General features: G+C 35.4%; 1 protein-coding gene and 1 pseudogene across 10 annotated transcripts; both read right to left on the minus strand.

Annotated features, from left to right (window-relative positions):
• Window positions 1–24866: 24866 nt before the first annotated feature.
• LOC149241274 (prolyl 4-hydroxylase 1-like) lies at window positions 24867–29540 on the minus strand. 10 transcript variants are annotated; one of them, XM_089367483.1, is made up of 7 exons: window positions 29471–29540; window positions 27216–27253; window positions 27079–27124; window positions 26940–26971; window positions 26056–26153; window positions 25873–25912; window positions 25402–25453 (listed from the first exon to the last, which is right to left on the minus strand). In XM_089367483.1, exons 3-7 carry the CDS (start codon window positions 27092–27094, stop codon window positions 25448–25450), a joined length of 192 nt encoding a protein of 63 aa, XP_089223609.1. In that variant the 5' UTR covers window positions 27095–27124; window positions 27216–27253; window positions 29471–29540; the 3' UTR covers window positions 25402–25447. The 10 variants fall into 10 exon arrangements, 3 of the variants coding, with proteins under 3 accessions (XP_089223609.1, XP_089223611.1, XP_089223610.1); XM_089367485.1 differs by lacking the exon at window positions 27079–27124 and having other exon boundaries at window positions 26940–27028; XM_089367484.1 differs by having other exon boundaries at window positions 26940–27115.
• Window positions 29541–32612: 3072 nt separating this feature from the next.
• Window positions 32613–33152, minus strand: LOC149241275 (pathogenesis-related protein PRB1-3 pseudogene; annotated as a pseudogene).
• Between the last annotated feature and the right edge of the window lie 38937 nt (window positions 33153–72089).

Raw genomic sequence — 72089 nt, forward strand, 5'->3', positions numbered from 1 at the left:
AAATAAGATTGGAACCCATATTTAGTAAATGCTAAAATGAACATAATAATTATAAATGTAATTTATATTATATTACCACAACAAATAGAGAGCCCCGGGGCATCATGAATTGTCCAGATAAGAATCGCATGAAATAGGAAGTTTCTATCATTGATAGGTCTTGATACATCAAACATATTTACACCATCCCATAATTCACGAAGCTCATCAATGAGGGGCTCCATGTATACATCCATATCCTTTACCTGATATTTCCCTAAGTGAACAAAGAGTTATTTATTAGGATTAACTGAATTGAAATATTTTTATATAATCTTCAAGAAAACATTGCATTCACATGTTCTAGTACCTGGTATGATAAGAGTTAACATTGCATGTTCCTTTTTCATTGCCATCCAAGGGGGGAGATTGTTGTTTATAATTAACACTGGCCAAACAGAATATGTTGTTCTAAGATCTCCAAAAGGATTTACGCCATCCATTGCTAGAGAAATTCTTGCATTCCTTGGCTCATTTTTGAAATGTGGCCATTTTACCTCAATATCTTTCCAACATTTACTATCCGCAACCATACGCATGACACCATCTTGGCTCCTCCCTTGTGCATGATGATCCATATATTTTGCCAACTCCTTGCATTTGAACATTCTCTCAAACCTTGGCTTTAGTGGAATGTGTCGTAATACTTTATAAGGAACCTTCTTGGATAATTGATCTTGACGATACCTATTTGTGTGACACTTTGGGCATTGTTGTAAATTTGCATTATTTCCATAGTACAATATATGGTCATTTGGACATGCATCATATGTCTTGTACTCCATTCCAATGTCTTTCATTATTGAAGATACTTCTCTATGAGAATGAGGCAACTTATTGTCCTTTGGAAGTATTTTGTTTGCCAAAAGTCTGCATAGTGCAACAAATGATTTTTATAAGTATACACAATATTCAAAACTTTTAAGACATCTAGAGAATTAATTTATAGGAATATCAATCCAACCTTAATATATCAGTAAAGCATGTGTTTGTCAGTCCATGTGTAACCTTCAAGTTCAACAACAACATAAGTGTCGCCAATATAGAAGATTCAGCATTTGCATAAAGAGGTGTCCTAGCCAAATGAGCTAGGGGTGAATCAACAACTTCTTCAAAAGATGTGTAGAAGTCTTGGATAAATTCATTGACACCAGCCTCATTTATCTGCGAAGTGGCTTCTTCCATAAATGTGTCTTGTCCTTCATCTTGAGAGTCGCTATTATCAATATCATCCATTGGTTCTTCACGAATATTGGGAACTAGAAGCGGCTTTTCATAAATAAAAAAATCAAATGAAATGATCAATAATAATGTATTAAATAATGTGCATATTTATTTATTATAAGAATAACAATTTGTTACTTATAATGTACCTCTTCTATATAAACTCCATGTTCCAATCTATGGATACCAACAAGCCTTCGCTTCTTTAGTTTCCTATTTTGGCACATTTTGCAACTGCAATATATCATTTCATTGAAGTATTCATCTGTACCTGGAGTAGGTCTTGTTTCCTGTTCATCTGAATATTCGGATGACGATGTGCTATTTCCCTAAATGCACCACGTTTTTTAAACAATAAGACTGCAATTTTTAACTTGGGTATTACTTATTTTTCAAGAGAACATGACCAATGAATAAACATAGGGAGTGAATCTATGAATATGTAGTTTTTCAATGCATTTTTTGGCTCTTTGATCACTTGATTGTTTGTACTTTTGTTTTTTTGTTGTTTCAAGGTAGTGTTTAGTGCTTCTGTAGGAATTAGATATGAAAAAAATTTGAGAACTAGGTTCAAAACCCTGAACAAAACTCTACCAATGTGTTGAGTGAGCATTGAAGATCTGTCCAACACTTTGAGGCAAGCTTATCAGAGTGTTCCAACAAGCATTTAACTAGTCACAAACAAACTTTTGAAGTATCATTTTAAAGTTATTTCTAAAAACAAATCCAACCTCTAACTAAATCAACAACATAAATAATACAAATACCAAAAGCAACATAAATACCTGGTCTGCCATTTTGTATAGAATAATGTAATAGAAATCTGCAAAGAAAAGTTTGTGGACACTAGTTAGGATCATTGCTTATGCTATAGGAATAAATTGCTGCATTCATGGACATCTGAATTGGATTGTTTAGTGATCCTGGTGGATCTTAACTGCAAACAAAAAAACATCAAACGAAGACCATCTCGAAGCCAAAGGATTTATTTTCAACGGAATTTGTATTAGGTGTTTCAATTTGTATTTTTCAATTCATTTGGACAGGACGGTACACAATGGATAAATGTACCGCAGAAACAAATGGAAAGGTTGTCGGTTATAGCAAATTTTTTCAAAGACCCTAGTCATCGTTTATGGCTGAAGATAGTCCATACTTTATTAAGTACACTCTCCATTTTGCAGGTAGAGCCTACTATCAAATAATTGTGAGACAACATGATCATTTTCTTTTAAAAACCATTACCATTAAATGGGAAAAACATTGTAATTGTTTAACAAGTAAGAAAGTTAAGGTCAACAAGATTGTAAAGTTCATTCCTGTGTTATGGTTTTGGAGGATGGAACCTGAAGAAATTAAGTTCTCTTCTACTATTTATAATTTCACTTGACAGTGGTGATAACAGATTTTTGTTATGCCTGTCACTCAAAACCGAGAACAAACTGAAAGTTGATGTTACTGCAATTCAAGAGCATGTCCACAACGTGGAATTATTAATAGTAAACTACTTGTGTTGAATTTAACCTAAATTCATTGAAGGTAATAATTCTGGAGTTTGATTTAAGTGGGAAGTCAAAAGGAGTAACCCATCTAGCTCAGTAGTTAAAGCCCAAGGTTCCTAATCTTGTAGTCGTGGGTTCGAACCCTACGTTTGGCGTGTTGTGTTCATTTAATGCATATTTTGAAATGAAATATTTCTGTCTCTGGATTTCTTATTCTCTGAGCTCCTGTTTGTTAGAACCGTCGGGATTTATTATTCTCAAGCCCCTGTTTTGGAAAAATACTAAACAACCATCGCTAAGTTTAACAGACAACAATCATCTCGCGTAGTGGGTTCAAACCCCACGCTAGGCGGGTGTCGTTGTCTATCAATCAATTTCCAGTTTGGGAAAAATTCAAAAAAAGCATCGTAGGGTGTGGATTCGAATCCCATGGTATGCGGGTGTTCGTTGATCATTTAGATTTATCCTCATCCAAGATCCCTGATTCGAACCCTAGGTAGGCGGGTGGTGTTAACTATCAAGCTTCTGTTTTGGAAAAATACAAAACGAGCACAAAACAAACATTGGCTAAAGCCAAATCAAAGGCGTTAATAATGCTCTACAGGATATAAACATTATTCTCCAAAATTACCACCAAAACCATAAACCCTCACTAAAAACCCTAGAGCTTGTAAACATTATTCTCCAAAATTACCACCAAAACCATAAACCCTCACTAAAAACCCTAGAGCTTGTAAAATTACATTCACAATCAGCAACATCCAAGAGCTTTTGAAAGCTGTAGCAAAGACAGGGCAAACCTGGATACCCTATGCATACTGGGAAGCAGTAGGGACTGACACACCAAATACAGGATTTACTTGAACAAAATGCCTAGGATATAAAACAGATTGGCAAAGAAGGTCACCGATTTATACACCAAACCTATACAGGGACATATATCAAAATATCAAAAAAACAGAGCACACCTGTAAATTTTCAGAGCATTAAAACCCAGGCCGGAAGGAGAAATAGAATCAAGCTCCGACAAGGAAGTGGAGGATAATTTTGATTCAAAGAATTCTTACCTTGAACTGAGGTAATGGGATTCGATCCCTCTGAAGTCTGCGCGCTATTGGAGTGTGGTAATGGGATTCGATCCCTCCGAAGTCTGCTCACTATTGGAATGCGCGGAATGCTCCGGAAGAAAGAGATTTGTTCTTGAAACTGAAAAGGCAGGGTAGGATGGGAGGCATAAGACCCCCTCCGCGGAATGTGCAGGCTCACTATTGGAATGCGTGGAATGCTCCGGAAGAAAGAGATTTGTTCTTGAAACTGAAAAGGCAGGGTAGGATGGGAGGCATAAGACCCCCTCCGCGGAATGTGGCTCTATCTAGAACCTACGGCGCTAAAACTTACGCTAATGTAATTACGTAAGTCTTTAACCATAAAATCCATTGATATTATATTGTTAACTGTGTTCTCATCGGTATGAGTGTCTTTTACATTTATTGCTTCTTTACACCTTGAGTACTATTATTTCTGATATTTTTTTTTGTTTGTTTTTTGTTGGAAGAGTTTGGTAATACAAATTTTTTAATTTTAAGTTAATAAAAGTTTTATTTTAATGCAAAAATGAGTTTATTATAAATATTTCATTTATAATGCTAGTAATTTTATAAATTTAAAATTATTTTTCTCAAATTTCAAAGTGAATGGTACAAATACATAGTCTTAAGGGTCAACCTAGTTAGTTGAGTTCCCATTGTTAAAAAATCTTTTCTATTAAAAGGTCACTTGTTTAATTATCTTGACGTTATTGGAGTAAGACTTCATGGTCGAGCTTATAGGTTATGATCCTTTCAAGTAGATTTGCCTGGTACAAATTGATACATATTTTATATGTTTTATAATGTTGATAATATAATTATGTTGGAGTGGAAGAACATGAAGAATTGTCCATGTTCTCTTGATGGTTTCAGTGAACTCGTGGTTTTTCTACAAACGGCAAATGGATCATGGATTCAAATTCGGCTGCCACAGTTAACCCTGAGATTAGATCAGCTAAATCAATAAATCGAGTTGTCACAGCTAGCCATGAGACAAAGGATCGATACATCAGCTCAATTAATCAAAGTATCAGTCACATTAGGGATTCAGGGCACTAAGCTAGGATTTTGGATAACAGATCCTACTTTCTTTTACCAACTCGATACCGCCAGTGGTTTTTCCGACTCGAGAAGGAATCGAAAACTTAGACTTCGAGTAAATTTTATTAAATCTCAATACCATTTATGTGGGTAGTTTAGTATTGAGCATATTTTGTTTTGTTCAAAGCGAAATTCGACGATTTTTACGGATGAACGAGGGATTGTTCTTTTAGGGCTTCATCAAGGTTCATGCGTTATTTTCATTGAGGATATTTAGTGAGTGGCCTCATCCCAAAATGGAAAACAAATCAATAGTAAATGTTAAAAATGGCAAGGAAATCTCATATTTTGTGGAAACAAATCATTTGGGCCAAGTCAAAATTGCCTCAGCAAACACAACAGGGAAGTGGATTTGGGTAACTGCAAAACAATATCAGGGCATTTTAAAGCGGAGACTTGCCCACTTTAAATGGGAACAAGGAAGAAGAAAAAATTCCTAGAGAAACTAGTAGACATATAATAAAAGTAAACAAAATCTTTGAAATGCAAATTTCATCCATGGAACAATGCCTCCCTGAAGATAACATCAAACAACTTCGAAAAATCTACAAAGTAGAGGAATAATTTTGAAGAGAAATGTCTCCCCTCCTCCATGATGGCACAAGTGTTGAAGATATAGTTGATGGTTTGATATTGAAGTCAAAATCCTTCCTGAACCCTTGAGCCAAAGAGGTCTCTCCTCTAGTATCTCTAAAAATATCCTATGAAGAGTCATAGCATTTAGCTTAGAAAGTATGACCCACCATGATCATATTAATAAATGACAACCACTAAACTAATGTGATAATGTATTCAGAATTTCCTTGCAAAAAAAATTAACTTCTTGTTTGCCCCTTTTTTGTAGTGAAAGTAGATTTCCTGATTGTCTCCATCATATTATGCCCCAACACTAGCTAACCAACATGACAACCCATTCACAATAAATGTCATCGACAATGATGTCAAAATGCGCAAATGAATTTGTTAGTTACCCCTTGTTGTGTATATCTCTTGCCAAAGAAGAGGAGTCTAATCTACTCTTCCTTGGCAAAGAACAATTGCCATTGTCCTTTCCACCTGCCAGAACGAACCTCGCAACCTTTAGCATCTTCATGACATCCAAACATACAACTGAATCCACCTCCTCTGATCACATTGCATTGGATAACTCGTCCTCATTCCACCATTTTGATCAACTATCAAAGCCTAGAAACCCTTGACCCTTGCAAAAAAACCTTTGCAAAGTCCTCTCCATTCACATCTGATTTGGAACGTTGCAAAAAAGTACTACTAGCGTATAATCTTCTCCCTCATGTGGTTCATTGAACTCATAACATCCTTTCAAGTGGTGAGATAAACAACCATTAGTGTGTTCACGATTTAGAATACCCTTTTCTTTCTATTACTAAATAGTCAATACTACTTCATGCCTAGTTTAGTACATATCCCCTAGTTTTACCAAATACTTATTTTAATACCTCCAAAACCTATAACCCTCTACCCAAAATCCCCACCCTTTACAACAACATTGCTTCACGAAAGGCATTTTACATTGCTTCGTAATTTTTCCTTTGTATATGAGAAAGATACTAAATGTTACTTCTCCCTTATCCAATATAATGCTCTTGATTACAAATTGAACAATGTATCATGATATTTCCTTTCTCTCTTCGTGTGAACTTGCTCAATTAGCATCTAAATACCTTGTGAGATAAAAATCAATGCATGTATTGTATTTGGTATTGTGTCAATTATTCATTTTTAATGTCTTAATAATGTGTTAATTGCCTTCCAATGCATGGTCAGTCTCGAATTAAAATTTTGACATGGAAAATCCCAATTTTGCAATTTTGGGAATCAGAGGCACATTGCAGGGACAATGTGTATCCATCTTGGTGGATAGTGGGGCAACCCAAAATTTTATTGATGCACAATTGGTGGAGTGTAGAGGCATTCATAGATTTATATATATCCTGAACAACGTGGGCGATAGAGGATGCCCATGCTTCACCTCAGTTATCTTCTTGGTTGTTGGTTCGATATGTTGAGGATATGGTTGATGGTTCGATATTGAAGTCAAAATCTTTAACCCTTTAGCCAAAGAGGTGTCTCCTCAAGTATCTCCAATAATATCCTATGAAGAGTCATAACATTTAACTTGGAATTATGGCCCACCATGATCATCTAATAATTAATTGAAATAGCACTAGACCCCAATTTAGGGACTGGGTGGATCATATTGTGAGACTATGCTAGTGGCAACCCTAAAAAAATGACTTGAAAACCCCTTGATTTTCTACCTTGATGGAATTCATATCCCAAATTTCTTGTTGGATACGCAAGTCCTAGAAAACGTGACAAGGAAGATGAGAGGGAGTTGACTGGGTAGTCAAGGGACAAAACTACACAATTTCTTGAGACAGTGGGTTCCGGCTGAAGGAAGGAGATTGGAGGAAATCACTTTGTAGTTTTGAATGCTAAGGGAGGTTGGAATTTCTGCACATTTCACAGTTCCAACAAGCAAGGGAAAGTCTTGAGGGTTACATATGTGAAGTGCAGAGTTCAGGAAAGTTGGATGAGGCTAGGTTGCTAAGGAAACTCCAAAATTTGGCGAAGTGTGGGATTAATGAAACTGATGTGAACAGTGATAAAACTTGACTATAATCACACACTTGAAAACTTAGAGATACAACATAGACCATCCAGAACATATAACACATACTTCTCTTAATGCAACAACCTTTGTGGCAGCTTACGATAAGTGTGACTCTGATGATAGACTTTGGGAGGATAAAGGCAACACTTGTGTAAGAGTGTGTGAAATGAGTGTGAAACAAATCTATGTGGTGAGGACAACCCATTCTCATAAATATTTCCCCTTGAAGAAAAGCAAACCTCCCTTTGCATGACAAGCGATAACTCCCATGCCCAAAGATGACACATTCTATGTAAATATAAAAGCATGAACGACTCTTAAGATCGAAAAGGGGAGCTTGAGATCATAAACTTACCAATAACTGACTAAGAAACAATTGATCACAATAGAGCCTTCACCTTCTTGCTAGCTTCTTTTTTAACCAGTGCCTTGAATTATACGAACTTGGATAATGTGTCATCTTTCTTCCACATGAAGAAGATCCAACACTTTCGTGAGAAGTCATCAATAAAAATGACAAAATATTTGTATATGGCAGTGGAGGTTGTCGAGAAAGGTCCATAAACATGACAGTGGATCCTTTCTAGGACTGCATGTGCTTTGTTGTCAGGATCATGGAATGTGGATTTTATGTACTTCCGCATTGTACATCCTTTGCATACTGTTGGGTTGTGTTATATTCTTTCCACGACTAGCCCACGTAGTTAACCAGGGGGTTAGAGGGAGGGAGGAGCCTGCCTTCGTTGCACCGATTGTGTAGTGGGGGGGGGAGTCACGGGGGTTTGAGGCATACCTGTAACCCCACTTTATGGGGTCCGGGGCAGCGCCCCAGAAAATTTTGGTTTTGGACCCTATGTTAGGATGGGCGGACCCACCTATGGTTTTGTGCATGATTTTCGCACATGTTTTTGGACGTGATGGTTTTCGGTCCATGGTATTAGACGCGATGGTTTTCGGTCCATGGTATTGGATGCTTCGGCATGTAGAAATATGTATTATAACATTGAAAGGAACATAATGAAAAAATCAAGCTGGTAGTCCATCTCATGGGCTATCAGAAACAAGGCTCCCTATGAAATGTGGTATGGCCACATTCCTTCAGTGAGGCATCTCAGGGTTTTTGGTTCCTCCTGTTATGCCTTGATACCTAAGGAACAAATAAAAAAACTTAGTGCAAGGAGTCACAAATGTATCTTCTTTGGATACTCATACCTCCAAAGAATACCATCTCTACGATAAAGTGAATAAGAAGTTTATAATATCTAGAGATGTGATCTTTCTTGAGTCTTCCAAGATTGACAATGTTGTTGAGTGGCAGCGTAATCGTTTGGATAGATTTGAACATGCAAAGTATTTTCAAGAGTTTTATAGTGAGATTCTACATCTCCTTCTCTTAGCTCTATACTTTCTATGAAGAGCCTCGAATAAATCAGGTTGAAGGAAATTCCTTCCCCTGCTTTGTCAGGAAAGAGCTAAGACACTGCTGGCAGCAGGTAGCCAAATCTGACAAGTAGTGAGGGTACATGTAAGATACAAAGCAAGGATTAATGCAAAGGAGTGTACTGACTATATACATATCATCAAACATATTTCATCCCACTTAGGATTCCTTGCATCATGCCTGGTTAGTCATAAGATCATGTTGGTCACAACCTCCGTAGCTTAAATAAACAAATGGTAATACTCTTCATCTTCTAAGTTATGTAATAAACAAGTGAAAGGGAGCAAGACATTAAGAGGAAACACATGGAATGACTTTCAGTTCTTTCAACCATGCATGTCATTGAAGACAGAATGATTCGACAATGATAAGAAACATTTTAAGCTACACTAAGAGGTGTATTTCAAAAGATGTGCTTTGTTTTCCATACCTAGCCTCCAAAGGGTTATGCATCAGATGGATTCTTCATGCGGTACTGATATTCTCTCATACCTTCGGTTTCTCGGTCTTCTTATTTTTCTCCTTAGCTCCTTGAGAGTCATCTATCATGTCATCATTCTTCATGGCCCCTGAGAGACATAATTGTGTAGTTTCAGCGGGCAATGACTGTTGCGGGAGTAGCATCATTAATATAGTTGGTTTACACTTGGCACCACTGCACTAGGTGTTTGCTTGCTATTTTTTGCTCTTTTTCTCCTATCATCACTGTTTAGTCCTTAAGGTCATCATTGTCTTGACATCATTGTGCCCCCTAGGCATTTGTCACAGAGAATTTGAGGCCTTCACCCTCAGTTTCTATTAGGACATATTACTCCTCCTCGTCAAGTTAAAGTACATCTTCTGAGTCCTCCATTGAGTCCTCATTTTGACTCTAGTTCTACTGATTCTTCCAATTCTTCCTTTCATTCCGCATCTTCTCAATGTTATACCATCACCATGTCAAGCACCAATGCGGGTGTGGGAAACCAAGGTGGTAACCCAAGTACTAACTAGGGTAACCCCATGAGCATAACCTTCACTAATATGGGCACTCCTACTCCATTGCCTCCTTTTATGGCTAGTTTGAGTCTCCCTAATTCAGCCAACTCATCAACGACCCCCTTCTTCATGACCCAAATTGGCCAGTTATGCCTACCAAGATTCCTTCCGACATCCCCAATTTTGAAGGTAATCCTAGAGAAGATCCCACAAATCATGTTCACTCATTCCATATGTGGTGTTCATCCAATTCTATCATATAAGACTCCATTTGTCTTCACCTTTTCTACTGCACTCTTACTGGAGCTACTGCTAAGTGGTATGTCGATCAAACCAGATCCACTCATTCCACTTTTGTGACTCTTGCCAAAGATTTTATAGCCTATTTCAAGTTACCTTTCTGTTATGACACTAGTAACAAAATTTTCACTTCTTTTCGTCAAACTTTTTCCATTGGCCTATCTGATCATGTTCAAGAATGACATAGAAGGAGGAGCATATGTAAAGCTCCTGAATTCTAAGACTGTGTCTATATGGATTGGTACCTTAAATATCTTTTGGCCCCCATTGCTAAAGAAGTCAATTCTCACTTCCCTTAATCTGAGGAATATTCAAACCTTTTCTATAAAGAAATAAGTTTTTTTTCTTTAGAAAACATACAGTTTGAGGTTAAAAAACTTGTAAAGGGAAAATTTAAGAACATCAAAAGCTACCAAACAAAAATCTTAAAAATTTCTTTGCATGTCCTTTTTTATTTAACAATCAAGCAAGACTTCCCTAAACCCTGGACTCAAAGCTTTATTGTACCTACTTTTAAAAGTGGGGATTGTAGAAATTAATGTGCAAATTCTAACTGCTCATGAAATTTTCTAAATCACAAGACTAGAAGCTACTCTACTGATCTGCAGAAGTAAATTCATGATTGAGAACTCATATCATCAACACGCATCAAGATTCAACACACATACACAAAGATTTATCTAAGGAAAAGCAACTTGCCCTGAGAGACAAACAGTTCCCCATCTCCTTTCCATACTTCCAGCCCAAGGAGAGTACACACGATAGTTGTGAGTTGTGTCTGTGTACCTGTTGAAGGCTCGAAATTCTCTGCCTCAACATTATAAGGGAGACCACCTAGCCGGGAACTTAAAGCAGCTCATTTTCCGTTGAAATGGTGGTTCTAACTGGTTAAACTAGGTTCGGTTACCTTCTTTCTATCGCTAATGGCTTAAGTATGCCTTTTACTTACCAATAGAGAAGAGACGTCAGATCAACGCTCTTACTGATCACACAAGAAAGTGATCCTTAAGCTGATTTGGGGCTCAGCCAAGCCACAACTAAATTTTGACCCTTTGATAAGAGGACTTCTAGGAATGTAGAATTAAATCTAAATGCAAGCAAAATGAAAGAAATTCTAAGCCTATCTATAGCAAGTACCGATAGTGATCTGTAACAGCTCTTCGAATGGCTTCCTGAGTCCTTTGTCTATCACCTTCTGCATCTAGGATGGAGCTAACATTATTCCTTATCTTTCTGGTTGTTGTTTGCTTGTGAAAAAAATTGAGTTCTTGTCACCCCCTTGTAACCATAATTGTCTCGACTTGAGCCTCCATTTTGTTTCCTCTTCTCTGTTAACTCGGTATAGTTGTAAGTAGAGTTCATTTTCCTGTTGTTTGTTCTCTTGGGAAAGGCCATTATCCTCTATTGGTCTTTGGATACTCTCCAAATTGTTCTTAATTTCTTTTTTTACCTTCTCTGGTTGTTGATACTTTGTTTTCACCCATTCTTTGATGGCTTGTTTTGTTTTCCATATTTTTATTTCCCAAATGAAACCTGGAGAGCCTTCCACGTGTTGGATCTAAGAGCTGTAAACAATTCCTGCAACTGCTGGTATATCATTCCAGAGAGAACTGTATCTGAATGGAATGGGCCCAAGTGGCCTATGATTTTCCAGCATTAGAGTTATTGGGAAGTGTTCGGAGGCAGAGCACGTTAGAATGTTAGCATATCTGATGGAGAAAGTAGAGAGAAGTGTAATATTGATGAGAATTCTGTCCAACCACTCCATGATGTTACCAGCACCCATCCTGTGGTTGTTCTAGGTGTATCTATGGTTTTTTGGAGGGACATCCATAAGATCATGCTCCTGCATGATATTTTCCAACTGTATTCTATATGGATCAGGCATAAAACTGCCTCCCCTTTTCTCATTGGCGTGGAGGATTAAATTAAAGTCACCTCCTAGAATAATGTTAGTGTTCTCTTCTGCGTCCAGACTATCTTTTAGATCATGCCAACAACTATCCTTATCTCTGCAGTGATTCGGCACATAGATGTTGTAGATGATAATGGCTTGCTGATCTGCTTTATTTTCCAGAGTTGTTTTGATCGAGTGCTGATTTATTGTTTCCGAAATACAGTTCCATATACCTTGATTCCAAATTGTTGCTATTCCTCCTGAGGCTCCTCTTGCCTCACTAATGCTTCCTCTATATTGTCTCTGCTGCTCAATGACTTTATTCATTTCCTTGTGGTTTTGTTTTGTTTCTTGTAACATAATAATTCCTGGCGTCTCAGAAATGATAAGATCCCTTAGGGCTGCTACCTTAGAGGGGTGCCCAAGTCCCCTGATGTTCCAAGATAATATTTTCATCATTGGATATGCGGTATGTGGGGAGGTGCTCGCCCCCCTTGGTCCTTGCTGATTGCTTTTTTGTCATGCTGCCCCAGGATATAAGTTTCTATGGGTGTCTACGTTCCCATTGCTATGTCCTTTTGTGCGTTCTCATCCCTGTGCTGCTTAGTAGATTTCTTGCCTGGGCCAGGTTTCTTGGAGGGTTCACTAGAACCCCCGTGATATTTAGATGAGCTTTTGGTGATTCTGTTGAGGGGAGGATCAAGAAGAGGCTGAGAGGAAATAGTAAGAGGCAATGAGGATTCGATAGTGTCTTGGCATTGGCTTTCAGGGAGAGGGGGCTCCTGGGGATCAGGAGGAGAGTGGGGGGATGAGGGGTCTTCTTCCTCCAAAGATTCGAAGGGGTTTGATGTAGAGGGTAATGGCTGAGTCAAGATGGGAGGGGAGGAGAAGGATGCAGCTTGGATTTCTGGGGGAGGCTTTGGTTTTGGGCCAGACTGTTTGGGGTTTGCTTTCTTTTTTTTGACTTGTTCCCATGTGTCTTCACTGGCTTCAACATTTTCATTCATTTCATTTTCTTTTAGTTTACTACACCTATTAAAAAAATGACCATATTCATGGCATACCTTACATTTGAACGGGATTTGTTCGTAGTCCAGCTGCTGAATATGGGTCCATTGGTCCACTTTGATCTTGATTGCTTCCGGAAGGCCCTTTCCTAAGTTGGATGGATTGTTTATCTCAGATACATTGAGATTGGTTAAATTCAGCTTATCGGGTTCATGAGGGTAGGAGAGGGAGGCAAAATAGAGATGGGAAGCTTAACAGTCATCCAGAAGGAAAATATATGCCTGCATGTAAAGGTAAAGGGAATGCTAGGGGGGTAATTTGATTCAAACAAAGGGTGAATTATGCTTCCCTGAATGGACATCATGAGACTGTGTTTAAGATTCACCATTCCGAAGCTGCGAGAAGACTAGAGTGTAAGCACAATAGAGAAGCTAAACATATTGTGGGTTGTGAGGAGGGCCAAGAAGGCCCTTTCTCGTTCTTCCTCTTTTATATTGGAGACACAAGATTTAAGAGTGTTTATAAGATAGAAATAAAGATGAGATGGATTGTCAAGCATATGCTGGTAGGGGTGTTGTTGGACTATCACAGTGGAAGAAATGATCTAATGGATAAAATGAATGTCTACTGAAAAAGAAAATTTCAATGTTGAGGTGCAACTTGGGAGGGGTAGCTGATGGTTCCCTAAGCTAGGTCAAGTGCTTGCAATGGATTAAAGATCAACTTCTGCTGCAAAGTCTCATGAGGAATATGATTATGCAATAACTGCACCTAAAAAATTGGAAGTCAAAGTCTAGGACTCATTATAAAGAAGCGGTTCAATCAATAACCACTAAGTTTTGAATGGGATCTAAAATTTGACTTTCTCAAAATTGAATGAAGTTGGAACCACTCTGAAACAACTCGAAACAATTAAGAAAGGGATTTTGAGAACACCTGCCACGTTATGTTTCCAGGATAACATTTCACATGCCACTGCCACCATTGCCATCTTTCTTGGTCCAAGTAAATGGCTCCCACACGTAGTTTAGTTTGATAATCGTGGATATCATTCAGGGTGAAATATTGTTCTATTTGTGCTACCCGTACTGCCCGATTAGAGCCATCAAATTTATACATGTCCAACTTGTGTGGCCAAGGGTGGGAATGTTGGTGATTTCCATGGAAGTGAATATGATGGCTATATTCTCCTTCGAGGTGTTCATCAATACTATGCACCTCCTGATGATACCCTGTCATGCTCTTGGTGACTAGTTGAAGCGATTTTGAAATTTCTTCCAGTGGTTCCTTGAATGAATCTAACCTTGATTCAAGGCACTTGATCTTATAATTGGCCATGACTTGAGCTCTGGTTTCTACCATACACAAATCTTGGTCACTTGAAGTCACTCCAAAAAAATTTGGGACCGTCCGAAAAATGAGGCTGACTAGTGAATGGAACCACTGTGATCAGCTCCTTGTCCTAAATCTTATGGGCTAAGTCTCTTGTAAGCATCCTAGGGAGGACCCAGATCTGAATTGTATTGCTACGGTAGAACCTCAACTGGTGGATCTGATCTGGCATATAAGATAATGGGCGATCTTCAGAGAGCTGAGGGAACTATGGTCACAAAGGATTGTCAGGTGCTATAGATCACAATATACATAAGGTTCCAACAATAATACTCGGCCCAATATTTCAGGGAATTAGCTAAGGAGGATCAACTGTACCCTCATCCATACTACCTAAATACGTTATCGTATGCACAAGTAATCTCCTCGAGTACTATTCTCAATGTAATGTAGCAACAAGACAACTGATGGCTTATCTAAGGCTAGGTCTCAATTGAGCCTAGGGGGATTTCGATATACCTAGAGGGTACGTGGAAGTGTAGTCCATGCGTGGTTCTATCTAATGTAGTACTACTCGAAGGGCTACCCACAGGGGTTACAAGGGAGTCCAACAAGCATGGCCACCTCTTGTATTTCCTGCGTGCATGCCTCCCCAAATCCACATGTTTATGTGCTCAACGACAAATCCCCTGGTTTAAAGATGCCAGAACACGTCTCTGGCCTAAATTTTTTTTTTGCAAAAATGGAGGTACCACAAACCTAGAAAGTGCTTTGATACCGCTTTTTATGCTCTTGACTTACGAGAAATTCCAGAATACCAAATATGCAAAGAAATACAACCGAGAACACATAATAAAATGAGAAATATAGCAAGTATTTTATTATTCAGAGATAAAAGCAATGTTCACTTGTCTCTTCGAGGGGGCAACCTCCAACAGAGCATAGCTCGATTACAAAATAAGACTCGATTATATTTCCCTTATAACTACGACTCTTTATAGCTAAATGACATTCAACAACCTAACGACTAGTGGTCCTTTGCATAACATGGGTTAACCACTTTATTTATTAATTATGGCCTATTTGCAACTAACTGTGGTCCCTTTCTTAAATGAGGGTTAACCACTTACAATTATTAATACGGGCTTTATTGACTCTTTAACTAACTATGACTATGACTCGGCCCTATTGGGTTTATTACATAAATAAAGGGGTTAAGGTTGGACCCTAACACGTAGGGTCAGATCATTAACTAATATGTATAGAGTTATACATAAAATCCACCCCTAAGAATCATCCTTTCATATTTGAAAGTATTTTTCTCGAAAACCCTATGACATCCCCAACCATGGTTCTCTCATAAAAGACATTTTATACATGTTTACAAAAATTAAATATTAAAAAGGGATCTGAGTAAAGGAAATAGATTAAAGAGCTGAGAGGGGGTTGCTTTCTTGGGATGTCAATGGGTTTCTTGTGCAGAAATCTAAATTATTTTTGGTACACTCATTAAACAGATCACTGGTGAGCCTTAATGGACTAGTCAAGAAATTAATTTGGGTTGGAAGGAAGTAGGCAGACCATGTTTCCTTGAGAAACATTTACAAGGAAAGAAGAACTAAATTAATGAAGTTGTTTGTGCTAGTAGCAATGAAAAAAATCAATCCCAACACAGAAGAGAAGATAACAGATAAATGAGAGGGGTTCAATCTCATTTTTTAGATACACCCTCTCTCATTCAATCAAGAAGAGACAGAATTATCCACTCGCTCGTTCAACATATAAGATTCAAAATTGAACAAGAAGAGGGAGGAATGGCAATAAACTATGTTTTTGGTTTGAAATATTGGTGAATAGGTGGTTGTCCTTGGTGAGGAACAATGCGTCTCGAGTCCCTGTAAAGCCATAAGATGGAGATGACTTTCTCTGGATTCCCTCAGTGGTGTAGATGGAGGATTGTGTCCTTCGATTCCTACATGGAGAGACTCTCAAAACTTCCTGCTATTGATTTACATTGGGCTCTGGATTCCCTTAAGTGAGTGGAACCACTATGTTTTGTTTAAGGGTGGATATTTACTCTTAAGATTCCCTTCGTATGTTTTGAGTGAAGGTATTGGGCATTTCAAATCCATGTGTTTCCATTTGATTGCTGAGTGGTTGGTGGGTGTAGGAGGGAGGTCCTCTAGAGTCCATGTTTCAACTGAAAGTTGGTGTTTTATCCTTGAACCAAGCCCCTCATTCCCTAAAATCTGGCTCAAGGATGATAGTTGCAAGTGACCTTAGCTATAATTGGCTAAGGTTGGGTGGAGAGTCCTCATCCCAAACTCAATTTCCCAAAGCATCATGAGATAAGTGCTCTTATGCATTTCAATGCCATTAATCATGTGTTACGCTCTTGGATTGAAATCACATGTATATGAGAAATGAATATGTATTGTGTTCTAGACTGAATGGTACTCATGATTGTGCTGAACATGGTATACTTCTTCTCTAATTTAAATTATTATACCTTTGAAATATGTGATAGTACCATTTCTAAACATGACTAATTAACCTGCTAAGAAAAAGGTTAAAGAACTGGAAATAGTACCTATACAACTGAACCAGATTATCACATAATAAACAATAAAATGGTGCACAAAGTAAAGGCATATAAATTTCCCATAAGAACCAAATTCTACCATCATAATATTTAGTATACGAATCCTTTTATTACAGAATAACAGTTACATGGAAGACAAATTGTTGACATGTCTTTGCATACATATAAATGGATGTACATGCATTTATGAGGCATGAGTTGATGCCAAGGATGTCATCCTCTTTAAAACATATTAACTGTCGACGTTAGATTAGAGGCTCTTGTAGCCTTGCATTTTCAATAGTCATGAAGGTCTTTGCCAAGCTTCATAGTGCTTCTAGTTATGGAATTACAACCCCGAGGGTATGCCTTGGCCCATATATCATTGAGGAGTGTTGATCTCCTCAAGCCCCTTTTGGTATTTTACAACTTCAGTGGGCTTTGGAAGATAAGTTTGATCGTAAGCTCAGGAGGGGTAGAACTAGTAAGAGATAACGACTGATAGAGGCCATGAAAAAATGTTGGTGTGGATGTCCTAGATTGCAGAACCTATGAAACAAATGAAAAAATGAACCCATGCTTAAAGGTCCAGGTTGGCGTAGAGAATTGCAACAAAGTGGACCAACATATAAATTAATTAGACATGTTGATTCCCTTGGTAGGAGGAAAGACCTAGACATGGAGGATTCTAATTAGCACGCTCATATCACACCATATTATGATTGGGAAAGGGAAGGGTGACTTTACCAAAACAGGCACCCTAGACCATCCCTCATGGACCAATCAGTGGCAGGGTGGGCGAAGATAAGGCCCACAACCCACATGTTGCCACACCCCTCCCTTGTGACATCACCGGGAAGGGAAGTGGGGGTGGAACAATTCTCTTGATCCATTGGATCTGATAGAGGAGACGAGCGCTGCTCAATGTGGGGGGTAGAGCCATGAGCTTGAACCTTGATTGCACTGATCCCTGCTAGAATTATTGGGCGTTCAAGTTGCATCGACACAACACATGGAACAAGGCATCGATGAACAAGAACCGTCAAATTAGCGGGGAGATAGTTGGTAGTGAATAGTGACGTGATGTGAAAAGTGATGTGACAATCATAAATATTATTTATATGTTGATAAATAAATGTTTAGATAAATACACACACACACACACACACACACACACACCCATTTTCCTATGCAAAAATAAAATAATGAATACTATCAAACCAATATCCCACTCCTCTAGTTGAACCAGAGGGTTGGATTTTCAGTAACAACCCATTCCACTAGAGAAAAGGGTAGGATGGGGTTGCATAAGTGGTATTGGAACATCCAGGTTCAACACTTGGACTGGATCATTATGAGCAAGTGATGATTTTTGGAAATTACCTAAGCGAGATGTTAGGTGTTAAAAGATAGTCTAAATAAATTAATAATATACCTAAATGGGAATTATTCACTATGTGACATGTTGGAACAACAAAAAGTTTAGCAATCAACAGGACTAAACATATTTCTAGTTGTAATAAATTATGAATTTGGCTGGCCTGCAAACTTTAGATGGTAAATTGGTATAGTTATGTGCTAATATGGTTATTTTGTTGTAGGTATATTGTTATGGCAACTCTATAAGGGTAGGAACCTATATATAATTGGTTATTTATTTTAATGATTATGCACTAACAACTTACTTACTTGAATTGTAATTGATGCATGTGAGATATTGAACATCATGAGTATGTTAATTTGGTTTCCTTGTTACAGCAGGGATTACCATGGCAACTCCATGAGCATCAAATTCATGGCCATAACTATGTATTTATTTATCTATTTTCATTGTCTAATAGCGTGTGTGATTGAAAACACATCATAAGTAGCATAAGACAAAGCCAAAGTAGAAATGAGGACTGGAATGGTCCAGTATAGTTCTTAGTAGTCTCATTATGGAAGTGAAGAGGTCAGGGTCAATGAAGAGGAAATATCAGTTAACCAAGGGGCAGGGATTCACTCTTTAGATTGGATGGATACCCTAAGAAGCCTAAGGGCTAAAGTTAGAAGCTTCAAGGAAGATAATAAGAGGCTAGTGAGAGCTGAAGAGAAGTAAGCTAAGATAAATGCAGTCATTATGAAAAGTCTTTTAGATTTGCAGAGGTAGAGGCAATCCGAGATGAGGGTCAGTTATAGAGATAGAAGGAGCCCTCAGAGATGAGAGGAGTATACCAATGAGGCAGATGGTGGAAGTTCTAGGAAGAGGATTAAGCTTGAAAGCTAGGAAACCTTGAAGGGAGATGCACCAATGAGCACCCCAAGAGGAGGAGCCAACATTGATGTGCATCATGCTAAAAAACCATCTAATTCTACTACTAGGAGGAACTATCATTGTTCTAATCATCACCATCATCATCATCATCCAGGAAGAAAGGAAAATGATTACACACCTAAGGAGTTTAAGAAAGCCAAGCCACTCACATTTGATGGGGATATGACAAAGGTAGAGGATGAAAAATCTTGGTTGTTGGGCATGAAGAAGTTTTTTAGAATACATAACTATTCTAAAAATATGAAGGCTAGAGTTGCCACCTACAACTTGAAAGGAAAAACAAATATATGGTGGGAAGATCTGAAGAATGTTAGAGTGATTGCTGAGATGGAGTTGACTTGGACAAAATTTGAAAAGTTATTCACAAAGCAATATCTTTCTCAACACTATTATGATGGAAATGAAAAGGAGTTCTATGAACTCAAGATGGGGCCATTATTAGATGAGGAATACATCACGAAGTTCCTATGGCTATTGAGGTATGTACCATATCTCAATCATGAGAAAGCAAAGATTCAAAGGTTCATTAGTGGCTTTCATGTGGCATTCAAAGATAAAATTAAGTTTCTGGAACCACTAAATTTGAAGGATGCCATAAAACGCTAAAGCACTATTATGAGCAAGAAAAATGTAGGCCAGAGATCGAGGTAAAATGGTAGGAAAAGGACAATGCTAGAAATAAGAGAAATTAGCTGAAGAAAAACTCAAAAGATAGGGAAGGTAAGCAACCAACCCCTGTAAACCAATTTCAACAAAAAATATAACGTTGTTGTTAAGGAAAATGTGCAACAACTAGCACTAGAGTAGACCAAGTTTGAGGGATGAGAGCCACTAAAATGTTGGATTTCTGGTGAACATCATAGAATAAGGGATTATCCACATCAACAAAATGTTGGCCCAAAGATCTATAGTGCTCAAGAAGCTTGGACAATAGGTGATATAGCTCAGAACATGCCGAGAGTTTATGTAGTAGTGGAAAACTACCAAGCAGACCAGTAGACATCCATTATTAAGAGGGAAGGTAAGTTGCATGACCAAGTTATTTCCATTTTAGTTGATCTAGGTTCTAGTTATAGTTATGTGAACCTAAATATTGTTGGTATATGAAATCTACTTACGGAATTGAATGAAGATCCATGGTTGGTTCAGTTAGTAACTAGAACAAAAAGGAAAATTTTTCATTGGGTAAGGTCGTGTGTATTTGAGCCTAGTGGCATGCCTATGAAATCTCACTTGAATGTATTTCCATTGGTTGCATATGGCGTACTATTGGGCACAGACTGATTACCCCCATGCCCAAAGATGACACGTTCTATGTAAAGATAAAAGCATAAACATAGGTTTCATCCAAAGTGGTCATTGTATTAAATATAAAGTTTTGTCTTAAAATATTTGTCTCAAAATGCTTTTGTCTTAAATATAAAGTTTTGTCTTAAACTAATTTTGTCTTAAATTGTTTTTGTCTTAAAATAAGTTTGTCCTAAATTGTTTTTGTCTTAAAATAATTTTGTCTTAAACTATTTTTGTCTTTAAATTTTTGTCTCAAACTACTTTTGTCTTAAATATAAAGTTTTGTCTCAAAAAATTTTGGTCTTAAATTATTTTTGTCTTAAATATAAAGTTTTGTCTTAAAATATTTTTGTCTCAAACTACTTTTGTCTTAAAATATTTTTGTCTTAAACTATTTTTGTCTTAAACATAACCTTTTGTCTTAAAATATTTTTGTCTCAACCTATTTTTGTCTTAAACCTTATATTTGAGACAAATCAATTAATATTAATTTTTAATGTAAAATAAAAAATGAATTTTTGAGACAAAAGACTTTTTTTAGACAAAAGATTTGTTTTGTCTCAAAAAAATGTCTCAAAAGTGCCCTTGGTGTAGTAGTGATTGTTTACACAGTCACTTGATAATTGGTGATAAGTAATGATAAAGGCATACAGTCACATATAAATTGGACCTGAGTAGTAATGATACCTTTACCAACGGATCAAAAAGCAATAACAACAAAAATAAAGATTTACCATACATTCTTGAACTAAATCACCAAGCTAGGAGCCGAACTTTAAGAAAAAACAAAAAGAAAACAAGTCTTTAGGTATAACACATTCAACCAGCCGCGATGTGTAGTGGCATAATTCATGGACAGTAAGGTAAAAAAAATTGATGGCAAGAAAGTCCTCCCTCATTACACGCGTCAAAGTACTTCTTGTTACGACTGAACTATTCAACATTGAAACGTATAGACATATATTGCATGCATGTGAAAACTTTCATACAATCAGTAGAATAATATATGTATATGTGACGGAACTTGAAAAATATATATACATATATATATTTCTGTATAAATTCTATATTTCTGTATAAATTCTGTAGGTAGGAAGTGTTCAACAGTCAAAAGAGCTGACCAGGTATATGTGCGAACTTGCATACCATTCACTGAGAGTGAGTCAACCATGACAGAAAACAACTTCAAAAACAAAATTAAACCATAATCTGGGCACATAAATTTATAATGTTAACCACAACAACAAGAAGCATCCTAAATTTGTTAGTCGTAGTAAAACTGAGCTACATTAATAAGTTCAGAGCCGAAACCTGGAAGTATTTAACAATCTGATTCACTAAACTCTTCCTTAAATTACAGTAGAGGCTGCATGGTCGAATATTGCAACCTTTAATTCGGGCCAAAAAGATAACATCACGTTCGTGGCCACTGGCGGACTATACCTGTTTTGATGAGTCAAAAGTCCACAAAAACAAGAGGAAAATTTAATTATCAACGGTGTCAGTAATGGAACCTGTGAGTCTCGAAGGAAAGGGGAGTCATAGAATCAGCGAGCTCACAAAACGAAGTGACAGGGCCGAAGCTGGGAGGCAAATTCCAAACACAAAAGAAGGGGATAGTTAGTGTGTGTTATAGCGGCAAGGCAAATTAAACGCAAAGAACATTGAGACAGGAAATAAGAACAATTACCTCTAAACTCCTCAGCGTAGTCACCCTTTCCAGGCTGGAGGATAAGGTTAAACCGACGCTTTAATTAGAAACATCTCTTAACAAGAAGAAATAACCCTAAACCTAGGATGTCGATGGAATTTTTACAACGGAATTTTTACTTATTGAGTTTAATAGGTTTATTGTATAGTTTAATATGATATGTAACCGAATTTTTACTTATTAAGTTCAAGAGGCTCATTGTAAAATTTACTATTATGTGTAATGTCTCTCAAAAAATTAACAAATCTAAAATCTAAAATTAAAAATAAAAATAGAATAACTCTACAAAATATTTAAATATAAAAAAGTAATATTAATGTTAAATAGTATTTAAAATAAATCTAGGTTATTTTTTTTCCTAGTAGTATCAGAAAGGAAGATAATGTTTGGTATCTCAAGTAAGATCGCACCAATCCTGTAAACATATACCCTATTACTGCAATAATGGCGAGCAGAGTAAAGAAAAACAACAACAAATCATAGGCTGAAGCGTTTACCTGTCACCTCCGTAAGATGGCCGGAGCATTCCTGTAAGTTTCAGGTTAGGGTTTAAGTGGTGATCGCAGAGCTCGCCCGGTAGCCAGAGGGTCCACAAATGAGCGCGAGAGGCACCGGGGCCTGTGCGGCGTAGTTACCTCAACCACTCCGACTTAATCCGACCATCGGATGATACCATAACACCTCAGTGGCGAATACAGTGACACATACAACCGTCAAGAGATGCCCGCTCCGCTCCATTAGAATAATGGAGAACTTAGCCTCCGAACTGGTTACTTATACAAAGAATTTAGTGTTTATATATGCCCATATCTTAAATGTGTAACATATTTGCAAGAATTAACGCAGAGTGGAAACAACCATCAAGCCTATGTTCATGAAATCTGTCAATGTATGGGCTTTGGTAGGTGTGTCACATTTAAAAACGAGGGTTATATAGTAATTATATATATGGTATAGTTTAAATATAATTTAATTAAAATAAAAAATAATGATCATGATAATTTTATCATAAAAACAATATAATTAATAAAATATTGTATTGTGAAATGTAATTATAAATAATTGAAAAATATGATTAATTAATATGGTTTATATTAACATATATACACTTTAATATTTATATTTATATTTATAAATAAAATATTAAAATATATTTTTGATATGCTAAGTGATCTTAAATTGAAAATATGGAGAAAAATGCTATAATTCTTGAAAATGGAGATGATTATAAAAAAAAGTTCATTAAAAAAGAAATAAAACTAAAAACAAAAAATTAGTAACTAATAGAAATGGAAGTTATTAAACTACTAGAAATGGAAGTTCAACAAATCATTTTACATATAAATAAATTTAAATAAAAATAAAAAAATAAAGAAAAAAAAACTCCCAATGTTAAATTGTGCAAAAAGTTAGTAACTAATAGAAATGGAAGTTATTAAACTACTCATAATAAAACTTCAACAAATCATTTTACATATAAATAAATTTAAATAATAATAAAAAAATAAAGAAAAAAAAACTCCCAATGTTAAATTATGGACAAGTTACATAACTTTTAGGTCAAACCCAAACTAATAAGTAGTCAATGGAAAAATTAAATGAATGGCAAAATTGAATGCATGACACCAGGTCTGCATGTATAACAAGGAGCCACTGCCGTGGCGGTAGTCCCTGTCGGGGTCTGCAGGGACAACACAATACAATTATGAGTAGAAATTGCAAGTTAGCTAAACAGCAAATGGATTACAAGTTCTGAGGAATTTGGTGTAATAACCACATAGAGATTACAAGTTCTGAAGAACATCAATGAACAAAATTCAGACTATAGATGTCTGTCATTCCCTACCTGTAGTTGTAGTTCCTGTTTTCTTTCTTGGTCAAGCTACTTGATAGCCATCGTGAAACACTCCTTTACACACACAGTCAAAGGCGAGGTAATATTTCTTATTTGAAGTCCGAGCATTCAAGAAAAGACTTTTATGGAAATATTATGCAGACATCAGATGGCTTTGCACAGTCTGCCAGGGATAAAATACGCTCGTCCAACGCTCCAAAGATAAGAGCCTCATATGATGATTTTCAATTGTAGAATAAAGTTTCTTCATATAATGCTGAAGTGAAGAGCACGGTCACCTCGGATTCTGATTCCACCTCGGATTCTGATTCCACCTATGTTGAGCTCTGACAAATCATATATCAAGAGTGCAGAGATTTCTTACTCTTCTTATTCCACCTATGTTGAGCTCTGACAAATCATATATCAAGAGTGCAGAGATTTCTTACTCTTCTTATGGAGAGTCCCGAAAACCCTTTTATCAATGCTAAGTTGCAGAGTTCTATCCATTACCTGAAGATCATGTAGATTCTGATTCCACCTATGTTGAGCTCTGACAAATCATATATCAGGAGTGCAGAGATTTCTTCCTCTTCTTACCGAGAGTCCCGAAAACCCTTTTATCAATGCTAAGTTGCAGAGTTCTATCCTGCCACGAAAACCCTTTTATTAATGCTAAGTTGCAGAGTTCTATCCTGCCATTACCTGAAGATCATGTTTTCGATATAAAAAAAAAAAAATTAAGATTCATAAACCACCGGAAAAAAATTGTCAGCTGGACAGTGGACTAGTGGTAGTTCCTCTCAATATTGATGATCTAGATAGAACATAGGAATAATTGGGGGAAGCATATAATAAATTATAATAATGCACAGCCCAACTGGAAAAAACACAAGCACAGACCATGCTACAGCAAAAGCACAAGAAACTGCCTCAATCTTTGAAAATGACCCAATTTGGAAAAACACAAACAGGAATCAAGCTATATCACAAGCACGAGAAACTGCCTCAATAAAATAAATTTCTAGAGTACAGTTGGAAAGATATATTAGTTTGAACATCTATAAGTAATCCAAAACTTCAAAACAAAGGTTACCGGGACATTGGCTAACTCATAAGGTCATACCTTATCCGAGAAATAATCATGATGAGATTTATAAAATTCACCTTCCTCACACCTATGTTCATGTACTATCACTTAGATATCCGGTTATGGAACTATATAATAATAAAACGGATTGCAAAGATGAGCTGTACATAATTAACAGAAATACAATCTGCAATGATACAAAAATGGTTACATTAAAATTTAACTGCATACCGTAGAACCTGCATAAGTTCTACATTTTCTACTGGTACTTGAAGCACAAGAAACTGCCTCAATCTTTGAAAATGACCCAATTTAGAAAAACACAAACAGGAATCAAGCTATATCACAAGCACGAGAAACTGCCTCAATAAAATAAATTTCTAGAGTACAGTTGGAAAGATATATTAGAAAGATATATTAGTTTGAACATCTATAAGTAATCCAAAACTTCAAAACAAAGGTTACCGGGACATTGGCTAACTCATAAGGTCATACCTTATCCGAGAAATAATCATGATGAGATTTATAAAATTCACCTTCCTCACACCTGTGTTCATGTACTATCACTTAGATATCCGGTTATGGAACTATATAATAATAAAACGGATTGCAAAGATGAGCTGTACATAATTAACAGAAATACAATCTGCAATGATACAAAAACGGTTACATTAAAATTTAACTGCATACCGTAAAACCTGCATAAGTTCTACATTTTCTACTGGTACTTGAGAATAAACTGAAATGCGCTTCTCAATTGCATAAACTGAAATGCGCTTCTCAATTGCCTTTCAGATAACAAACAAGATGAAATAAAATCAATCATTTGTACCAAATTGGCTAGTAAAGTTTATAACAGATTATCATGATATACAGTCACAAAGAGCATAATGAAATTACATATAAAATAAAGAAAATGAATAACTCATCCCAATTCAGAAAAGCAAATTGTACAGTAAACAATAAACAGAAACATAGGTAAAATAATACCAAATGCAATACAAATCTACTGTAGTGAGAGTAGATAAAGACAAAGTTTACAGATATCATGAACAATTCAGAGTTCAGTTCGAAGTCAAACATACATTTCAGATATCAACAACAATTCAGAGTTCAGTTCGAAGTCAAACATACACTTCAAGATTGTTAAAATATTTTAGATATCATCAACAATTCAGAGTTCAGTTCGAAGTCAAACATACATTTCAAGATTGTTACACAGATTATTTTGTACACGATCTCCAACATATCTCATAACACAGTCACATTAAGTTGCAGAGAAGTAGTAAGGGTCTTACTCTCCCTAAAAACTCATGCAACATTGTGAGAGCACTGGGATTAAGAGTTAATCGCTTGGCATCCAAGTCATGTATCTACAACATTGAATATTGCATGTCACCAAAAGCACCATCCAAAAAGCAGCTGTCAGGCAGGAACAAACCTAAATTCCTAACCTTCTCTTGTCATCTTAGTCGTTGCTGCAGAACTACATTTTCCCTTGTTGATTACGGTGTCAAAACCAATAAGAAAAACAAATTCGAAAGAAATTCAACGATTCAACAATGTGTATTTACCTTCAGACTTATTGTAATCTGCCTCATCTCTCCTTCTCCAAAACGAAGGCAAACAAAAGATTGAAATAGATTCAGGCTCTGCAGCTACTCTGATTATATATAAATCATATAAGCAACGCAAACAAACAAACCAATCCACCTATGGAAGAAATCATGCAGCTCTTAAGTTGAAACACCTGTTTAACCTGTTGCAAGGCACAGTTATAATAAAACATGAGCTAGGCCAACACTAATAACCAGGATCTGCTAGTGAAATTAAGAGCAAACGATTCTTACCTGGAAGGATCATCTCTGTGTATTGAAATGCCTCAAGTCTGAAATCCACATAACAATAAAACCCTTCGAAACATTAGTAAAACCTTTTAATATTTGCGATAGGTTCAGACTCGAATCCAAACAATAATGAAAAAGGTTTCAACTCCCTCTAAATCTTCCAGTGCAATATTGGAAGACGCATGTCTAAAGCATTAGCGAATTAGTGAAATATTGGAAGACACATGTCTAAAGCATTAGCGAATTAGTTCAATATTGGCAGACACATGTCTAAAGCGTTAGCAAATTGGTTGGGTCAGTGATTTACCACACAGAGAATGACAGAGTCGATATATATATATATATGAGGTGAATGCTATTCCTTGCTTAGGAGAGTCGGTAATATCTTCCGTTTAACAAAATAAAATGAACCCTCTAGCAAATAATGCAAGTAGCAAAAATATGAACCCTATAACAATTCATGCAAGCACACAACAAAAAAAGATAAACCCTCGAACACGAAATTACACATTTCAGAACTAGGCTAATCTTCTATAAAACCTCCAGATAACATTTGGCTTCGGGATTCCTCTTCGTGAAATTTGGTTGAATAGATTTCTAAATTATTTTATTATCTTCTAGGGGTTAGTTGTTCACCCAGACGGCGAATAATGAGTATGAATGTGGCAGGCTGTACCAACCACTCTTTCCTGACATTGCACGTACCGATTTCACTGACAAAAAAAAGTAAGAAAAGACATCATGTACGCAAAAATAAATGTCCTTCGAAGTTCCTCCTCTTTCCCGTAATTTCACTGCGCATTAAATTGGACGTCATGTAGAATGGCTTCAATAACCTTAGGCAGGACTGCACAATGCTTTCAAGTGTACTTTGTACACGAAAAAACAGAGGTTCACTTTCATAGAAGCTTGGACGCAAGTCCTGGGTAACTTTGAGCTATTCCCCCCGGTTGGCATCTTCATAGACAAATGTCATGCTATTGAAAAGCTGATATTGCTGAGGAGTTTAAACCTCTCCAATCAGAAAAAAGGATTCAACCAACCAAAAACTTTAAAGATTTGAAAGAACTGAAGAACGGCCATCCTGGATTCAGCTACAGCCCAGAATGGACTACGTGTATACAGCAGGACTTATCACGTGACCTTGCCTAACTAACATAGTGGCTACAAATTTCAAAATCCAAAATGATCTACGGAAATGCTTGAGTAACTCATAAAAATGCAGAAAATGACCACAATACTGATTATCCGAATATAACACATTAGAATACACTCCTGATGAGATTAGTGTTTATTTTATGTCACTAATATATTGTTTTATACCTGGATGATTCAGTAACCTTGACAAAGACACAATATCGTCTAATACCAAATTCACCTATTTTGAGTAAACTAACAAAAACTTCTCTCAAAAATTTCCTACTTAAGAGTGACACTTTCATAACTAATAAAAACCAGCAATTAGACGACTGACAAGAAATAATCCCCGGACTTCTCAGTATATATCACACATCAGCAAACAATAAACTAACCTAGTTTTCAACTGGTGCCTGAAAAGTCGTCCCAGGTGGAGGAAAACCTTGTGATGTAACCTGGTTTCTTAACACGCACCTGAAAAGTTGTCCCAGGTGCAGGAAAACCTTGTGATGGGTGTTATAGAGTTGAGATCTTGCCAACATATGGAAAGAAAATTATATACAACTCAATTATTAGCATCATCTGAAGGCCAGAAGCAGTCGGCAGAAAAGTGAGCGGGCAAGAAAAGGAAAGCCACCTGCCTCTCTCACCTACACAACTCCTGCATCAAACCCTAAGTGTTTTCATGAGCATATAAAGTTGATACAATTTGGCAGCTACCACATTTTGTAGGTATTTCATCTGGGGCCCTGGGTTCTCATATATTTCATGACGCCTGAGAGTTCACAAATAAGGAATAATATTGAAGGTTCCGACTCCCGAGTCTCCCACATTTGTTTATCAAAGGCGTATTTTAACAGTCATGTTCTCAACTTTGACCACGATGGGGGTTGGATTTTGGTTTACATCTGATATCATCCCAGTTGACAGCCCATCTACCAACCCATTTTTAAAAGGGGATTTTAATAGCAGTCTGGTTCTGATTTCATCCCAATGTGACAAACCATCTGACAACCAATTTTTGTATCATGCTTTGTACTGCTTGGTAGACGTAAATTTCCAAAAAGGGCATCCATATCATATCTTTATTTAATCTTGACATGAATATAACAGAAGCTTACCTGAATCCGGATTGAACAGATGAGTAGTAGTTGTGGGCCTGTCTGTTAGGTGTGTGTCGTACTGTTTGCCTGTCTGTTAGGTGTGTGTCGTACTGTTTGCCGATCGCTGTAAGTAGCTGCATTATTAATAACCAGTATTCCGCGGTAAGAGTCTGGGTTTGGGTCCTGATCGTGAGCATAGCGAAGGTTGGAGAAATCAAACCACCATTATGGATCGGATCCTTTCCTGTTGAATGGTGTTTCTCAATCTTTCCTGTTGAATGGTGTTTCTCAATCCCGTTGGATCGGCAGGGACCTGTTCTTTCTTTTGAAGTAAAATTATTAACTATAACACCTGGCACATGCAGCGTGCAGGGCACTGCATGCAGGACACGAACAGGAACCAGGACACGGAGAACATGAACCAAAAACAACTTAGGATAAATGAACTTGTCCTCACATCGGGTAAGTGAGGCCGGCAATAAGAGGGTAAAGTGAAAACTTTGGTTAAAGATTTTTGGCGAACAAACTTCCGAGCCTAAAGTTTGGTTAAACCGTGAATAACCCGCCTAAAATGATGGTCAACGCGCATTTTAATAGCCAGTCAACGGCATATCGAATGCTATAGTCCAGGCAGCGAATGCTATAGTGCAGGCAGGGACTAATAAGAACCTATGCATACATAAATTGTTCAACAACCTTACAGGAACATATGCATACATAAATTGTTCAACAAACTTAACAATTTAATAATAATTTGTAATCATTATTTATTATTAAAATAATGACTTTAAATGTGTTTAAAAGAAAATATTTTTTTTTGGGTGGAAAGATGTTATAAAAAATAATAATGATAATTATCAATAAAATATTTTGACTTGGTTAAATTAAGTATAGGGGGTTTATGCAGTGCATTATATTAGATATAATTTTGGGATTCAACAAGTAAGTCATTCACATATGACCATTTTCATGAGAGGCTACTAATTTCTCATGATTTGAATAGTGGGTGATGCTCACAGGGGTGAAGAAGTGGGATTGAAACTAGTGTAAACAAAACCTTAATAAAATAAAATAAAATAATAATTATATTTGTAATTATAATTAATAATAAAACCAATTTACATTTATTTTATCTCAACCTTAAGTGATAAAATCTCTTGAGATGTAACTTTTATCAAAACCAAAAGAGATTTGGTCTCGCTACGCCCTTGGTAGATCCAAAGGTAAATGGATCTAAGCTAATTATTAAGTAGTTGATAGGAATTTAACCTCCATATAATATTCTTAGTGGTATAAACAAATCAAAGGTTGAGATATATGTCCAAAGTAATTAGGTTATTTTTCTCTCCTATTTAATTTCATTAATTTAAGAATAATGACATATCGAAAAAGTGTCATATAAAATTAGTTATGATTTATTATGTAGTATTGATAAGCCAGGTAACGAATCCTATTTTCAAATAAAATAGAGATGATTCTTTATAATTAAGAATATTGTGGCATATATATATATATATATATATATATATATATATATATATATATAACTTATACATTAATTCTTTTTAATAATAATAATGATAATTTAAATAAAGTTCTAATTTAGTTAATTTAGGATCTTTTTAAATTGAGCACTAAGAAATATGTAAATGTCCTGTTATTTATTATAAATTGGTGTCCATTAACTTTTACTAATCATTAAATTTATATAACTACATTAATAAACTAGCTACATGTTTATAATAAAAATATTTATATATTCATTTTATTTAATACCGATACACAACCATATGTATTATAAATTGAACAAAAATATTTAAAATAAATCTTAAATATTTATATATTCATTTTATTTAATACCGATACACAACAATATGTATTATAAATCGAACAAAAATATTTAAAATAAATCTTACTTTTTATAAAATTCTTATAAATTAATTGACTCTAAAATTAACCTTTATTTATAATAAATACGCATTCCTTCTTGAAGTATCGACTCTCTAAGAATATATCAATGAATTATTTTTCTCCCCAACTTAATTCTACTCATATAACGTTCATTGGCGTTAATTTTATCAATTTCTCATATTTATCTTAATGAAAGTCTGTCAAACCAATGATAATATCTACTTTTGTAATTGTTAAAACAAATTTTTTGTTTTGTTTTGTAAGTGTATCTTAATAGTCTAAACACCGTCAAAGACCTTAACCAGTTGAATAACAAAAACAAAAATGCACCTGCCATGATTGTTTGTTTCCCAATCTGGTAAACAACTCTTTCAACTCACTTTCAGCCGGCTATCGTATTAAAAAATTCAGGAATAGTAAATGAATTTCGTTGTAAGCATATAACATTTTTATATAAGATGATGTGATGATAGAATATTAGTTGCTGAAAAATAACATATAAATTTAATAACTTTTAACTAAACATACATCAATTATCTTATTAGAATAATAAATAAATAAATCGCCTTCAAAAAGACAGGAGATAACTATTTATTATTTGTTATAAATATTAAATATTTTAATAACATCTCTATCCTAGTTCCATATAAAAACACTTCAGAGACTTGTATTAAAGAGGCTCGTATGAAACTAAATTATATATTTTATGATATATTTTGATGCAAACAGATTTCTGGATCCATATTGTATTTATAATAATTTGCAATCGAAGTTTTAAACCAATAGCTGTGGCTCATTTTCAGATTCGAAATCACAGTTGCTGGTTAGAAAAGTTAATCACAATTTATTATAAATGTAATATAGATCTGGAAATATGTTTGCTGCAAAATAATAATAATCGGAGAAATTTAAAATTATGATATATATTTTTAATTAAAAATACTGTTTTTAATATATGATACTTAAACTGTATTAAAGAGACTCATATCAAACTAAATTATAATTTATGATAAAAGATATAAAAATAAAAATAAAAAAATAACGATTTCCTAATATTTGACCCTGAAACCACACATCACCTAGAAATATAAGACTTCAAAAAACAAATTTATTGTCATACTCAACATGTTAAGAAAAAATACATAAGAAAAATCATTTTATCCATATTTCAATCAACCCTAGGAGGGCATTATTGCGGAAAAAATGCGTATTATAGTTGAACAGAATGAAGCTCAGATGCGTTGGATCCTTAATACGCCGGTCGACCCAGATAATTGCCAGGGGGATCATAGTTGCATGTCATGAAAACGCCCCCATTGTTGCAGACGACCCTTGCGCATCCGATTCTCACGGAGCTCCTCCACACTATCTGACTGTAGTGCCCACATTTCTCAAATATCGCCTGAGGGCACAGACGCTGTCCAAAGTCGAAAAAACTTTTTTCCTTGATCCATGCAGTGTCTGCATCACTTGGCTGCCAGTTAGTACCACTTGATCCCCAGAAGATATTTTCGCCATAAGGGCCGTTCGAGTGCTTCAAAGCGCAGTCACCTTTTCTCTGATTTGCATAATTCTGTGCGTAGTTGGCGAGCGTTTCATCCCACACAAGGGGAGGAATCGGGGGATTAGCTTGAACGTCGGCTCTCGCCTGGTTTTGGGGTCCAATGAACGCGTTAATTAAGGCCGGATCAGTCGCAGCAGATACATAAGCTGCTCTAAATACTATAGAGAATAACACATTAAAAAAGGGAAGTATCGCTGCACACTGGAGAAAAAGAGTCGACTTCATGGTTTCAAAATCTACGATCCTGTTCTCTATGCTTTCTTTGAATTCATTGTTCGTGTACTCGTGGATTTATAAGATGGTAGCTGACGAACATCGGGGGTGGCGGAACAAGTGAAGAGGCAACTTTCTACCCAAGTAGCTTTTATGATCTGAGTTTTCTTGTTTCCCTTTTTCATAGGATTGAATTCAAAGTATATATCTATATCTATATTTATTTATATATATATATATAAAATATTCAAATATGTTGTAAAAAATAATATGAAATTGGGATTACTAAAATTTATAATTCTAATTTATTGAAAAATAAAATCTAAAAAACATAATTACAATAAACTTAAAAAGCTTGAAAAAGGGTATATACTAATTTTTAATGCAAATATCTTCGAAAAAACAGTATGAAATTTCGATCACTGACATTTGAAATTGTAACTGAAAAGGAAAAATCCAAAAAGCATTAAAAAGCACCTTTAAAAAGCTAGAACATATGCAACACTTGTTGGACTATTTGTAAATCTTTCCAAAACATATATAAATAATAAATTTCACAATCATTTATAATTAAATTTCTATTTTTAAATTAGCTCTATAATCATTTTGATCACTTTTCTATGTTCCTAATTAAATTTTATATAAACGTTGATATAAAAATATGCTTATATATTTCAATAAAAATGTATATAAAAAAATAATACAATCAAATTATGGGATTACATTTTACATATTTATAATCACATTTCTATACTTTTTTTCCATAAAAACAAAAACAAAAAATATTGATAGAAAAATATTAATTTTTTATTTTTAAAATATATTTGAATTCTTATCCAATTGTCTAAGGAATACATTTTTTATTTTTTTTATTATTTAATTTTATACCATGTATTATTTTTCATATTAAATAATAATAAAATGTATTTTAAGAAATTTTATTATTTTCAACATATCGCATATGTAAAATTAACATGATTTATCTATTTTCTTAAATGTACTAAAATGTATTTTAAGAAATTTTATTATTTTCAATATATCGCATATGTAAAATTTACATGATTTATCTATTTTATTAAATGTTGTCAAGTACATATACATCAAAATGTTTTGATTTATGTTCAATTTTTTTTTAGGTCATATAGATACATAAATAGTTATTTTTTATTTAGCTTATTTATAGTCATATAAATATGTACCTTCCTAAATGCTTTTTCTATAGTGTGTGAGAGACAACAAAGCACCCGTAATTCAATAAACTCCCAATAAAAGTATATTTTTTATTCAACTAATAAAAACAGCCATTTTATTTTTAAAAACAAATGAATATTGATCACTCATTAAACTAATTAAATATGTATTACTTTTTTTCTATTTAAAATCTAAATTCATAAAATAAAATAAAATTCTAATACTAGTATATCGTTAAATTAATAAATTTTTTTAAATTTTGATTCTAATTAAAAACATAGATTTATATATACTTGTAAATTGATATATACTGATATATATAATAATTAATCTTTTCTATTATTAATTTTAATTCAAAAACATAAATTTAATTTTACTTTACATTCTACTTATATTATATTAATTAAAAACATAAATTTAAATTTGCTTTACATTCTACTTATATTATATTATTTTTTTATAATTTTTTTTTATATATATTTGACTGTTAATTTATATTTTATTTAAATTTGTAATGCTAGTATTCTTTTTAACTCAACATTATATACGTTACGTCACCGTAAATAAACATATTGTAGGTATTATAACGAGGGATATAACATGTAAGAGATTTTATAGGTTTTATGTGATATTAAAGCAGTATTTATTCAAAATAGAGGTTTTCTTTTTAATAATCTAAAATATATAGTGGAAGGGGATTTTAATGAGAATTATTTGAAAAATATTTATTATTATTAAAATAAATATATTTTTTTAACTTTTTTATTACTCAAAAAAATGATTTACATGGATATCTGAATGTGTATAGAGGGTGTGATTATTTTTACAAATTTCTTTTTTTCTCAGCTTAAACATGATACATTACACTAAATACATCATAAAAAAGACTGAAAAAGGATTAAATACCTCCCCAACCATATTCGACACTAGTTCATATACCAAAACTCGTATACCTACTCGACATCGATTCAAATGCAAGTACCAATACAAGAGCGACTAATCTTGACTCCCTCCCAAGAATTTTCTTAGCAACCATTAGAAACAATGATTACACCTCACCTAGAGAGTCGCTAGGCTCTACAAGACTTCTAGGCCATGACCTTCCAAGCACTATTTCGATGGCGCCTTGAAATTTTAACAAGAAACTAGCAAAACCGGCATGAGAAGACAAAAATTTACACAAAAAACATAATCCAAATAATCTCGTTAGCATATAAAATTAGATGGAAATGGGAATACAATAGTCAGAAACAATGCTAGAAGCACCCCACATAAACACAAGATCGCAACCAAAATATGTCACCATTATCCAAGGGCAAAGAAGCCATCAATGAACCTAGAGAGAAGACAACTAGAGGCACCAAAAAAAACCATAGACTACACACACACCTCCCATACTCATTGATCGTCTTCTAAAGATGAAATATTAACTAAAGCCTACAGGATCCATCAGGTCGCCACCATCAGAGTTACAGTCTATATGGCTTTCTGCATGTGTGAGACGAGGATCAATTCTATACATACAAAATTTGAGATTCCTCAACATCCTCCTCATATACTCCAAAGACGTGAAGATATTGTATTTCTCCACCTACTTGTCTCCAAGCCCAACAAACTCTTGATTTTGCAATGAAGATATATTGAGTCTAGGTATTGTTTTATACTACCTATGGTGTGCCCAATCTTTGACGCCTAAACTAACATATCTTCCAACAACTCAGTGTTTGAAAGAGATTTCCTTTCATCTCCTATTTTTTTCTCTAGATTGTTTATTTCCTGACGTGTCTCACGTGGCACTGCATTAAAATAAAATTTTACTAAATCACGTCAACAACCCTGCTCCCTATTTCATGAGCTTAGCTCTACCACCACCTCTCCTCCTACTCTACATCGTTTGCCTTTGTAGTATCATCGAATCTCAAGGAGGAGAATCAATACCTCTGAAAGGATTACCTCTACCTAAAAAAGGACACACGAACCAACTCAACCCACCTTTTAGAATACCAAGAAACCAATAAACTAACTCATCACAATTCCCCATACAAAATCTTGGACCTTAGACGTAGACCCACTAGAGAGGGAATATGATAAAACTTCCTCATCTAGATACACCTCACCCTTGACCATTGAAGAAGAGAATTTCCACCGCAAGACCACACAAAATCAAAGACTAGAAGAAACCAGACAAATACCCACTTCCCATACCAAACACTTGCCTCACCTCACAAATAAACCCTCACAAGTAAATTCTGGCAGAAGTTTCTAGCTATTATCTACAATACCCCCTTGACATCAAGGGAAGAAGACCCTACATAAGCCCAACACAAAATTAAAATTGTAAGCTCGACATTATACCCATACCCAAGAAGACAATTCATACAAAGAGAATCATAATCAGGACTCTTATGACCAGACTTTCTAAAGTAAGTAAGCAAAAAACTCAATAGAAACAAATGAAGGAATTGAGCGATTGTAGAATTCCTACAAAATGAAAACCCTAAAAAAATTGTTATAATGGAGACTACCACCAGTGAGTGACCCAAGACATCGGTTACTACCACTCTTCCATGCTCCCAGTTAGAAGAAAACATTGATTTCCTTCATCCCAAGCCCAAGCCTTTGGTATCCACATCCCCAGATCCTTCACGCATGTTGCCTTTGTGAGAAATATAAGGAGATGAAGGACCTTCCTAACCTCCTTCCATCTCACCAAAACTGAGTTCTCCAACTATCAAAACACCTTCATAAAACCTCCACCAAGTGCGACGTTGCATGAGATTCTCCCTTCACGTCCTCCAGTCATAAATGAAAAATTAAGAGCTTGAACTTGGCGGGCATATGTCCCATGCCCTATTCCATTCATTATTACACCCCATTGCAGTTTCCCACGTTTCCTTCCAACAATTACTTGGGTTCCTTTGTCTAGTCATATACCACTAAAAGGGACCAACATGTATCAATATCCACCTCACTGCCCTAACAACAAAGGTTTTGGAGAAATTTTACCACCTTAGTCCCTACTCTTCTAGAACAATAAACAATGATATACTATTATTATTAAAATATATTAAAATTAATTTTTTTTATATTTAATTTTAATTTTAATTCAAAATGATAAATCAAAATTTTCTAATAAAATAAATTTATATTTCTTTATATAATTTTTTTTATTATTATCGCTAACCTATAACAAAAATTAACCATTTTTTATTTATAATTCTAATTCAAAATATAAATATAAATTTACATCTAACATATTATTTTTTTACCTTCCTATGTAAAGCCTATTTATACATATATGTATACTTATTTAGTATAAGTATTTTTTATCCCAATATTATCTAACATTACGAGATAATATCTCCCGCAGCTAAATTACCCTCCAAATATGCTAAGCAATAACTTCATTAGTCCTTTCTCGTAAATAATATCGTTTTAGAAAGACTATTTATACATATATGTATACTTATTTAGTATAAGTATTTTTTATCCCAATATTATCTAACATTACGAGATAATATCTCCCGCAGCTAAATTACCCCTCCAAATATGCTAAGCAATAACTTCATTAGTCCTTTCTCGTAAATAATATCGTTTTAGAAAGAAAAATATGATTTGACTTTTTAAGTATTTATATTTTAGTTGAAATTATATGAAATTATTTTGGAGGAGAAAATTAGATATAGTTGAAGAGTAAGAATTTTAATAATTATTATTTAAATGTGATTCATATTGTTATATTTAGAGTCATTACCAAGGAGTGTTACAATAATAAAATTAATGTTCAAGTATTGTTTTATTAATTTTAGACAACTTTAAACATATTGCATTCGACTAACTTTTACAATAGATTAGAGGAGTTGTAAGGTTGTTTCAATTTGAGAATTTTTCCCCTTGGGTTGTACCAAATTATTATTTTAAAGGTTAGGAATGCCCGGGACTAGTTATTGTAATATATGATTTAATGATAGTTGTATCATTTCCACTATTTCTGTTTAGATAGGAAACTTGGAATTCTCGGGTATTTATGTTCTGATAGGAATATGACTAGCATTTGCACCAGATGTTGCAAAAGAAACGCCGTAAGGCATAAAGTGCAAAAATCCATTATCTATGTAGTGTGTGCATTACGTCAATGACCTAAATATCAACATATCTATTCACTTTTTCTAAATGTTGTAAACGACGAGAATTATAGAAATATTCTTAAATTTGCACCAATATTTATAGGCAAAAATATTTTTGTCTTTCGGATTTTCTAACACTTGTCAAACATTTTCATGTTATAAAACAAAGTCTAGAAGTCATAAAACTTACAAGGTCGTGGAAAGTTTAAAATGGTGCAAAGAAAGATCAAGTTCAAGGGATACTCATGGAAACATTTAATGTTAGTAAACTAATGCTAGCATTAGTTTATTTGTGAAAAAATGTTAATCAAAATGTAACTTATAACATAAGATATATGGGTTGAAGAATTGGATATCTATCTTGGGAAGAGGTTAAATAAAGTCTCAGACTTAAACATAAGGTATAATGTGAAATACAATATGTGATTTCCAGAAAACTTTAATTTAAACAATGGTATATCATCATTTTTTGTAACTAATTAATCAAAAAACAAAAATACAATACTATAGTCTTTACAACAGAAAGGGGAAAGACTTGTATTTTTACAGAAGCATTATATCCCATTTACAATTATATGGTCTTTACCAATACGGTATGGAGGCCTGCACGCTTCCTGGGACTGTCATCAAAGAAAATCTGCACGGAAACATAATGGATTAAATAGAAACTCTTATAATAAATGTTGTTGAAATGATATGCATAAGGTAAATAAAAATTGATGATGTCGAATTGCAGGTTGCCAGATTGGTTTGAGTCTAGATTACAATTGCGTACAACAGTCCCTTTGTAGCTCCTCTCCACTGAAAAGGGGTTGTTCGGGAACATATGTATAATTGATCAATATGTGGGATGTGATCATACTAGCAAACATCTCTGTCACACACCTTCAGATTTATGTTTTGAGACTGAATACAATATTCTCTTTGTAGATCCTCCTCATTGAAAAAGGACTGTTTTCAGAGACAAGTTGATAATTGTGCAGTATGTGGGACATGATCAGAGCAACATGCATCTTTTTCTTGTGAAAATACCAATGCAACATAACTTCTCAAAAGACAACTAGGTCATTCACCCTGGGGATTTTAGCCAGAATGGTCATTTTTAGAAAATGTATCGCTATAGGATACCCCTGTACCCTCACACTGGGGCAAAAGAAGAGGTGTTAGCTATCATTCTTTGTTTACTAAGGGGGATTTGGTATAAAAATTTTACGGTAACTGGATGAGTCAATATTTTCATGAAAAAATGGGTAGCTGAAGGAAAATGGCCATCAAAATCTTTGTTACCATACCCTTTTTTTGTGGATCAGCGATTGCAAGGCGAAGAGCCTGCTCCATGGCATCTTTTGAGGGCTTGCAAATTATGGATGTCTTCGGGATTGTAGAGTTATTAGCGGGCATATTCCATTCATTATTGCTTTCAGTAATATTTGAAAGAGGATTAAGTGTCTCAAAGCATATTATGCCTTCAAAGCAATCTTCCAATCCCAGCCTGTTAAGGACCTTTGCAACATGAACTTTGTCACTGTTTGTAAATATCTGTTTTTGCAGAACAAAATTACAAGCGATTAACGAGCACGCTAATAAGTTTCCAAACAAATCCTAGGACTTCATTTAATATCATCGTAAAAAGAATTTGAAGGGATCCATATGATCTTACAATTTTCCTCTGAGGCATGCTTCATAAAAAGTTCTTCAGCATAGGATCTGGTTTAAGATTCTCATATGGAAATCTTCCGTGAACAAAACTGTATAAGAAATGTTTGTTTCCAGTGAGTGAAACAGGATAGGGTGTAAGGCCAAAAGAAATCAATGGTATTCCAAACAGTCTAAACAATGAAAGTCAAATCACTGGCATTTTCTCTGATTTTGTCGAAAGTTGAAACGTTAGATAGCTGTAAATTTACCAACCAGAAGATGATACAAGATTTCTTAGATACCTGTGGTAATCGTCATAGTCAAATTCATATATGGTCTTTACCAATACGGTATGGAGGCCTGCACGCTTCCTGGGACTGTCATCAAAGAAAATCTACACGGAAACATAATAGATTAAATAGAAACTCTTACAATAGATGTTGTTGAAATGATATGCATAAGGTAAATAAAAATTGATGATGTCGAATTGCAGGTTGCCAGATTGGTTTGAGTCTAGATTACAATTGCGTACAACAGTCCCTTTGTAGCTCCTCTCCACTGAAAAGGGGTTGTTCGGGAACAGATGTATAATTGATCAGTATGTGGGATGTGATCAGACTAACAAACATCTCTGTCACACATGTGATCAGACTAACAAACATCTCTGTCACACACCTTCAGATTTATGTTTTGGGACTGAATACAATATTCTCTTTGTAGATCCTCCTCGTTGAAAAAGGATTGTTTTCAGAGACAAGTTGATAATTGTGCAGTATGTGGGACATGATCAGAGCAACATGCATCTTTTTCTTGTGAAAATACCACTGCAACATAACTTCTCAAAAGACAACTAGGTCATTCACCCTGGGGATTTTAGCCAGAATGGTCATTTTTAGAAAACGTATCGCTATAGGATACCCCTGTACCCTCACACTGGGGCAAAAGCAGAGGTGTTAGCTATCATTCTTTGTTTACTAAGGGGGATTTGGTATAAACTTTTTACGATACCTGGATGAATCAGTCTTTTCATGAAAAAATGGGTAGCTGAAGGAAAATGGCCATCAAAATCTTTGTTACCATACCCTTTTTCTATGGATCAGCGATTGCAAGGCGAAGAGCCTGCTCCATGGCATCTTTTGAGGGCTTGCAAATTATGGATGTCTTCAGGATTGTAGAGTTAATAGCGGGCATATTCCATTCATTATTGCTTTCAGTAATATTTGAAAAAGGATTAAGTGTCTCAAAGCATATTATGCCTTCAAAGCAATCTTCCAATCACAGCCTGTTAAGGACCTTTGCAGTATGAACTTTGTCACTGTTTGTAAATATCTGTTTTTGTAGAACAGAATTACAAGCGGTTAACGAGCACGCTAATAAGTTTCCAAACAAAACCTAGGACTTCATTTAATATCATCGTAAAAAGAATTTGAAGGGATCCATATGATCTTACAATTTTCCTCTGAGGCATGCTTCATAACAAGTTCTTCAGCATAGGATCTGGTTATAGGATCATTAACGCATCACAACAACCTTTGCAGCATATTTTCCTTTTCCTTGGAGTCTTGCCTTTGCATCACAACAATTAAGTTTAATCAACAATTTCACATCACAAATTCTTCATTAAACAATTCATGCAACATTATCCAAGCATAAAGCCATCAGCATGCCATCAAGGTATTTTTTTGCTCCTTTGTCCCTTTCTTTGTTGCTCATTTTCTTGTTGTTCTTGTGCTGTGCCTTTGCTTGTTGTTCGTGTACTCCTCCTTTGCCTAGTGCTCCTTTGTCATCAATAACAATATTTCCAACACACAATAACTCTTCCTCACATATTTACTTTGTTGGACCCATAAGCTTAAGTAAGTGTGGGAGGAGAGTGTTACAGCATTTTCACCTATGAAAAAAGAATATGGAACTTCTAATATTACTAAGTTTCAACAACTTACAATAGATGATGGTAGTGAATAAATTAATTATCTAAACATTATTTATGATTTAACACTTTGATATAGAAAATTTAAAGAATTACTTGTGTTCAAACTATTATTAAATAGATTAGATTTTTAAAATTAGAAGAAGAAAAGCAAGCAATAGAATCCAATTTATGATTTAATAGCTTACTATACAAAATTGTAAAATATACATATTATCATTTGTATTTAAAATTTAAAATGATACTCAAATATTAACTTTAAAAAAAAAATAGAGTCACCATGCAAATCTAAATAATGTCCATGTAACACTCGTGACAAATTTGATTTGGAAAACACACACTCTCTCTCTATATATAAATAAATAAATTAGGGATAATAAGTCTTAATGAGAGCCAAAAAACCCTATACAAGAAGTGCATATTTTTTAGAGAAAATGTTGAAAGTCAAAAATAGGTGAATTAATAGAACCAAGTCTTATCAATAACATAAAGAAAGGAATAAATATCTTAAACCATAGAGGAGATAATTCCATATCATCACATGCCTAAATAACATTCAAAATAAACAAACTCTATTAAAAATTACAAACAAAACCACTTAAAAAAAACTATATGTATCTATATAATTTAATATATATTAACAATATAGGTATTAAGTAATACCCAATAATAACACCATTTGGAACCCCTCCTCTCAACCACCAACCATTCAAAAATTTAGATAAAAGCCTTGTAAAGTCGAACTAATCTAATTGTTTTTAATAAATATTATAAAAATCCATAAATATTATAAAAATATTTCCATACATAGATCTTAAATAAATATATAAACCTAAATTTATATATATATAACTAATTCCTGTCATAATTATAATTATGACATTAATGATATAATGAAATTCAATAAATTACTTTAAAAAATATTATATATAACATTACTGAAAAGCTATAAATTATTTTTAAAAAATATTGTACTTCACTCAAAAACACTTCTACTTATTATTAGTTATTTAAAAAAAAATATTATAATCTTCTAAAAAATAATATTATTTTTTATTAATTATTATATTTTACCAAACCAATTATAAATTTAAAAATAAAAACAACTTTTTATGAACTATTTTATCTTCAAAAATTAACAAAGTGTTAAAAAAAAAGTCCCTAATTTTATTAACTAAAGTATTTACACAAAAGCTACCCTATTTTTCTACAATATTTCCCACATCAATTTTATCTTTCATCTCGATTTTGTTCTGCACCTTAGCATCAACTATGCTAGTGGTGCTTCCATTGCCTTCTTTAAGTGGAACGACTTGGCCCTTAGTTTTTGAAAATATTAGATGGTTAAGAAAATTATATAATTTCAAATATTTTATTTTTGGGTTTTTTCAAGTCATTAAAAATATTTTTTTATTGACAAAATTTATTTTTTGAATTGATTAAATATACAAATAAATTTAGCTTTTTGAAAATCTACCATAGCTATTTTATATATGTAACAATAAACTAAATTAAATAAATAATATAATATTTTTTTTAAATATCATAAAAATGAGTCCAGTGGTGATTCATGTGATCTATCCCTCCGAGTATTACATGAAATAAAATCCATAAATAAGTAAAATTCCTTATTCATAAAGAAAAAAAGGTGACTCGATGAGAACACGTGTATAATTGGGTGAAGCTTATGCTTTTAATTGAGTTAATAAATTGCTGTTAATAAATTTTTTCTTATTACTGTGTTTCGAATCAATATAATATATTGTTTTTATTGTTTAGTGTGGTAAGTTTTATTTTTGTTTAAATTTTTTGAGGAGTTATTTATATTTCTGTAGGGTATCTTTGTAGTGTATCAAGATATAAACAATAAAAAATAAGTTTTATCACCGACTCCAACTTATAGAATTTAAGTGTTTGGAATAGATTTATAAAAATTCTCACTTTTGTTACAAATAAATGCAATGTAATATTAATAATTTTTTATTTTAAATTTATTTTATTTATTAATGTATATTTTTAATTAACAATTATATCTTAACAATAACATTTTGGTGATCTAGACTATGCCATAAAACTGTTTTTGTTTGGCTAAGAGCTCCTCTTTCTCGACTTAAGGAGCGGATTAACTGCCCAAGACCAAGAGGCATTTGGCAGGAGTGATAGCATGCTCCCTTAAGGACCACCAGGGGGTTATTACACGTGGGATGATTTTCCTTGATAACAGTGATGGGTCAAGTGGCTTGGTTTTCCTTGATAACAGTGATGCCTCAAATCACAGATTGCACCCACAGATGGTTGTTCTCACTGTTGGTTTGACAACTGAGTTTGATAAAATTTTCCACCTTTTAAAGGTTTATATTTAAAATACCAACAATTATTTTAAATTTTAAATTTATTTTCAATAAAACTACACAATTCTTTATAATTAAAAAAAATAAAAAAGAAACGAAGGTATTTATATGGTTTTCACTCTTGTAACCGTGATCTTCACACTATTTTCCACCATACAGGGTTGCCGCCAGCGTCGAGACAGTTTTCTGGCATCATTCCTTCAGCTGATTAATTCATGGGTGTTGGTCAATTAATGGGGATTTAAATAGGTGACTTTTTACACGAAGTATCTCGAATGGCTATCAAAGGTTACCAATGATTTTATGAATCTTATGATTAAGATTCGGCTCCATTTCCATTGTTATCTCTTATGCGTAGGGTTCGCTGCGAATGGTTTTACGAATGGCACAGGTCTTTTTCTCTATTATTAATTATTTTTCGTTTAGGGAAGAAATTGTGTTTCGAGTAGTTGTCAGGTATACATAATCTTGTTAGGGATCCAATCACAATATTTATAGAAATTAAATTTCCCCATCTAACAGTTGGAATACATCTCAGGACTCTCCAATACTCTCCTTTATTACTCTCCTTTATTATTTGTGATTTCTTATTTCTCAGGGTAAAAGGTTCTTTTTCTTTATGCCCTCCTTCACAGTCAAATTGAAAACCTATGGAGACCGAATTTCCACAGTAACAGTTGGACCACATTCTAGGGACTCTCCGATACTCTTTTCCTATCTGTGAAGGTAAAGTGTTCCTAACCTCCTTCAAAGTCAAATTGAAAACCTATGGAGACCAAATTTTCCCATTACCAGTTGAACCACATCCTTAGAACTCTCCAATACTGGGGCAAAAGCAGAGGTGTTAGCTATCATTCTTTGTTTACTAAGGGGGATTTGGTATAAACTTTTTACGATACCTGGATGAATCAGTCTTTTCATGAAAAAATGGGTAGCTGAAGGAAAATGGCCATCAAAATCTTTGTTACCATACCCTTTTTCTGTGGATCAGCGATTGCAAGGCGAAGAGCCTGCTCCATGGCATCTTTTGAGGGCTTGCAAATTATGGATGTCTTCAGGATTGTAGAGTTATTAGCGGGCATATTCCATTCATTATTGCTTTCAGTAATATTTGAAAAAGGATTAAGTGTCTCAAAGCATATTATGCCTTCAAAGCAATCTTCCAATCCCAGCCTGTTAAGGACCTTTGCAGCATGAACTTTGTCACTGTTTGTAAATATCTGTTTTTGCAGAACAGAATTACAAGCGGTTAACGAGCACGCTAATAAGTTTCCAAACAAAACCTAGGACTTCATTTAATATCATCGTAAAAAGAATTTGAAGGGATCCATATGATCTTACAATTTTCCTCTGAGGCATGCTTCATAACAAGTTCTTCAGCATAGGATCTGGTTTAAGATTCTCATATGGCAATCTTCCGTGAACAAAACTGTATAAGAAATGTTTGTTTCCAGTGAGTGAAACAGGATAGCGTGTAAGGCCAAAAGCAATCAATGGTATTCCAAACATTCTAAACAACGAAAGTCAAATCACTGGCATTTTCTCTGATTTTGTCGAAAGTTGAAACGTTAGATAGCTGTAAATTTACCAATTAGAAGATGATACAAGATTTCTTAGATACCTGTGGTAATTGTCATAGTCAAATTCATTTATGGTCTTTACCAATACGGTATGGAGGCCTGCACGCTTCCTAGGACTGTCATCAAAGAAAATCTGCACAGAAACATAATAGATTAAATAGAAACTCTTACAATAGATGTTGTTGAAATGATATGCATAAGGTAAATAAAAATTGATGATGTCGAATTGCAGGTTGCCAGATTGGTTTGAGTCTAGATTACAATTGTGTACAATAGTCCCTTTGTAGCTCCTCTCCACTGAAAAGGGGCTGTTCGGGAACAGATGTATAATTGATCAGTATGTGGGATGTGATCAGACTAACAAACATCTCTGTCACACACCTTCAGATTTATGTTTTGGGACTGAATACAATATTCTCTTTGTAGATCCTCCTCGTTGAAAAAGGACTGTTTTCAGAGACAAGTTGATAATTGTGCAGTATGTGGGACATGATCAAAGCAACATGCATCTTTTTCTTGTGAAAATACCACTGCAATATAACTTCTCAAAAGACAACTAGGTCATTCACCTTGGGGGATTTTAGCCAGAATGGTCATTTTTAGAAAACGTATCGCTATAGGATACCCCTATACCCTCACACTGGGGCAAAAGCAGAGGTGTTAGCTATCATTCTTTGTTTACTAAGGGGGATTTGGTATAAAATTTTTACGGTACCTGGATGAGTCAATCTTTTCATGAAAAAATGGATAGCTGAAGGAAAATGGCCATCAAAATCTTTGTTACCATACCCTTTTTTTGTGGATCAGCGATTGCAAGGCGAAGAGCCTGCTCCATGGCATCTTTTGAGGGCTTGCAAATTATGGATGTCTTCGGGATTGTAGAGTTATTAGCGGGCATATTCCATTCATTATTGCTTTCAGTAATATTTGAAAGAGGATTAAGTGTCTCAAAGCATATTATGCCTTCAAAGCAATCTTCCAATCCCAGCCTGTTAAGGACCTTTGCAGCATGAACTTTGTCAGTGTTTGTAAATATCTGTTTTTGCAGAACAGAATTACAAGCGGTTAACGAGCACGTTAATAAGTTTCCAAACAAAACCTAGGACTTCATTTAATATCATCGTAAAAATAATTTGAAGGGATCCATATGATCTTACAATTTTCCTCTGAGGCATGCTTCATAACAAGTTCTTCAGCATAGGATCTGGTTTAAGATTCTCATATGGCAATCTTCCGTGAACAAAACTGTATAAGAAATGTTTGTTTCCAGTGAGTGAAACAGGATAGCGTGTAAGGCCAAAAGCAATCAATGGTATTCCAAACAGTCTGAACAATGAAAGTCAAATCACTGGCATTTTCTCTGATTTTGGATCTTACAATTTTCCTCTGAGGCATGCTTCATAACAAGTTCTTCAGCATAGGATCTGGTTTAAGATTCTCATATGGCAATCTTCCGTGAACAAAACTGTATAAGAAATGTTTGTTTCCAGTGAGTGAAACAGGATAGCGTGTAAGGCCAAAAGCAATCAATGGTATTCCAAACAGTCTAAACAATGAAAGTCAAATCACTGGCATTTTCTCTGATTTTGTCGAAAGTTGAAACGTTAGATAGCTGTAAATTTACCAACCAGAAGATGATACAAGATTTCTTAGATACCTGTGGTAATTGTCATAGTCAAATTCATAGCCCACTGCCTGCGTAGAACAAAGAATACTGTCAAAATATGCAAGGAATTCCTCAGCAATCAGCTACAGAAGACTCCCAATGCTAAAAATCAGTCATTTCAACCTTAAAAGTTGAAATACCATGTTGAATTACATGAAACAATAGGGATTGAATGCTTACCCTGAGTCTGGCCATGGTTGTCCCATAAGTTTTATACAGCTGTCTTGCTCAAGTCAGGGACTCTGCTCTTTTCAACTCCCAGTTTTTGATTCACATAATCTGTCACACAACAACGGATCACACACACAATTCAAACCTCAAAAGTTACCTCAATGGCTTAAGAGAAGTCTTAATTGCATCTACAACCCCAGTAGGGGTGGGGTGATCCAACTCTGTGTGTGCAACAGTGCGTTAGTTACAGACAATATATTGGGCGTGTTGAATATGAACACTAAGCCCATAGTCAATCTAGGTCTGATCACCTTCAAGTTGCAAAGTTGGAGATGCATATAACAAGCTCACGTAAATTCCAAGAAATTATTCGGTGGCAATCTAAATATGCAACTCCAAGCTTTCCGGGTTGCATTTCAGACTCTGGTTTAGATTAAAATCTAAAGATTAACATTTCCTTAAAAAGAACACTGAAATTAAACAATTTTTTAGGGGCAGATTAGCTACAAGATTACCTCTGATGTTGTTGGTGCATGCTGCAGCTAGTTCGGAGCTTAAGGGATATAATGTGTCATCCAAATCTAGAACAGCGGATTGGAATCAGAAACGAATACATACAGCTTTAGCTTAATACCATTGAAAAGGGAAAAACTTAAAAGCCAAAGAAAGAAGTGTGATGCTCACCAAACAGAAAGCAGTCAAATTGAGGGCCCTGCTCTGTCACGAGTCGATTCTCAGCCAGCACCATTATGGATGACTCTGCAATACATATACCAAAAAATTATCATCCCGATACACTGAAGTATATGCACATCAAAGGCATCAAAACAAGATAATTATGTTCCAATTATAAAACTCCGACAATTTCAGAAGAATCAAAGAAGATTGGCTCTAAAGAATACCAGATATGTTGAATATGGGGAGAAGAGCGAATGCAATAGGAAAGGAGGCGATGTATGTTGAAAGAAAAAAACAGGTACTTGCAGAATAAAATGTAATACAGAGGGGCATAAACAAGCTAACGATGTTAATGAAATGAAGGGGGGAATTGAAGGAGAACATTGGGTGGCTTAAATAGATCTCTGAACCGCTCAGATGAATTGCTGCGAATCTTCCGTATTGCAGTCATAGACTCGTGATCGACTCCGGTTCCCATCTTTTCACGGCTCAGATGAATTGCTGCGAATCTTCTGTATTGTAGTCATAGGCTCGTGATCGACTCCGGTCCCCATCTTTTCAAATTCATTTGTTTTCAGTTTATTGGCGTGCAATTTGTCGAGGATTCCTCCGATTTTCAGGAAACTCAAATTTAAAAATAAACAAGAAGTTAAGCCCCAACAAAAGGCGTTAGACTGTATAACCAATGAAAAACGGTAACCAGCAAAACTCACGTGGACGGTGAATAATGCCTCAATCGTCTAACACAAAGATCAACGGTGAAAAATGGTGGAGAGTGGCAATCAGGGTAGTCTTTTCCAAAGGGAAACGCCTTACGGCATAATTAATACTTCAACAGGATTGTGATTGTTGACACAGTTAATAAAAATGGTGTATGATAATTTAATCTAAAGAGATAATTTATATTAGTTTTGAGTAAGATAACAATATTGTAGAGGAAGTGACTTAATATATTAATGTCGATAGTTATCACAAATTTATATAGAACTAAAGAGAGGAAATTTTAATATGGAATTGTAAATAATTGTAAAATAATAAATTTTTTCTTATGAGATAAGGGAAAATAATTTTTGATATTCTTATAGGTTTTTTTATATTATATGAATGTGAAGTTAAGACTTCAACATTTGTAAATAATCATTGAGAGAAAATGAAAAAATGCTTTATAACTTATAATCTCAAAATAAAAAGAAAATGCTTGTATCATAACCTCTTCATAAAAGGTACTTTTTGTTTCATTGGAAACCTAATTATGAGTAGGTACTTAATGTACAATAAAATGATAAACAACATGGAAACCAAAGTATTTCTGAAACTTGGTTCAAAATATCTTCAAAAGAACTTGAAACACAAGCGGGCTTGGCATGAGATACCAAGAATTGGTTGAACCATTGATAAATAAATGAAGAGCTTGCTCATACAAAATAACATTAATATTAAACTTTAGGAGAAATTGTACTGAGATAAAGAAAAAGGATAAATAAAAATTAAACTACCTTAAGGACGTAGTCAACCATAATCTAAAAAGTAACCTTGTCTTTTTATTTTGATTAGTGTAAAGAATAAAATCAATATTAATAGATAGAGAACAAACTATGGCTAACTTCATAATGAACAAGATGTTGATAGTTTCTAAAATGTAATAGGTCAACAGAATTTGTCATCAAGTTGAAAATAAAAAATATTTTCTCTTAAAATATTCTCCATATGCCCACATTAAATTACAATTTCAAAATATTTGTTATAATATTGATTTTCTAACCTTTTAATTCATTAAAAATATGGTGATTATAAATACTTCTCTTAATGTATATTGATTTGAGAGCATAAAACCTAGGAAATGTATTTTTGTCTAGACTAAGAGGGTCATGAAATTCTCCAAAGGGGAAGAAATTACTTCAATTGTAATTTATATAAAATCAAGATTTCTAATGTAAATACAAGTGTCTAAGTTCTAGAAGAATTTGGATGCTTAGTGTGTTTTGGCCAAATAGGCCTTTAACAAAATACCAAGGATTAGAGTGATGTATCTATAGTGTTAGGACATATGTATAAACATTTACGAGTTTCTTAAGATATTCTCTAGCTAGTAGGAGTTATACTTGTATGTATAGTTAGAGTTTGATCAACTAAAGTGGAGTGGATTTCAAGGAATAGAGCTCGACTAGCTTGGAGAGATCGAGAAAATATCCGATGTAAAATTTTTGTAAATATCTCTTGTTTTGAGTAATGAATGTGTTTTTGAAATTGTATTGTATATATGTGTGCATAGTTTCCCTATGTGGTTAAATTGTAATTATGATGTGTATGTATGGTGCTCACATAGCAAGAACACTGTGTTAATAATAAAATATGTGGGTCTCTAAAATATATTATCTCATGCTCGATTAATTATGGAGTCTCTATGGTAAATTTGTTGAGAGAATGATAGTGAAGACTTTGGGTTCACGTTAGAGGTAAAATGAGAAGGGTTCGAAGTGTCCATTCCTTCCAATTCATTACAGGAACAATTGTTTGAGTTGTGGATTAATCCATGGTTTGCTTTAGTCCTTGTTTAAATTATGGCATTAGGGTGAAACAACGTTATTTTCAGAATAAGAGAAATTTGTGTTGTGCACAGGTGATTTGAGAATTGGGGTTCAATGTTAGTTTCTTTTAAGAATAATAAGGAGATTATTATAGACGTGAGCATAACTATAATTAAGAACCCTCGCCCCCTCGGTTGATGCGACAGGGAAAGCACTCCCCCTCTCACAGTTCATAGGAATCATAGGATTACACTAGGGAATCCTTGTTGTCGAATTGAAAAAGTGAAATTGAGAGTGAAACCATTACTATACCCCCCCCCTCCCCCATTCAGTTGAGATCATGCAGGAAGGCCCCCAATAATTTACCATTGTCACCAATTTCAACTGAGTGGACATGGCCATCAATTGCGTAGCCCACACCAAGGAGTCAGGTATAGATGTGCCTGAGAAGATGGAGGATCCATGTCCTATAGGAGAAAACTGGGATCATGGGCTAATGAGGGTTAGGGATCAAGTACAACCATGAGTGGAGAAGAATTGACATAGAATTGAGGGACCCACATAACATGGAGATATGTCATGGTAGGACCATGTATTTGTTCAGTTGATCAAGTCTATCGAAAATAGAATGGGAGTGCATAGTCTTAAGCCCATTGTCACATGAGTTAATTCCCTACAAGGTATTGGATAAAATGAGAGTTGAGTGTCTATGTCTTAGGTACATCCATCGTACGAGGTTATACTAGAGGTAAAGGAAAAACCTCAGCGAAAAGTTCTCAAATAAATAAGGTCGATAACGTCAAGTGCTGTCAGAGAATAATATTCGTTGTTAGGGAATTGAGAAGTGGTGAGAGAGAAAATATATCCATCCAAAAGATTTTGAATAGTTTCTCATGGAGGAGAGAGCGAGCCAAGGACTAGAGATTAAATCTTGCAAGTATAACTCTTCTTTTAATGAACTTGGGGTTTAGATTCAAAATGAATCTAATGGTATTAGAATCTATCATGTCATAGGATGATGAACCTATAATATTTTTGCATGAGTAATAGTTGGAAATGCAGTTTGTGTGTTAAATTTTAGGTGACTCCAACAATAAATGCTTTATGTTATTAGTTATAGGAATTTTTAATTTCATGTTACCACATAATAAGGAAGTTTATGAAAAGTATATGTTCTTGTAATATTAGAACATGACAGGAAAAACAAGGAGTTAGAACCTTAGACCAAGGATTGTGGATAGAACCCAAATCTAGACGAATGGGAATAGAGCAGATGGAGGAGATTCCCAGGAAGAAATAAGCAAATTTGGAGCGCACCCAGAGCATATTGGAGCATTAAATAAAGAGTAATTGTGGCAGGTAAACCTCGTCTTACGGTTTTATTTTAACCTAGTGAAGAAGTTGAAAATTGCAAATAGAAGAAGTAGAAAAATGACTTAGGGAAGAGAACCCTTGTAGTAGAGGAGTTGCATCAAAAGTGTTCTAGTGGAGGTTGAAATGGAGAAGAGGACAAGGGAATTCCCTAAAGAGAAGAAAAGAGAACATGAGAATTATGTGCAAAAGCTGAGAAGGGAAAGGAGTGCTCAAGAGGTTCTAGAGGAGAGAACCATTGGAATACCAAAAGGCTAAGATATAGAGAAGGCGTGGTGAGGTATTAGGGTAATAGGTTAATGGATAATACTTGTTACCATGGCTTGATTTCAACTTCCAGTGAGCCACAAGAAGCTCACAAAAGAGGAAGGACAATGACTATTGGTGGTCATTACAAAGGTTCAAGTGCAAGCCACGACATAAGAAAGGAAGATGCTAAAGAAAATGGCATAAAGGGAAGGATGAGTCAAGAGGAATTTCACATAGAGTTTTTGAGTTAAAGGAAAGGCTTAGAATAGTGATGTAGCTACTACAAGAAATTGAAGGAGGCTAGAGAGATGGTTGTGTTGTAATGAAGACAAAGGTTAAATTGCCTATGTTGCAAGAGAGGCTAAAGCGCAACTTGAGTGCTTCATTAGAGAATAAATAGCTAGGGAAAATTCAGAATGAGGGAAAGGACATTTACCTTTGTGAATCAGAACAATGATCATTCCTTGGAGAAGATGATGATGAGGATGATGATGCAAGACTTCGATAAAGTCTCATGAAAAAGTTGGAAAATTGAGACCAATAGTAGATGCTACCAGGGGCATCAATAGAGGCTCTAGAGTCTCAAATTTTTAAGACTAATCAACCATGTTCATGTGTAGGTCATGCATATCACAAAGGTGGAAATAATTAAAAACTATCAAGAAAGAAAAGGAAAATGAAAAATTTGTCCCTAGGGGACCAAGGCAATAACAAAGTTCTAAAATAAGCATCCATACAAGTGAACGAGGTGGATATAGAAAACGTTCAAATGCAATGTTCATGGAGCATAATGAATAAATTAAGTTGTTGAAAGAGTTTTAGCTAGATACCAATGAAGATGGAGAAATTATATACAATCATGAGGAATTTTTGCAAGTACCCAGTAAAGAAGAAGTGACCATAGCATCTAAAGGTACATAAATAATCTTTGATTTTCAAGCTAATCATGTTTTTGCAGGTATAGAGAGAGATATTGGTGAAATTGAAGTTGTGATTAAGGAGATAGCATGAATGCCATTTCATATAAACTGCAGTGAACCTCAAGGACAACACTTAGAGGAAGTGATTAGATATCTTGAAGGAGATACAAGGCTCTTAGAGGAATGGATGACAAGAGATGAATTTTGCATCGAGTCTATAAATCTAGTTTAAGTTGATTTTATTGATTGGATGAAGGTCTGAATTCCTTGGAAGAAAGGATAATACATTTCAGGGTGCACATTTAATAAGAGAAAATTGAATTAGAAGAAGATGAAGCATATGAACCAACATTGAATAAGGGTTTTGTAACTCCTAGGAAGGAGGAAGACAATGAGAAGGGATTGAATGAAAGTCTCATGAAATTTGAGGAGGGTTCAGATTGACTTGGATATCTAAGAGTAGATATTTCAAATGAGGCTAGAGAGTCTTGTATTTTTAAATATGAAAATTTTTGTATGAATGCATGTGCCAAGAATGATAAAGGAGGACAATCACTTATAGCTATCATAATGTTAAGATGGGATGCATGAATGCCTCCTCAAAGCATTGTGGGAGGAAAAAATTTAGAACTTGTTAGAATGGGAGGTGAGGCAACATTGTCTCACAGTGGGAACCAAGGAGAAATCCACACAAAAACAACCTATGTGGTCATTGAAGTATGATTGAAACAAGCATTGAGAAGGACAAAATTGGCTTGTATTGATAACTAAAAGAAATAAAAAATTAATAACCAACAACAACATTTAAATGCAATGTTCACAAACTTTAAAGAGGCTAAAGTGTTGGAAAATTGGATCAAAGTAGAAAGTTTATTTGACTTCCAAACTAATTATGTGTTTTCATATGCCAAGGGAGATTAAGAAAGGACAAGAATAATAATAAAAAATTATTCCATTTGGGGAGAGATTATGATGAATGGAATAGGAAGTTTCCAGCATATGACATGAGTGATGGCAATAGTAAATTTTAGCCAGGGACAAATCTTGATAACAAGATTGATAGGATGTGGATGAGCACTAATAAAAAATATGTCCAAGAGAAGATACAACAAGAAGACAAGGGAATGTAGTAGCATAATACAACTGATTGTGCAAGGTTACCTCAGCAAGACATATGAGCTATTGCAAAATCAAGTTTGGGATCTCCAAAGACTAATGTTAGTAGAGAAGAAGCAATGCAGCCAAGCATGTTGGAAAAAGAAACATTATATACAGGACCAATGAGGAGTGAAAAATTTGAAGGAACGTGACCAGAAGGCCATGAAAAATTTCTAACTGGGAGTGCAATGTTGGAGCATCAACCCTAGGGAATCTTTTTTTGTCTAGAACCAAGAGGGTCATGAAATTCTCTGAAGGGGAAGAAGTTCCCTCAATTATAATTTTCATAAAATTAGGATTTTTTGTGTAAATACAAGTGTCTATATTCTATAAGAATCTAGGGGGTTATTCCATTTTCATCAGTTGGTGTTTTCGCCAAATAGCCCTTTAACAAAATAAAAAGTTTTAGGGTGATGTGAATATAATGTTGGGACAAATGTTCAAACACTTTTGGGTTTGTTAGGATATTTGGATAGCTAATAGGAGATATATGTGTATGTGCAGTTAGAATTTTAGTAGCTACAATGGAGTGGAGTTCAAGGGACAAATCTCGAGTAGCTTGGAGAGCTCTAGCAGAGAGCCCATGTAAACCTTCTGTAAATATATCTTATTTTGAGTAATGAATGTGTTTTCGAATTCACATTGTATATCTGTGTGCATGGTTTCCCTGTGTGGCTAGATTGTACTTATGATGTGTAAGTCAAGTGTTGGTATAACAAGCACACTATGGTAATACTAAAACCTTCAAGCCTCTGAAATCTACCAGCTCGTGTTAAATTGGGTATGGAGTCTATTTGGGCAATAGGCTAAGAGAACTAGAGTGAAGACCTCAAATTCACATAATAAGTAAGGAGAGAAGGGTTCAAAGCAACCTTTCTTATTAATTGGTAGAAAGAAAAATCATGCAGGCTTGGGATCGAGCCATGGGGTTCTTCAATCGGTATTTAAATTCTAGTGTCAAGGTGTAGCAATGCCATTCTTTTGGAAAGAGAAACATTTTCATTGGGCATAAGTGAGCTGAGACTTAAGGCTCAACGTCATTCTTTTTTTTAGAATAATGAGGAGAGAGGAACCTCTTCTAGAGGTGAGTGAAAGTATGATTGCATACCCCCCCCCAGGCTTATGTCATAGGGGGGCATACTCCTTACAATTCATAGAAACCATGGGATTCTGCTAGGGAATCCCTGCCATATGACTAATCGAGTGGAGCAATAATTTTGCAGCCCCCAGCCCAGTTTAGATGATGTCGTAGAGGAGCCCCACTATTATCTACCATGGTCATTGATTTCAACGTAGTGATATGGTCGTCAATTGGGGAACCCACACAATAGAGTGAGGTATAGATGCACCCAAGAAGAGGAAGGAGCCAGGTCCGATAGGATGAAGAGAAATACCACGGCCTAACAGGGGTCGTAGTTGAAGTATAGGAGTGAGTGTAGAAGAATTGGAATAGGAACAAGGACAAATTTAGTAGGGATATACACCATGTTAAGACCGTCGATCTTCCTGGTTGATCATGGCCATTGGTGAGTGTATCATTTAGTTTCTCCTAGAAGCTCTACCTTCAACACACTCTATGAAAGGTCATGTTGCCCCTATCTTGTAATTTTGAACCTCTCCTACAAAAATGTATCCATTTTCAACACTAGCTAAGCATTTGGTGCCAAATCCTCTAAATAAGGTAGGACCTATTCCACTCCTTGATCTAGCATGGAAGGCTCATGGAGTTTTAGATTCTCTAAATTCACCACTAATTAGATAGACATGTATGGGGGTATAATAAGTATATAGGTGTTATCTCCCACATTTTCTAGTATATCAAAGGGCTCCATATTGCAGAGCTTTGATTTTCTTACGAGGACCCTATAGCCTCTCCTTCTTCAATTATAACCATATTCTATATCCCAGTTTCAAGGATTTCTGTATAAAACTGTATCCTATGTTAGCTCTATCTAACCATTTGGTGCCAAATACTCTATAGAAGGTAGGACATATTCTACCTCTTGATCTGGAATGGAAGGCTCGTACAGTTTTATATTCTCTAAATGCACCTCTAAGTAAATATGCATGAATGTGGGTAGACAAAGTCTATGCATGTCATCTCCCACCTTTTTCAGTATCTCAAAGGGATCCATATCTCATAAATTTGAAATTCATACTAGGACCCCATAGCCTTTACATTTTTTGTTGTAACCATACTCTATCTACCACCTTGAATGATCCAAGGGATTAGTAAAGTGCTCAAAATTAAAATTGTTTAAGAGTGATCTAAACTTCTACTAGTGTGTAGACATGGATGACCTGAATCCAACGCAACTTGTATCACTCGAAATTGATATCGTATGCTCCCGATATCGTGTTCTGGTCGATTTCCCAAATAGGTAAAAAAATTGCAGTTTGGTGGTAGGACTGCTGACTGGGTAGTCCGTATGCTGACTGGGCAGTTTGTACAATGACTAGGCAAGGTGACTGGACAGGTTGACTATACAATGTGGGCCAATGATAGGATGGCATGTGTCATATGCTGATTGGTTTGAATTTTGGCAATTTTTGTTTGGTGGCTAAGTTTTTGAGTTGGACCAATGGGAGGATGCAACATCGCCCATTCATGGATTGTCATGTGGCACCCCAGGGTTCATTAAAATTTGTATGGCTGAATGGGCCTCTAGCAGAGTCGAATGCATGTCCTTTGATGCAGTATGGAAGCACCTTACAATTAGGGCATAAGGTGGTTCTTACAATGTAATGTGGTGAAATTATATTTAAGTTTTATGCGAATTACATTTGGGGGACACGGCTAGGGCTAATCCCTAGCCCTCGGTCACCACATGCCTACAACACTGCAGGCGGGGGGATCCAAGGGAGTGGGCTTAGCCCCAAACCATAGTTATAATGCCCGCGCATGACCACAACAATGATACCCAGAGCCAACAATAGCGATGACAGTAAAAAGGTGACCAACCCTAGATCATATGGCATATCATATGCGCACACGTCAAAGCCCACAACGAAATATATTTTCAGGGCAGATTCTTGGGGAATAGCCTTGATCACATGCCGCCATAAGACCTCATGCCACCACAGTAAAGCGCTTGGCGCAACACTTGGATTTGGGCACGTAAATATTGGGAACTGCCCCCAGTTATATGCCACACATGGAACCAACGATGAGGGCCCAGGGGCTATGCCAACGGGGGAGGGCGATTAGCCCCCACCTCCGAGCCCATGGCCCCATGTGGTCTTGGATTTCTACCCAAGGCCTTACTATGCACCGAGTGAAATTTCCGCTCGGCATGCTCGAAAAAAATGCAGAATTCATAGGATTGTTAGCTGTCCAGTTCAATTTGTGGTTGAGTTAGCAAAAGAAACTTTCGGAGAGCATAACTTCTTTCATTTTTGGCCAAATTGAGTCTAACAAGAGCCGATCTGGGGGTTTTTGACTGCCTTGAAGCCACTCACGACATAATATTTACATTCTGATCACTGCCAATCCATATAAACACAAATTTGAGCACTTAATGAAAGAGGCCCAACATTGGAATCTGGACTAGGAGATGTAGCCAAAGAGAGGGGTGAACTCCTTTATCATTTTTGTTGTTATGTGTTTATGATATGGTATATTGTCTTTGTTATTGTTGTTAACTAAGTTTAAAAATCAATATTTTATGTGTTTTGTAAAGTGATCCATTACCTAAAATACATAAAATTTTACTTGCAATTTTTTCATCACCTTCAAGTTTACATAACAAATTGGTTTGGTTTAAGCAAAGTCTTTCGGTAGAAATCACATAAAAAAAATTTTTGGCTGATGCATTTCGAACCAACAAGTGTGGTTCATCATCAAAACTAGATGAAGAGGCAAACCATGGCAAAGGCTTAAATAGAGAGCAATGTAGATACGTAATTTCAAGTAACGACTATATTTGAACAATAATATTTAAATTATGGTATTAATTTATTAATATATTAGAAACAAATATTATTGAGTAAGGACGGCTAGTTTTTGAAAAATAATATTTAAATTAATTTATTAAGACTAAATATTACTAGGTTTTGAAAAATAATATTTAAATAACGATATTAGTTTATTAATTTATTAAAAAATATTAATAAGTAACGGCTATATTAAACAGTTAGTTTTTGAAAAATAATATTTAAATTAATTTATAAAACCAAATATTACTAGTTTTAAAAAAATAATATTGAAATTATTATATTAATTTATTAATTTATTAAAAACAAATATTAATAAGTAAACACTATATTAAAATGCTAGTTTTTGAGAAAGAATATTTAAATTAAAAAAAAAAAATCAAAACTCTAAACAAGGAGAGACATCCAAAATTATAAAAAACGAGTCAAGCCCCTAATAATCATGGTGCGAAAAATATTGGCCAAATATTTCTCTTATGTGATTTTTACAAAAGACTTTACTTAATTCATTATGGATCATAAAAATTTGTATACAAAATATATATATAATTATAATTTTTTAAAAATAGAATTATATTTAAACTTGAATTAATTAATATATATAATATAAAAAAAATTAATCCTATATTTTATTAAAATTAGCGTATTCTATTTGGAGTTGTCTATAATGCGACTTTTTGAGATTCCGGTGACGGAATCCGGCGGAAGAAATTGAGATGAAATCATGATTTGTTGCAGTTAAAATGGTTTTTTAACTGCATATTCGGATTCAGCACCCTGAAAAACCCCTGGGAGGGTTTCATTGTGCAGAAATTAGCTATCAAACTTGGATTCCAATAAATCACTGCCGGATTTTCACCAGAAAAAATCGCCGGAAAGACTTTCAAAAAGTCGCGTTAAAGACTACGTCATTCTGGAGTTGTCTATAATGCGACTTTTTGAGATTCCGGTGACGGAATCCGGCGGAAGAAATTGAGATGAAATCATGATTTGTTGCAGTTAAAATGGTTTTTTAACTGCATATTCGGATTCAGCACCCTGAAAAACCCCTGGGAGGGTTTCATTGTGCAGAAATTAGCTATCAAACTTGGATTCCAATAAATCACTGTCGGATTTTCACCGGAAAAAATCGCCGGAAAGACTTTCAAAAAGTCGCGTTAAAGACTACGTCATTCTGGAGTTGTCTATAATGCGACTTTTTGAGATTCCGGTGACGGAATCCGGCGGAAGAAATTGAGATGAAATCGTGATTTGTTGCAGTTAAAATGGTTTTTTAACTGCATATTCGGATTCAGCACCCTGAAAAACCCCTGGGAGGGTTTCATTGTGCAGAAATTAGCTATCAAACTTGGATTCCAATAAATCACTGCCGGATTTTCACCGGAAAAAATCGCCGGAAAGACTTTCAAAAAGTCGCGTTAAAGACTACGTCATTCTGGAGTTGTCTATAATGCGACTTTTTGAGATTCCGGTGACGGAATCCGGCGGAAGAAATTGAGATGAAATCATGATTTGTTGCAGTTAAAATGGTTTTTTAACTGCATATTCGGATTCAGCACCCTGAAAAACCCCTGGGAGGGTTTCATTGTGCAGAAATTAGCTATCAAACTTGGATTCCAATAAATCACTGCCGGATTTTCACCGGAAAAAATCGCCGGAAAGACTTTCAAAAAGTCGCGTTAAAGACTACGTCATTCTGGAGTTGTCTATAATGCGACTTTTTGAGATTCCGGTGACGGAATCCGGCGGAAGAAATTGAGATGAAATCATGATTTGTTGCAGTTAAAATGGTTTTTTAACTGCATATTCGGATTCAGCACCCTGAAAAACCCCTGGGAGGGTTTCATTTTTCACATTTTTCAAACAATATTTACATTCAAATAAAATATGCTCGAAAAAAGGAAGAAACGAGTTAGATGAGCAAGGCGGACGTCAGCCCAACTCATGAAGTGACCTCAAGTGAAAGAACAAAGTCACGAATAAGAAATTTAGTTATCATTATTATTAAATATTTTTTGTTGTGTGTACGTGTATAAAATTCTTATTATTAATATGTTTTTTGGTTCGACTATTAAATTTATCAAAGTATATATATTTTTATTTTTATATTTTGAACCTATAATAACAATAAAAACCACCCAAATTATATAAAATAATATTTTAATAATTATAAAACAAAAAATAATTTAGATAACCACATAATTACTCAGACAAACAGTAAAACCCAGAATTATGAAATTATCATAAGATTCCAACGAAAAAATGTCAAAAAGTTAATACTATTATTATTTATTATTATCCGCCAACGGGAAAAACGGATTCTCCTCCTTGTAGACAAGCTTGACGGCAGGAGAAGCCACGGTAGCAAACAATATTCCAGGCTGGAGGTTCTGCCACACGGTGTATATTTTCTTTATTTTACTTATGGCGGTGAGCGCCACCTGATTCCAGCGGGGCAGGTCAGAGAGCCACATGGTATGGCGTGGTCTGTCGGAACGGCCGACAATTCGACAATACATCGGCAGTTGATAAAAGCCTTCTAATAACAGCTTTCCACGTGTAATACGTTGCCTACTCGCACGGACTGGTACCCACCAGCGCCGTGAGGTGAGAGTGTTACTCAATTCATTAAATGTGTCACAGATTCTCAGCACATACCTCACAAGTTTGTTTTTTTTTAATCGCTTGCAAAGCTAGAGAAATTTGGTTAAAATGGGGTCTTGGTGTGTGGAGGTTGTGTAACTTAAGATGTTTTTTTGGGGTGGGGGTGCAAATGGGGGCTTGCTGTGTGGAGGTTGTCTAAGTCAAGACGTGGGATGGGATAGGGTGGTATGGTAAAATATTTTAATGGTTCAAAATAACAAAATACTTGCGGGTAAGAAAGGCATTGAAGTTTCTTTTTTTTTTAATATATGAATTAGGGTTTTGTAAAACTATGGTAATAATTAATGGGAATTATGGTTTTTTTTTAAGCTTTGTTGCAAAAGTATTTTTTATTCTTAAATTATTAATAATAAGGAAAGTAGTTTTTTTTTTTTTTTATTAAATATAAGTGAAATTCATCTTTGGATGATTATCATTGCCCTTTTCCAGTCATCTTTGAGAATGTGGGATTTAATATAAATTTATTAGCACAATTTGGTGCAATCAAATTTACTCTGCAATCATCATTATTAAAGGGTATGCTGTGTGATTTGTTGCATCTTAGCACTTTATGTGATTAAACACAAATTTAGAGCGATCTTGTATGTTCTCGAGCACTCCAGGGCTATTAAATATGCAATATATGGATTTGGTGCATCCTATTGCAATCCCTCTCAGGTTTGATTTACCTACTAAGCCAACAAATTTATGGATGATATGGGTAATTTGAATCTCTCCTCTTCTTGCCCTTTGGCAATCAACAATTTTGTGGGAGAGGTGTCAAAAGACTAGGACCAACTCCTTTTCTTCAAATAAGGAGACCTATAGGTTGTCCTCCAAAGATCAAATCCCTCATTTACTCTAGTTTCCCTTCTATTACCATTCCCAATGATGTTGACCCTTGTGAATTGGCAATTCAAGGTTTGATGGAGGGGGCACACCACTTTCCTTTGATGTTCAATCTAAAGGAGTACAAAGTGATCTCTGACCTAGGAAAGATTAGCACATTATATTAGGTCGCTCTAGAGGGTTGGGAATGGACTTTTGCTGGAGAAGTGGGGAATCTCTCAGTTTGTAGGAAATTGGCCTTTAAATGGGTGGGAGAATATATAATCAAAGAAATCAATCAAGGAAGGTGGAGACTTATTTTTTAGGCCCTTAGAGTGGAACTATTCTTTCCAAAGGTTTTCCCAAGAAGATATTATTTGCTATTAAGTTGTAGGGGGAAAACAAAATGATTGTCCCTCTCTTGATCAATATAGTTTGAAGCGTGTAAGATTGTTTTCTACAAGAGACGATGGGAATATTGAACCTCTTAATTTTCCATTGAGGTCTAGAGGGACAAGCCAAAAGATTGTACCTCTCTAGACTAATAAAGGATGAAAGACGTAAGATTATTTTTCTACAAGAGATGATGGGAACAAGGGAACACTTAATCCCTAAACTTAAAAGAATGGTGGTAGGAAGATAATTCCATGTTCTAAATTCCAAGGGATTTCTTCGGGGAATGATTATAGGTTAGAGTTCTAATGTTATGTTGTCTAATAAAATTTCTATTAACTCTGGTTTATTTATAGAGTTCTTCCATTGAGACTTGGGATTTTCTTTACCTATTTTCAATGTTCACGGGTCATACAAAGGAAGTTAAAATTTCTGGGATAGAATTCTTCCTTCTTGTAGCTTAAAACCTAATAGCATAGCTATTGTTGGTGATCTAAATTTGGCATTAACCTCCAAAAAAACCTTGCGGAATAATGCCAAGTCTAACAAACTTATGGATTCCTTTCAATCATGGTTTGAAGTTTTCATATGGGTTTTTGTTGAACATATCACATTTAAAACCTACTTTGAATAGTTGCTAATATATTAGAGTGTTTAAGGATTCAGGATACTCTAATTGAGACGGTGGGAAAGTTCAACACTTGGGTGAAAGGAACTAGGCTTTCTAATCACTTCCCCATTTTGTTAGAATTAAGAAAACAAAGATATTACCAAGAGCTCCTTTTAAATTCAATCATAGATATATGACAAAGGACGTATTTCGAGCTATTGTTAAGGAAGACTTGTGCCACTTTTGTTTTTATCCAGAGTCAATGTAGTATGATTAAGTATTTATCTCTAAAATGTGTAAAAGTGAAGGACCAAGGTAGCAACTTCGTTTAGGAGAAGATTAGACTAAGAGATACTCATTTGGTTGAGGTTGATGAATCATTTGAATCTTTGGTTCAAAAGTGTAATGAAGGTATCTTTGATGGGGAGTGTAGAAATTCTCACTGTAGATCAACAGATTATGCAATATACTAAAGTAAAATACAAGATCTACTTCTACAACAAAATTATGGAAGCTTAATTGAATATGAGAAAGATCAAATAGAACACATATAAATGAGAATGAGAAATCAATCACACATGAACACATAAGAATACTCTGGGGAAAGCCTCAGCTAAAAACCCCGATCTCTGTATTATCATACAAGTGGAAATATGTTCAGATTACACAAAAAATCAGCTCACAAGCTATCCTGCTCTCTGCACAATCAAACAGCACAGCTCACAGATTGAATAGATACAAGATATCCCTTCCCTCAGCCCTCCAAGCCTCTTATTTCCTTGCGCAGTTTTTCTTGGGGTCCAATGATGCCACCTGTGTGATTGGCCTCATCACACACTCACTAAACTGAAGAAGTAACTGCGCAATCCTCAAGGAATGAATTCCTTGTACATGCAAGAGATATCCTCCAAGGAATATTCTTGCAACTGATAGTACACTGTCCCATCATCTGATCTCAACTGCGTCTCTGTCTGAAATGACATGCAGGAGTTATTTATGAGAGAATATTTAGTTATCTGAAGTGCAACAATTACATGCATGCATGCATTAACTAACTGAACTCACAATTAGTTCAACAAACTATTTGAACTAATCTAACTCGACTTAACTCAGTTAACTGAGCTAACTAATTACAACTCATCCTTATCTCTTTAACTAAGGGATAAATTCCTCAATTAATGGGATAATTGTTGCATGTCCTCACATAGACTTCATGTTTGATTTTCTACAACTAATTAACTCAAGAAGAATTAATTAATTATTTTACAAATAGCTGCTAAGGTCAAATTCAAATTTTACTCCCCTATTTTAGTTCAGGGACTAACTAAAATAGGAAGGTATCCCAAAATGATATTTATGAAAGTGTTATTTTTAGCACTTCTATATTTAGCATTTCTTATTGCTATTTTCAACACTCCCTCTCAACAAGAAAGGGATTATCAGTTATCCCAATCCTGTCTCTCTGGAACTTGAACTTGCATTTTGACAATGCCTTAGACAAAATATTTGCATCATGTTCCTTGGTCGAAACATACAACAACAACATGATCCTCTTGACCACACAATCTTGAATATGGTGATACCGAATATCAATATGCTTGGACCTGCCATGAAAAACTGGATTCTCAGAGAGTTTGATACAACTCTGATTATTGCAGTAGATCATGGTTGGATCCATCCTCTGACCAAACAATCCCACTAGAATCATCCGCATCCAAATGGCCTCACATGCAGCTTGACTAGCAGCCATGTATTCAACCTCTGCTAAGCTAAGTACAACTGATCTCTGTTTCTTGTTGTAACAGGAAACTGCAGCTAAACCAAGGTGGAAGATTCCTCCAGAAGTGCTCTTTCGGTCTGATGGACTCCCTGCCCAATCCGCATATGTGAAGCCCTGAAGCTTCACTCCCTCTGTCCGTCTGTACAACAATCCAAACTGAGATGTGCCTCTAAGGTATCTCAGCACATGCTTCGCTACCTTCCAAAATAGCTTGGTAGGTTGAACCATAGCTTGACTCAGCTAGTTCACTGCAAAGCATAAGTTGGGTCACCAGATACATAAGTGAACCCACAAGCTGCCAATAAAGAGTAGAAGCAACTACCTCACCTAAAGTAGCATCCTTCTTCCTCCAGTTCCCAGCTAGAGGAGTCTGCATGGGCTTGCACTTCTCCATGTGAAAGTGCCTGAGTATCTCATTGACATACTTGCCTTGAGACACAAATACTTCACCATCTTTCTGCCACACCTCCATGCCTAGAAAGTAGTGCATAAGACCCATGTCTTTCATTTCGAACTCTCTTGGAAGGTCCTCCTTGCAACACTGGATCAGCTGATCATCACCTGTCAAAATCAGATCATCGACCTAAAGAACGATGATCAATGGCTTACCTTCTACCATGATGTGGTAAAGGTTCGCATCTACTTCATTCTTGGTGAAGCCCAACTCGGTGAAATAGCTGTCGATCCTGGTGTACCAAGCACGGGGTGCTTGCTTCAGCACATACAAAGCCCTCTTGAGTCAGCACACACGCGACTCGCGATCGAAGGTCTCGAAACCCTCTGGCTGCTCAATGTACACCTCCTCCTCAATCTTCCCATTGAGGAATGTTGTCTTCACATCCATTTGATGGATATTCCAACCCATCTGAGCTGATAGTTCTAACATCAATCTAATAGATGAGTACCTTGCTACAGGAGCAAAGGTCTCATCGTAGTCGATCCCCTCGACCTGTGAGAAACCATGGGAAACAAACCTTGCCTTATGTTTCTCAACACTGCCATCAGCTGCTTGCTTTACCTTGTAAAGCCATCTGGAACTCACCACTGACTTGCCCTGAGGTCTTGGGACAACATCCCAAACACAGTTCCAAACGATGGAGTTGTACTCCTCCACCACTGCATCAACCCAGAGGGGTTGTTGCACTACCTCCTCAAATGAATAAGGCTCGGACTCTACACACTCCCCAACAAGGGCCATGTACCTAGTGTACCGCTTAGGTGACCTCCTTTGTCTGCGCTAAGAAGATGGTTGTCCCACATTCTCCTATGCATCCAACATCAACTTATTAGCTTCCCTTGAGCATTTCCGCCCATCTCTGGAAGACTCAGCATGAGTGGATGCCTGCACTCCCGGATCCTCTACATGCGGCTACTCTACATCAATCTGAGGCTCCTCCTCCTTAGGAACTAAAAACTCCTCCTCTGCATGCAACTTGAGCTCCCTCTCAAGTGATACTCGCATGGATTTCTGCTCTTTGAACTTCAGATATCTACGTACCACTGTCTTCTAACTAGTAGGTAGGTACACCCGATAGTTGTGCGGTGTATCCATGTACCCCACAAGTATTCCCAACTCAGCTGTTGGATCTAGCTTCTTCCGGGCATCTTTGGTCACATGGCAATAAACCGATGATCCAAAGATTTGGAAGTGACTCACATCTGGTCGCTTCCCAGAAAAGGCCTCCATAGGTGTCTTCATTCCCAGTATATGGTGAGAGCTTCTGTTCTACAAGTACACTGCTATATTGCGTGCCTAAACCCACAAATGCAATGGTAGGCTTTGGTCATGCAACGTCGCTCGAGCTGCTCCCACAACTGATTTGTTCTTCCTTTCGTCCACCCCATTCTGCTATGGGTTATGGGGTGACATCAACTCTTGTTTAATTCCTTCTGCGACGCAAAAGTCCTTAAATTATTGGGATACGTACTCTCCACCATTGTCACTACGCAAGGATTTTATTTTATTTTCAGATTCTTTCTCTGCCAAGGCTTTAAACTCACAAAACCTCAAGAAGGTCTGATCCTTCTTTTGCATAAAGTAGATCCAGCATCTATAAGAAAAATCATCAATAAAAATAACATAGTACCTTTGTTTAGCGGTGGAGGCTGTAGAGAAAGGTCCACAAACATCTGAGTGAACTCGCTCTAGGATTGCTCCAGCTCTACTATCTCGATACGGAAAGGAAGATCTCACATACTTAGCCAAGGTACAACCTTTGTATGTATTTGTCTGCTCCATTTTTCCCTTGGGAAGTTTGGTAAAAATCTACTGCATGATCTTTAGTTCTCCATGGTGCAAGTGGCCCAATCTTCTATGCCATAGCTCACCAACATCTTAGCTCTACACCATCTCAGCTTTGGAACTCAATGCATCACAGTTGTCTACCTCCAGCTTGTAGAGATTCTTTACCCAAATCCTGATTCACTTGGTCTGTCTAGTGCAGATATACCTTAGGAATACCTTTCCTTTACTAGAGACTACAACATAGCCTTTATCTTCTAGCATAGCAATGGACACAAGATTCTTCTTTAGACCTAGTACATACTTTACATCAATCAGAGTGAGAGGAGCTCCATTCTCCCTCTCAAACACAACCGTACCTTCACCTGAAACACGATACTTTCCATCATTGCCCATCTTGATCCACATATGGAGATCCTTCTCCTCCAAGGTACTGAAAAGATTCTTGTCACCTGACATGTCGAATGAAGCTCTACTGTCCAGGTACCAAACACATCCCAACATGGATGCGACCATGAATGCTATAATTGAGAAATACAACTCAAACTATGAGGCCAGTGCCTCACCATCAGATCCCTTCAAGGATCCTTTCTTGGATTTCTTCTATGGACAATTCGTAGCATAACGGCTCACTTCATGACAATGAAAGCATCGCAGTTTCGATTTGTCAAACTTCTTCCCACCATGGGAAGAACTGGATTTGGAATGGGACGCCTTCCCTTTCCCCTTCCTCACCTTACTCACTAAGGCTAGATTTTCCTCATCATCTTGCTTTGATGAGGATCCATCTCTGGTGCTTCTTCTTATCTCCTCCTGCATCAGATCCGACCAAAGTCGTTCCCAATCTAGCAGTTTTTCTCTTCCATTTATCGAGTCTTGGTAGCTATGCCAGCTCTTAGGAAGACCAAGGAGTGCAAGACTCACCATGTCATCATCGGTTGTCATGATCCCTACACTTCCAAGCTCATCCCTGCAGGTGGTGAGCTTGTTCAAATATGTAGAGATCATGTCACCCTTTTCACACTTGATTTTCCGAAGCTTGTCTTTCAGCGCCAGCCTCCTCTGATCATTGTTGTTCTGATATAGATCTTTCAATGTTTCCACATTGAAAATGGTGTCTCCTTCCCATGGAGGCTCGAGACAATGTGGTCTTGAACTCCCTCCAGGAGGATTCTCCTTGCTCTAGCCACACATTTCTTCCATTCTGCCAATTTTGTAGCATTAGCTGCTACCGGCTTGGGGACCTCTTGATCAATGAAGTCCTTTAGACTGTTGTCATCTAATACTACTTCCATGCGATCCTTTGAGGCTATATAATTTGAGCTGCCATTAAGGGCATACTTAAGTCTTAAACCACTGAACGCCATTCGTGAAATTGAGATGTGATCAGAACTCGATTTCTATAATCAGGAACTTGAAACTTGAAACTTATCCCTTCTTTGCATTATGTTCGTCACTTTGATCACCTTTGCTCTGATACCATGTAGAAATTCTCACTGTAGATCAACAGATTATGCAATATACTAAAGCAAAATACAAGATCTACTTCTACAACAAACTTGCAGAAGCTTAATCGAATATGAGCAAGATCAAATAGAACACATATAACTGAGAATGAGAAATCAATCACACATGAACACAGAAGAATACTCTGGGGAAAGCCTCAGCTAAAAACCCCGATCTTTGTATTATCATACAAGTGGAAATATGTTCAGATTACACAAAGAATCAGCTCACAAGCTATCCTACTCTCTTCACAATTGAACAACATAGCTCACAGATTGAATAGACATAATATATCCCTTCCCTCAACGCTCCAAGACTATTTTTTCCTTGTGTAGTTTTTCTTGGGGTCCAATGATGCCACCTGTGTGATTGGCCTCATCACAAACTCACTAAACTGAAGAAGTAACAGCGCAATCCTCAAGGAATGAATTCCTTCTACATGCAAGAGATATCCTCCAAGGAATATTCCTACAACTGATAGTACATTATCCCATCATCTGATCTCAACTGGGTCTCTGTCTGAACTGACATGCATGAGTTATCTATGAGAGAATATTTAGTTATCTGAAGTGCAGTAGTTACATGCATGCATGCATTAACTAACTGAATTGACAATTAGTTCAACAAACTATTTGAACTAATCTAACTCGACTTAACTCAGTTAACTGAGCTAACTAATTACAACTCATCCTTATCTCTTTAACTAAGGGATAAATTCCTCAATTGATGGGATAATTTTTTCATGTCTTCACATAGGCTTCATGTTCTATTTTCTACAACTAATTGACTCAAGATGAATTAATTAATTATTTTACAAACAACTGCTAAGATCAAATTCGAATTTTACTTCTCTATTTTAGTTCAGGGACTAACTAAAATAGGAAGGTATCCTGAAATGCTATTTATGGTAGTGCTATTTTTAACACTTCTATATTTAGCATTTCTTGTTGCTATTTTCAAGAGGGAGGGTATGAAGGAACTACAAAATTTGGACGTTTTGTCCCAAATTGTTGATGGATAAGGAATGCAATTAGTGTTGATGGACACAGTGTCATCATTAATGACAACCAGTATCATCGATGTTGTTAAATTTTATAGCTATGATCGGTCTTCATGTGTACTTCTAATATAGGAAAAATTGAATTATATTTTGTAAAACAAAAATATATGAAGCATGTTCTTCATACTTGCAAGAAAAATGTTATTTTTTATTCAAAAGAAAAATATTACAATGCTCATTAAGAGTGGGAAAATGGAAAATTTAAATTTGTATTTTTGCCTCCTCAAAGACTAAGTCAGCCCTTTAAGGACCAATTTAGCCTACCTAAGAGATGTGTCCCTTCCCATGGGTAAACAAATATAAATAGAGCCTATTTTCTCTCGAAAAGACACAATTTTGGATTTGATATTATGTAAGATAATTTTCTAGTCCGAGGCTAAATAACACACTGATTTGAGGCAAGAAGGAGACTAATAGATAGCTATTTAGAGGCTCATCTTCAATGGAACCATGTGAAGCTTTGAGGCACTATATTTCTGTGGAACATATGTGAGGTTCCTGAGTTAAAGGGATAAGACCTTGAGGCACATAATTATAGAGAAAGGGGTCGAGACCCTCAGATATGATTATGTGGAAAAGGGCTGAGACCCTGAGGTTTATAGCTGTTGAAAGGAGATTGAAAATCCTATTGTTAATCTCTGAGGAAACTGGTTGATTCTTGTGACACAATGAGAGTTTAGAGCTTGACCTTGGGGACCATCCTTTGACCTAGTTTCATAGCTTCTTTGGACTGAATGATGAAGGGTTGACATAGTCTTAGGAGGTTGGTCATCTTGTTTGTTAGTTGGATGTGATACATGTATCTCTTGTTGCGTTCGTTCTCTAAGGAAAAGGTTGGTTGGGTTTTTCCTGTTTGTGGGATTTTTTAGGGTAGTACCTTGTGTTACTTGTGTTCCTTCTTCCTTTTGGTTCTAATGTGATTGTATCATTGATATCTTCTATATAATTTGATTAATTATGTAATTATGTTTAAGAATGTACTAGAAGATGATTTAAAACATCAAAAGGAATTATCTATAAAGAAGTGATCTAGGTGGATATTGGTGTCCACCCACCTATTCCACTTCGGCCCCCATCGTTATTTCTTTCAGGTTCCTTAATTGTAGCATGAGTTACTATTTTTGGCAGTTTTTCGGGTCCTAAACTTCTGGAACTGTTATAAGTGCCTAAAAGACTTTTTTGTTTGTTGGAAAACAAAGAGAATGAAAAAGTTCAAGAACAATTAACTACTTGATTTTCAGCCTCATCTTGGAAATCTTCGAAATGGGGTATTATGATATCCAAACAAAAATTGTATGCCAAAGTTACAACCCTGGGAATTTGAAGTTCCAACTAACCCCAATGAGGACCACAGGCCTTTTGTGCTTCATCTCCTAGGGTTAGGTTTTTGGATGTTTAAGCTTTCCCATTGTTTCTTAATGATAAAAATTCCTCCAAGCCTCATTATAACACCTTTTAGAAGGCATGTAGCCACCACATCTCTTCTCAGAGATAAGCTACCATTACATGAGCTAGTTTATTTCCATTTTGCATGTAAATAATTTTCAGCACTTTGTTATTAATGAATTGAAGTTATGTTTTCAATGTATCTCTGTGTTTTTGTTTATATTTTTCTTTCATTTTGTTCCTTCATAAATATATATCAAGAACACCGTGTAAAGATCAACATGTTATCTGAGCTATGGTAAAAAGAGCAGCCATATTTCTAATATGAATTGCGACCATAATCAAAGAATCATTCTTGAAGGCATAAAATCTGAAAAGGTTACAACGGAGGCAAAATATTTCATGAAGGACTGAATCTCAGGGATACAAGAAATCTCGATAATCCAAGTAATTCTTGACACGAAAATACTCTCAGATCCCAATATACATAGGGTTGAATGTCGTATAGATTATTCTTAGTTGAAGAAGTCAAAATTCCAAAGAAGGTGAAGGTTTCAAAGCCATGGTCTTGATCTCATCTCAGGAGGAAGCCGAGAATCTAACAAATTGTGAAGAAGAAGGGCACCTTCAATTGTTATATTATGTAGGCACTATTAAAAAAGGGGTGGCATAAATTTGTTTATAAATACGAAAAGTAGAATATTGTTAAAGACACTAAGAAGTGTTGTTTCATCCTTCAGAGGAGAAATTTTCCATAGAGTCTACACACCTCGCCTTTAAGGTCTTAATATCAGAACTTGTTCAGAAATCAATATGAAAAGATCTATGTTCTATATATAATGAAGGATGAGATGTGTTGCCCAGAATTGACCTGATATATTCAGAAGGCTAGAAATCCAAGTTTAAAAATCTGAAGTTTGTCATACGAGGTATGTATTAATTCTTTTGGAATCTCTTTCTTGACATATTAAATGTAAGACTTCTTAAAATAAAAATGAAAAAATCCATCC

Source organism: Pinus tabuliformis, chromosome 8, assembly GCF_031772625.1.
Source record: "Pinus tabuliformis cultivar Carrire ecotype Pingquan chromosome 8, CPIR1, whole genome shotgun sequence".
Classification (NCBI taxonomy): domain Eukaryota; kingdom Viridiplantae; phylum Streptophyta; class Pinopsida; order Pinales; family Pinaceae; genus Pinus; species Pinus tabuliformis.

Bases quoted from the DNA above. Each gene is read 5' to 3' on its own strand.
- LOC149241274 (XM_089367483.1), bottom strand. The intron at 26,154-26,939 runs GTAAATACACAT...GTTATCTGAAAG, and splicing joins AGATTACAATAAGTCTGAAG to GCAATTGAGAAGCGCATTTC. The intron at 25,913-26,055 runs GTATGCAGTTAA...ACATGAACACAG, and splicing joins GAACTTATGCAGGTTTTACG to GTGTGAGGAAGGTGAATTTT.